Source organism: Mytilus trossulus, chromosome 2 (assembly GCF_036588685.1).
Source record: "Mytilus trossulus isolate FHL-02 chromosome 2, PNRI_Mtr1.1.1.hap1, whole genome shotgun sequence".
Classification (NCBI taxonomy): domain Eukaryota; kingdom Metazoa; phylum Mollusca; class Bivalvia; order Mytilida; family Mytilidae; genus Mytilus; species Mytilus trossulus.
Window position 1 is genome coordinate 1,488,175 of NC_086374.1, and position 62,272 is coordinate 1,550,446.

Below are 62,272 nucleotides of genomic sequence, written 5' to 3' on the forward strand. Positions count from 1 at the left end.
ACTACATTTTGGCAAAGTATGAACAAATTCTATCATTTTTATTTTAGACTCCCATACCCCCTTAAGAACTGTTTAAATTGTCTTACCTTAACTAATGTCTCATTTGCGTATAATAAAACGGGTGATCCGATGGGGAGGAATTTATAGAGAAAAGAAGAATATTTCCGGAATTTATGCCCGTAACTAACTCACTTATTAGAAATAATTTAAGTGCATGCCTAAATGATAATAATGAATAGATAATTTTAAAACAAAGAATAATTTATGTTAAAAAAAATATATATAAATATATTGATATTTTAATTCTTCTCTATATACTAGAATATTTATTGAATATTTGTCATTTTAAATATAACACAAATTAGTATTTACTTATTAAAGTTTTGCCTTGTTATGATATGGTCTGGTATCCTGTTTTGCAATAAAGGGAGCTCATTCTTATTTATAGTTTGTGAAAGGACCCAGACAATACAAGCAGAAAAATGGCATCACAGTCTCAGGTGATAATCTATAATTATATTCAACTGTTGTAACACATCTGACTAATCACAATGCTTATAAATAGTTTGAATAGATGTTATTTTTACTTGGTCTTAGCATTGCAAGATTGTATTAGTTTGACGTAGTTTAGATCCTGTGATTTTTTCCCCAGAGATTGAGAGAAATAAAAAAAAACTTATTTGTGTTTTTTTTTTAAAGATATCTTAGAATCCAGGATTTGACGACACAGATCCTTGTGAGAGCTAAATTTATTCGAAAATAAATATGTTTTGTGTGATCCATGGTTAATTTTAGAGGGACCCTGACAATGGAACTTATTTGAAGAAATACTGTCGGAGTTTTAGAAAAATTGCTAATTTTAGTCAGTTCAAAAATATTTTAAAGTCATGGAATGGAAATGACTGTAAGTGCACAGTTTGTGCAGACTTTTAGTTAATATATTATGCAAATCTATTTACCATCTAGATCATATCCCATTTTTTCAATTTTTATGCTATGCATTTTTTACCAGCTTTTATGCCTAGTTTACACTTATATGCTTTTAGCCTTAACATCTAGCTTATGCTTATATTCTGCTTTTAGTGCTTCATTTTTGTGCTGTGATATTTATTGCATGTGTACTATATTATGTATTGTGTTGTTATAAATGTTGTACTGTTATATAATGTCTCATATGTCGGTTAAAAGCTCATTAGAGCTTATGTTTGTCTATGTTTTATATACCATGCCGACTCTAAATAAAGCTTATTTATTTATTTATTTATTATATTAGTATGGTTAGAAAACAAACTTTTACTCAAACAGTGTAAACACCCTCCCTCTCTTTTATCCTGGTATACGGAATCCCCTTTTAAAAAACTTAATTCACCTCTGTTTTGTATTCAATATATACAAACATGTAGCTGCGGAACTGTAGCTCTTAGATCCTTGTGTTATTTATTTACCATCACCCGCTAATTAACAAATAAAATAAAAAGGACTATAAGAAGGGGGAGGTAAGAGGGGTCCTGATCCCAAAATTCCTGGCTTAAAAACACGAAATCCGGAGGTCCTTAATTTAAATAAATTTAATTCCAGACATCCTGAAATTTGAATAAAAAATTCCCTTTATCCCGAAGGAGTCAACCCTGAAATCCAGAGCATAAAAACAACTGATCCATGAGTCTCGATTAAAGGTCCTAACCCCCCTTATAAGATTTACAGTTCTGCAGCTAATATATACATACATTAGACAATATTAAATGTAATGATAAAATCACTTGACTTAATTATTTCAAGTTCAATTCAGATAAATTTGTTATCTTTTGAATATAATGAACATTTTCATAATCAATAGTTAAACCAAAGCATACATGTGAAACTTTTGTTAGGAGGACAGTAACCCCAATTTAGCAAAATTTCAGGGGTCTTGTTCTTTTCTCCCAATTACATGATTGAAGAGATCAAAATCCTATGTAACAAAAATTCGCTGAATGCTTATCCATGTTATCTTAAGACATCATTAAGAAGATAATTTAATTTCTCACTAAATATTCTTCATGTTTTATTGTTAACGTTCATCATCTTAATTCACATGTTTATATATATTCAGTCTGTAGATGATGTTTTGGTCCATTTTACAATGATTGATGTCTAATTCACATGTTTATATATGTTCAGTCTGTAGATGATGTTTTGGTCCATTTGACAATGATTGATGTCTAATTCACATGTTTATATGTTCAGTCTGTAGATGATGTTTTGGTCCATTTGACAAGGATTGATGTATAATTCACATGTTTATATATGTTCAGTCTGTAGATGATGTTTTGGTCCATTTGACAATGATTGATGTATAATTCACATGTTTATATATATTCAGTCTGTAGATGATGTTTTGGTCCATTTGACAATGATTGATGTATAATTCACATGTTTATATATATTCAGTCTGTAGATGATTTTTTGGTCCATTTGATGTATAATTCACATGTTTATATATATTCAGTCTGTAGATGATGTTTTGGTCCATTTGACAATGATTGATGTCTAATTCACATGTTTATATATGTTCAGTCTGTAGATGATGTTTTGGTCCATTTGACAATGATTGATGTATAATTCACATGTTTATATATGTTCAGTCTGTAGATGATGTTTTAGTCCATTTGATGTATAAATCACATGTTTATATATTCAGTCTGTAGATGATGTTTTAGTCCATTTGATGTATAAATCACATGTTTATATATTCAGTCTGTAGATGATGTTTTAGTCCATTTGATGTATAAATCACATGTTTATATATTCAGTCTGTAGATGATGTTTTGGTCCATTTGATGTCTAATTCACATGTTTATATATTCAGTCTGTAGATGATGTTTTGGTCCATTTGACAATGATTGATGTCTAATTCACATGTTTATATATTCAGTCTGTAGATGATGTTTTGGTCCATTTGACAATGATTGATGTCTAATTCACATGTTTATATATTCAGTCTGTAGATGATGTTTTAGTCCATTTGATGTATAATTCACATGTTTATATATGTTCAGTCTGTAGATGATGTTTTGGTCCATTTGATGTCTAATTCACATGTTTATATATATTCAGTCTGTAGATGATGTTTTGGTCCATTTGACAATGTTTGATGTATAATTCACATGTTTATATATATTCAGTCTGTAGATGATGTTTTAGTCCATTTGACAATGATTGATGTCTAATTCACATGTTTATATATGTTCAGTCTGTAGATGATGTTTTGGTCCATTTGACAATGATTGATGTCTAATTCACATGTTTATATATATTCAGTCTGTAGATGATGTTTTAGTCCATTTGACAATGATTGATGTCTAATTCACATGTTTATATATATTCAGTCTGTAGATGGTGTTTTAGTCCATTTGTTGTATAAATCACATGTTTATATATTCAGTCTGTAGATGATGTTTTGGTCCATTTGATGTATAATTCACATGTTTATATATGTTCAGTCTGTAGATGATGTTTTGGTCCATTTGACAATGATTGATGTCTAATTCACATGTTTATATATTCAGTCTGTAGATGATGTTTTGGTCCATTTGATGTATAAATCACATGTTTATATATATTCAGTCTGTAGATGATGTTTTGGTCCATTTGATGTATAAATCACATGTTTATATATTCAGTCTGTAGATGATGTTTTGGTCCATTTGATGTCTAATTCACATGTTTATATATATTCAGTCTGTAGATGATGTTTTGGTCCATTTGATGTCTTATTCACATGTTTATATATATTCAGTCTGTAGATGATGTTTTAGTCCATTTGATGTATAATTCACATGTTTATATATGTTCAGTCTGTAGATGATGTTTTGGTCCATTTGATGTCTAATTCACATGTTTATATATTCAGTCTGTAGATGATGTTTTAGTCCATTTGATGTATAATTCACATGTTTATATATTCAGTCTGTAGATGATGTTTTGGTCCATTTGATGTCTAATTCACATGTTTATATATGTTCAGTCTGTAGATGATGTTTTAGTCCATTTGATGTCTAATTCACATGTTTATATATTCAGTCTGTAGATGATGTTTTAGTCCATTTGATGTCTAATTCACATGTTTATATATGTTCAGTCTGTAGATGATGTTTTGGTCCATTTGATGTCTAATTCACATGTTTATATATGTTCAGTCTGTAGATGATGTTTTAGTCCATTTGATGTCTAATTCACATGTTTATATATGTTCAGTCTGTAGATGATGTTTTAGTCCATTTGATGTATAAATCACATGTTTATATATTCAGTCTGTAGATGATGTTTTGGTCCATTTGATGTCTAATTCACATGTTTATATATTCAGTCTGTAGATGATGTTTTAGTCCATTTGATGTCTAATTCACATGTTTATATATATTCAGTCTGTAGATGATGTTTTGGTCCATTTGATGTCTAATTCACATGTTTATATATATTCAGTCTGTAGATGATGTTTTGGTCCATTTGATGTCTAATTCACATGTTTATATATATTCAGTCTGTAGATGATGTTTTGGTCCATTTGATGTCTAATTCACATGTTTATATATGTTCAGTCTGTAGATGATGTTTTGGTCCATTTGACAATGATTGATGTATAATTCACATGTTTATATATATTCAGTCTGTAGATGATGTTTTGGTCCATTTGACAATGATTGATGTCTAATTCACATGTTTATATATGTTCAGTCTGTAGATGATGTTTTGGTCCATTTGACAATGATTGATGTATAATTCACATGTTTATATATATTCAGTCTGTAGATGATGTTTTGGTCCATTTGATGTCTAATTCACATGTTTATATATTCAGTCTGTAGATGATGTTTTAGTCCATTTGATGTCTAATTCACATGTTTATATATATTCAGTCTGTAGATGATGTTTTGGTCCATTTGATGTCTAATTCACATGTTTATATATATTCAGTCTGTAGATGATGTTTTGGTCCATTTGATGTCTAATTCACATGTTTATATATATTCAGTCTGTAGATGATGTTTTAGTCCATTTGATGTCTAATTCACATGTTTATATATTCAGTCTGTAGATGATGTTTTGGTCCATTTGATGTCTAATTCACATGTTTATATATATTCAGTCTGTAGATGATGTTTTAGTCCATTTGATGTATAATTCACATGTTTATATATGTTCAGTCTGTAGATGATGTTTTGGTCCATTTGACAATGATTGATGTCTAATTCACATGTTTATATATATTCAGTCTGTAGATGATGTTTTGGTCCATTTGATGTCTAATTCACATGTTTATATATATTCAGTCTGTAGATGATGTTTTGGTCCATTTGATGTCTAATTCACATGTTTATATATATTCAGTCTGTAGATGATGTTTTGGTCCATTTGATGTCTAATTCACATGTTTATATATGTTCAGTCTGTAGATGATGTTTTGGTCCATTTGACAATGATTGATGTATAATTCACATGTTTATATATATTCAGTCTGTAGATGATGTTTTGGTCCATTTGACAATGATTGATGTCTAATTCACATGTTTATATATGTTCAGTCTGTAGATGATGTTTTGGTCCATTTGACAATGATTGATGTATAATTCACATGTTTATATATATTCAGTCTGTAGATGATGTTTTGGTCCATTTGATGTCTAATTCACATGTTTATATATTCAGTCTGTAGATGATGTTTTAGTCCATTTGATGTCTAATTCACATGTTTATATATATTCAGTCTGTAGATGATGTTTTGGTCCATTTGATGTCTAATTCACATGTTTATATATATTCAGTCTGTAGATGATGTTTTGGTCCATTTGATGTCTAATTCACATGTTTATATATATTCAGTCTGTAGATGATGTTTTAGTCCATTTGATGTCTAATTCACATGTTTATATATTCAGTCTGTAGATGATGTTTTGGTCCATTTGATGTCTAATTCACATGTTTATATATATTCAGTCTGTAGATGATGTTTTAGTCCATTTGATGTATAATTCACATGTTTATATATGTTCAGTCTGTAGATGATGTTTTGGTCCATTTGATGTCTAATTCACATGTTTATATATATTCAGTCTGTAGATGATGTTTTGGTCCATTTGACAATGTTTGATGTATAATTCACATGTTTATATATATTCAGTCTGTAGATGATGTTTTAGTCCATTTGACAATGATTGATGTCTAATTCACATGTTTATATATGTTCAGTCTGTAGATGATGTTTTGGTCCATTTGACAATGATTGATGTCTAATTCACATGTTTATATATATTCAGTCTGTAGATGATGTTTTAGTCCATTTGACAATGATTGATGTCTAATTCACATGTTTATATATATTCAGTCTGTAGATGGTGTTTTAGTCCATTTGTTGTATAAATCACATGTTTATATATTCAGTCTGTAGATGATGTTTTGGTCCATTTGATGTATAATTCACATGTTTATATATGTTCAGTCTGTAGATGATGTTTTGGTCCATTTGACAATGATTGATGTCTAATTCACATGTTTATATATTCAGTCTGTAGATGATGTTTTGGTCCATTTGATGTATAAATCACATGTTTATATATATTCAGTCTGTAGATGATGTTTTGGTCCATTTGATGTATAAATCACATGTTTATATATTCAGTCTGTAGATGATGTTTTGGTCCATTTGATGTCTAATTCACATGTTTATATATATTCAGTCTGTAGATGATGTTTTGGTCCATTTGATGTCTTATTCACATGTTTATATATATTCAGTCTGTAGATGATGTTTTAGTCCATTTGATGTATAATTCACATGTTTATATATGTTCAGTCTGTAGATGATGTTTTGGTCCATTTGATGTCTAATTCACATGTTTATATATTCAGTCTGTAGATGATGTTTTAGTCCATTTGATGTATAATTCACATGTTTATATATTCAGTCTGTAGATGATGTTTTGGTCCATTTGATGTCTAATTCACATGTTTATATATGTTCAGTCTGTAGATGATGTTTTAGTCCATTTGATGTCTAATTCACATGTTTATATATTCAGTCTGTAGATGATGTTTTAGTCCATTTGATGTCTAATTCACATGTTTATATATGTTCAGTCTGTAGATGATGTTTTGGTCCATTTGATGTCTAATTCACATGTTTATATATGTTCAGTCTGTAGATGATGTTTTAGTCCATTTGATGTCTAATTCACATGTTTATATATGTTCAGTCTGTAGATGATGTTTTAGTCCATTTGATGTATAAATCACATGTTTATATATTCAGTCTGTAGATGATGTTTTGGTCCATTTGATGTCTAATTCACATGTTTATATATTCAGTCTGTAGATGATGTTTTAGTCCATTTGATGTCTAATTCACATGTTTATATATATTCAGTATGTAGATGATGTTTTGGTCCATTTGATGTCTAATTCACATGTTTATATATATTCAGTCTGTAGATGATGTTTTGGTCCATTTGATGTCTAATTCACATGTTTATATATATTCAGTCTGTAGATGATGTTTTGGTCCATTTGATGTCTAATTCACATGTTTATATATGTTCAGTCTGTAGATGATGTTTTGGTCCATTTGACAATGATTGATGTATAATTCACATGTTTATATATATTCAGTCTGTAGATGATGTTTTGGTCCATTTGACAATGATTGATGTCTAATTCACATGTTTATATATGTTCAGTCTGTAGATGATGTTTTGGTCCATTTGACAATGATTGATGTATAATTCACATGTTTATATATATTCAGTCTGTAGATGATGTTTTGGTCCATTTGATGTCTAATTCACATGTTTATATATTCAGTCTGTAGATGATGTTTTAGTCCATTTGATGTCTAATTCACATGTTTATATATATTCAGTCTGTAGATGATGTTTTGGTCCATTTGATGTCTAATTCACATGTTTATATATATTCAGTCTGTAGATGATGTTTTGGTCCATTTGATGTCTAATTCACATGTTTATATATATTCAGTCTGTAGATGATGTTTTAGTCCATTTGATGTCTAATTCACATGTTTATATATTCAGTCTGTAGATGATGTTTTGGTCCATTTGATGTCTAATTCACATGTTTATATATATTCAGTCTGTAGATGATGTTTTAGTCCATTTGATGTCTAATTCACATGTTTATATATATTCAGTCTGTAGATGATGTTTTGGTCCATTTGATGTCTAATTCACATGTTCATATATGTTCAGTCTGTAGATGATGTTTTAGTCCATTTGATGTCTAATTCACATGTTTATATATTCAGTCTGTAGATGATGTTTTAGTCCATTTGATGTCTAATTCACATGTTTATATATATTCAGTCTGTAGATGATGTTTTGGTCCATTTGATGTCTAATTCACATGTTTATATATTCAGTCTGTAGATGATGTTTTAGTCCATTTGTTGTCTAATTCACATGTTTATATATTCAGTCTGTAGATGATGTTTTAGTCCATTTGATGTCTAATTCACATGTTTATATATTCAGTCTGTAGATGATGTTTTGGTCCATTTGATGTCTAATTCACATGTTTATATATATTCAGTCTGTAGATGATGTTTTGGTCCATTTGATGTCTAATTCACATGTTCATATATATTCAGTCTGTAGATGATGTTTTAGTCCATTTGATGTCTAATTCACATGTTTATATATATTCAGTCTGTAGATGATGTTTTAGTCCATTTGATGTCTAATTCACATGTTTATATATTCAGTCTGTAGATGATGTTTTAGTCCATTTGATGTCTAATTCACATGTTTATATATATTCAGTCTGTAGATAATGTTTTGGTCCATTTGATGTCTAATTCACATGTTTATATATATTCAGTCTGTAGATGATGTTTTGGTCCATTTGATGTCTAATTCACATGTTTATATATTCAGTCTGTAGATGATGTTTTAGTCCATTTGATGTCTAATTCACATGTTTATATATTCAGTCTGTAGATGATGTTTTAGTCCATTTGATGTCTAATTCACATGTTTATATATTCAGTCTGTAGATGATGTTTTGGTCCATTTGATGTCTAATTCACATGTTTATATATTCAGTCTGTAAATGATGTTTTAGTCCATTTGATGTCTAATTCACATGTTTATATATATTCAGTCTGTAGATGATGTTTTGGTCCATTTGATGTCTAATTCACATGTTTATACATGTATATATTCAGTCTGTAGATGATGTTTTGGTCCATTTGATGTCTAATTCACATGTTTATATATTCAGTCTGTAGATGATGTTTTAGTCCATTTGATGTCTAATTCACATGTTTATATATTCAGTCTGTAGATGATGTTTTAGTCCATTTGATGTCTAATTCACATGTTTATATATTCAGTCTGTAGATGATGTTTTGGTCCATTTGATGTCTAATTCACATGTTTATATATTCAGTCTGTAAATGATGTTTTAGTCCATTTGATGTCTAATTCACATGTTTATATATTCAGTCTGTAGATGATGTTTTGGTCCATTTGATGTCTAATTCACAAGTTTATATATTCAGTCTGTAGATGATGTTTTGGTCCATTTGATGTCTAATTCACATGTTTATATATATTCAGTCTGTAGATGATGTTTTGGTCCATTTGATGTCTAATTCACATGTTTATATATTCAGTCTGTAGATGATGTTTTAGTCCATTTGATGTCTAATTCACATGTTTATATATTCAGTCTGTAGATGATGTTTTGGTCCATTTGATGTCTAATTCACAAGTTTATATATTCAGTCTGTAGATGATGTTTTGGTCCATTTGATGTCTAATTCACATGTTTATATATATTCAGTCTGTAGATGATGTTTTGGTCCATTTGATGTCTAATTCACATGTTTATATATTCAGTCTGTAGATGATGTTTTAGTCCATTTGATGTCTAATTCACATGTTTATATATATTCAGTCTGTAGATGATGTTTTAGTCCATTTGATGTCTAATTCACATGTTTATATATATTCAGTCTGTAGATGATGTTTTGGTCCATTTGATGTCTAATTCACATGTTTATATATTCAGTCTGTAGATGATGTTTTGGTCCATTTGATGTCTAATTCACATGTTTATATATATTCAGTCTGTAGATGATGTTTTGGTCCATTTGATGTCGATGGGATTTGATTACCAAGATTGTCAAGATGCTTTCCAGATGGGAAGAATTACAGTGGAATCTGCAGCAGAATGGTGAGTATACAAACATGTGTGTTATGTAAAAATAAACACAAAAATGACATGTACGGTGGAATCTTCAACAGATTGCTAAATATAGAAACCTATGTGTTATGTTAAAAAATACACCAAAATTACAAGTACAGTTGAACCAATAGTCAACTAGTATGAACATGGCCTTGTGTTAATTATTAGATTTTTTTTTAATGAGATCTTTGATAATAAGCTATGAAAGATCAATTAGATTTGTTTTTAAAGAAGGATTTGTATTGCTTTATATTTATACTTGTAGGTTATGTGCAGGGAAACCAGGTTTTGTGAAAAATGTAGAGAGCAGTTCAGGAAATTTAAAACTGAGAGGGGTAAGTGTGACATCAGCATGATCAGATGAAAAAGGGAAGGGAAACATCAGTCTAAGATTATGCTTTCACAATATACATGATATAATGTATAGATGTTTATTTTCTGAAAATGTGACACTTTATTAGTTTAAAACTAGATTGACAATATAAATAACTATGGATTCACTTATTTTTGTGGGTACCAATTTTCGTGGATATTAAATTTTGTGTTTTGTCAAAGTTTGCATAAAAGGCTACAGTTAATTAGTCATTTGTTGAACATTAAATTTCATGGCTTTTCTTTCCCCACCAAATCAACAAAAAATTGTATCTGAAAAATAATAATGAATTAAGGAATAACAGTACTGTAGTTAAAGAGTTGCCACCGTCATGACCGTCAATTGTAGATTTGACCGTCGCAAATAGTTTTACTGGCGATGCGTAGAGGAGACAGTAAAATGGAGATTTTGGACCGTCAAATCAAACTTGATCGTGGCACCTCTTCAACTACAGAACTGTTATTCTGATTCTAAAGCATTACAAAAAGACAAAATATGATAAAACATGAAAAAATGTCTAAATAAAATTTGCCAAATTAAAAAAAATCCGCGAAACTTCATGAATGATTTTGACACAAAGTCATAGGCTAAACGTGACGCCATACAAATGAAAACTTACAAACTGGAGGATATAATGTTACCTGTAGGCTTCAAATTCAGATAACATTACATTAAAACGGCGAATTCAAGGTAGGTGTTGTTTTATTTTCGATTATATAGTAGTAATTGAACATTTGTTGATTCATCAATTCAAAATGACGGGTCCCTCCTCAGTAATGCCTGGTCAATTGTGGATTTGACAGTAACTTTTAGCAAATGAAAAAAATTGTTACATCCAAGTTGTATTAGAATCCTCAGTAGTCAGAGGTTTATGTGGTCCTGATGTAAGGTGACACTCTCATTAATGTTTACATGTTTAATAATATTATAGTGCATTACAATTATATTTAAAATAACATTACATATATAAAGTGATTATTTCAATTCAGAACTCATCTGGATTTAAGGAAGGAAATAATCCATTTGTTGATCCAAGCAGTTCAAAACCTAAACCAGAACCAGAAAATATTGGCCAATCAGATTCTGCAGAGATGTCACATGGTATGGAGGATGACCAATCAGAAAGTCAAGTAATGAGCAGGTTACATCTGAGTGAAACACAGAAAAAAATCAAAGAAAAGTTTGTAGATAAACAAAGGACAGAAATGAAGCAAGAAGTGATTAAAGATAAACAGAGAAGGAAAAGGGTAATCTTCAGTATTCAATTGATTAGATATAATAATAACAACAAATCCATATAATCCAAGTCCCAATATGTAAAAGTAAACCATTATTGATCAAAGTGTGGCCTTCGATACAGATCCTTGGCTTGTACCAAACAGCAAGCTATAAAGGTCTCTAAAAAGAACCAGTGATATTGTTTGCCTTAAATTAAGATGGAGAATAAAGGCTTTTGCCCTTTGAGAAGAATCCCAATTTGAAAAAATGGCTTAAAATTATTCCCAAACAAACAGTGCAGTCTCAGTAGTAATTGTGCATGAATTGAACAAGAAAACACTCATTTAAACATTTTTCATGCATAAAATGGCTATATGTTTAGATTTGATGGTATATTTATTTATCATCACTGATAATAAGAGGTCTTGGTTCAAATGAAGGTTTACCTCTTAAAAGGGGGTCTGCAAATTGAAGTTCCAGTCAAATTCATGGTTTTATTATAAATTTCCCAATTTAATAAAAATGATGCATATTTTCCCAATAAAAAAGGGTAGAGGTTGTTTTGTAAAAAGCCAACAATATCACTGAGAACTAGTGTAAAACCATTCAAACATTAAATCCAATGGTCCAATCTGTATAAAATTGAGAAACCAAGAAACTTGCCTGTATATTTTTTATTTGATTTACCCGGTATACAATCATTGAATCATGCAAGGATATTTTCAATTTGAGGTATAGGATCATACCTGTATATTTTCAATTTGTAGGATCATGCAAGGATTTTGAAAGAGATAGCAGAAGATAGAGAGAAACAAAAGTTAACACACAGTACAGTAAAACAAGAAGTTGTAGAACAGAAACAAGAAGAACAGCCCAAACCTGCACCAGTAGCAGCTAGTCATGATAAATGTCTGTTAAAGGTTAGTAAAAAATACCAGTAGCAACTAGTCATGATAAATGTCTGTTAAAGGTTAGTAAAAAATACCAGTAGCAACTAGTCATGATAAATGTCTGTTAAAGGTTAGTAAGAAATACCAGTAGCAACTAGTCATGATAAATGTCTGTTAAAGGTTAGTAAGAAATACCAGTAGCAACTAGTCTTGATAAATGTCTGTTAAAGGTTAGTAAGAAATTCAGTCTGCATTAAAATCAGGTCTTCATGAGTATGGTCAGCTCTATTTTAACGGAGACCATCTTTATCATATTTGTATATTGCTCATTGTTTTGTAATGAATTAGGCTGTTATTTTTTTTCTCATGTCAATTGTTTTACATTTGTCATTTTGGAAACTTTTATAGCTGACTTTCCAGTATAGGTTTTACTCATCATTGCTCATTGTTGAAGATAATACAGTGACCTAAACTTCCATGTCATTTGGGTCTGGTGGATAGTTATCTCATTGGCAATCATACCAAATTTTATTATTTTTAACTGGATTTTTGTGACAAAAATGTTGGTTATTGATTTGGGGATGTACGGCGGACGGCCAGGCGGGCGGTCGATCGGGAGGCAATCAAAAGTTGTCCGTGCATTTACTCATGAACCGTTCAATCAAATTTTTTAAAATTTTAATATGTTGTTACTGACAACTAAATGAAGGTCAAGTTCATTAATGGCGATTTTGACTTTTACTGTTCTGGAGTTGTGGTTCTTGAAAGATTGAAAAATGGATTTTCCAGTCGTGTCCGTGCATTTACGCATGAACTGTTCTACCAAAGCTTCCCAAATTTTAATATGTTGTTACTGATGACAAAATAGAGGTCAAGTTCAATAACGGAGATTTAGACTTTTACCGTTCAGGAGTTATGGTTCTTGAAAGATTGAAAAATGGATTTTCCAGTCATGTCTGTGCATTTACACATGAACCGTTCAACCAAATCTTTTAAAATTTTAATATGTTGTTACTGACAACTAAATGAAGGTCAAGTTCAATAATGGCGATTTTGACTTTTACCGTTCAGGAGTTATGGTTCTTGAAAAATTGAAAAATGGAGTTTCTAGTCGTGTCCGTGCATTTAAGCATGAACTGTTCTACCAAAGCTTCCCAAATTTTAATATGTTGTTACTGATAACAAAATGGGGGTCAAGTTCTATAATGACTATTTGACTTTTACTGTTCTGGAGTTATGGTTATTGAAAGATTGAAAAATGGATTTTCCAGTCGTGTCTGTGCATTTACGCATGAACAGTTCTACCAAAGCTTCCCAAATTTGAATATGCTGTTACTGATGACAAAATAGAGGTCAAGTTCAATAATGACAATTTTGACTTTTACCATTCAGGAGTTATGGTTCTTGAAAGATCGAAAAATGGAGTTTCAAGTCGTGTCCGTGCATTTACACATGAACTGTTCTACCAAAGCTGCCCAAATTTTAATATGCTGTTACTGATGACAAAATGGAGGTCAAGTTTAATAATGAACATTTTGACTTTTACTGTTCCGGAGTTATGGTTCTTGAAAGATTGAAAAATGGTGTTTCCAGTCGTGTCTGTGCATTTTCTCATGAACCATTCAACCAAAGCTTTTGAAATATCAATATGATGTTACTGATGACAAAATAGAGGTCAAGTTCAATAATGATGATTTTAACTTTTACCGTTTAGGAGTTATGGTTCTTGAAAGATCGTAAAATGGCGTTTCCAATCACGTTATTGCATTTACTCATGAACCATTCAATCTAAGCTTTTCAAATTTTAATATGTTGATACTGATAACAAAATGAAGGTCAAATTTGATATTTACAATTTTCACTTTCACCATTCATCAGTAATGGTTCTTGTGATATTGCCAGGACACAAATAAATGTTAATAAATCCGGTTTGCTGTCGTTGTGACAGCATTTTGTTATATAATAAATTGTTATAGACAGCTGAAACTACGCTGTCTTTCATTTCAAAACAACAAATGAGATCTAACCAAGGACATCCCAATAATTGGGAGGATCTGGAGGAAACGAAAATCTCGTATTAATCACATTAATTTTAAGTTATATCACAGAAAAAGCTCACTTACTTTTGTCCATTAATAACACTGTAATATACTATTAACATTATTCAAAAAAAGAAAACTGATTATCCTTCTTGTTAATGTACCATTACCAAAGTCTTTACATATAATGATGAGGCCACAGTAATTAATACCTTGTTTTATGTTTGACTTCAGATCAGAATGTTAGATGGTAGTTTTCTCTACATATAATGATGAGGCCACACTAATTAATACCTTGTTTTATGTTTAACTTCAGATCAGAATGTTAGATGGTAGTTTTCTCTACATATAATGATGAGGCCACACTAATTAATACCTTGTTTTATGTTTGACTTCAGATCAGAATGTTAGATTGTAGTTTTCTCTACATATAATGATGAGGCCACACTAATTAATACCTTGTTTTATGTTTAACTTCAGATCAGAATGTTAGATGGTAGTTTTCTCTACATATAATGATGAGGCCACAGTAATTAATACCTTGTTTTATGTTTGACTTCAGATCAGAATGTTAGATGGTAGTTTTCTCTACATATAATGATGAGGCCATACTAATTAATCCCTTGTTTTATGTTTAACTTCAGATCAGAATGTTAGATGGTAGTTTTCTCAACATACATGTATAATGATGAGGCTACAGTAATTAGTTCTTTGTTTTATATTTTCCATCAGATCAGAATGTTAGATGGTAGTTTTCTGAAGCAGTCTTTTGCAGCATCAGCTACATTTAAAGACGTATGGAGATACATAACAGACAATAATAAGTCTAGAGGGATTCCAATAGTAGCAATACAGGTATTTATAATAGTGTCATTCTCTTTGATTTATGCTTGCTTGATGAAAGGAGCTTAAACTAAACTAAGCTCAGCTGACTTAAATTATTTAGCCTTTACAAAAATCATCACTCCAAAGTTACAATTGGCAACAATCATCATTATCTCCTAAGTGTCACTAAGTTGATAACTTTTAAAAGTATAAAGCACAAATGGGCTGCAGAAAGTGTAAAACATTAATTTGTTTGTTTAAAACTTGCAGTTGTATGCCTTTAAAAAATATTTTTAAAAAGTTTGAAGTGAATCAAATACACCTAAACATATTTCCTCTGTTTATCAAATTATATAAGATTTAAGTCTGATTTGAAATAAAGAGATTTGAAGAATGTTAGAGTAAATTCCTTACTTGACATAAAAAGTGAATGAAACACAATATATATATTTTTTAGCCATTTCCACATAGAGAATATGGAGACAATGATATGGACAGGACATTACAAGAACTTGGTCTCACTCCCTCTGATTCATTGGTTGTACAAAAGAAAGAGATCAAGCAAGCAACAGCTGGAACAGCAGGTATTATCACTCGAGAATACATGAAACCTTTTTCTAATACCTTGGTAGTTTTGTATCCATGGACCAAACCTGTTCTTACACAATGGTGTCCTTGAATCAATGAGTTAAAGTGCTATATACTGTAAATTCGGTAATTATTGCGTGTATTTATTATTGCGATTTTGTCATTTTAGACATCAATGCGATTTTAATTTTTACAATTTTGAGAAAAATCCTGTTAAATTCATATGAATTATTTCAAAATGCGAGTTTAAATTATTGCGTTTACAACTCAGTTGCATTTTTCACAAAAATAAAAACATCGCATTAATTTCTGAATTTACAGTAAGTATGTGCAGCAATTTACATTTACATCATTGCTTTGTGAAAATTTATTTCTTAAAAAGAATACCTGAAAATGACTAAAAAGCTTATTTGATGTGCTCATGACTGAAAAACTGTATCACAGACTCTTAGAATATATATTTAACTACCGGTAATAAATTTCTGAATAACTTCTATGATCACTTTGCAAGGGACTTTTTTTACTTTAAAAATTACTTCAATTGCATTGTTTAAAAATACAAATAAATTACCGGTAATACATTTTTATCCACTTTTAGAAATGTCTCCAGTGGATGGACATCCTTCACCTGTGTCCCCTAAACAGCCAGGAAGTAGTTCTAACTGGGGTCAAGGCCAGAGATTAGATGGTAGATATTGTTAGAATTCTGAAGTCAGGATTTTGTAGATTATGATTTGTATCTTAAAGCTAATTAAGGTGGTGGATTTTGTCTCCTCCTGAACGCCTCATTACAACTTATTGAAGCATACTCACAATAATAACCATATAATGCTATTGTGTACCTCCTGTATAAAATAAGAAGATGGGGTATGAATAACAATGTGACAACTGTTCACAAGATATCAAGTTACACAGAAATTTACAACTGTAGGTAACCAAGGCAAAAAGTGAAACCCATGTCACTGATTCAGCTATGAAGGCCCAGGATTGACAAATGTAAAACAATAAAATTGAGAAAACAGCCTGATTACTGTACAAAAAAGCAAAAAAACAAATATGATTTACAGCTGGGGGTACCTTTTACCAAACTATGCACTTTGCAATGGCCAGGGTATCACTGTGTGAGCCCACATTACCTCTAACTTTAATTGTCATTGGTGGTTCATATTTTGTTAAAGGATTTTGACTTTAGATCATGTCTTAAAAGCCTCTGACAACGGCTCATCTAAAACACCTCTGGTCAGTCTTACATTCTATCTATTATAATGTCATGAAAAGGTCAGTGAACTAGAAAATATAAACATATGCTATTTTATATAACCTTGAAGAATTCAAGGTAAAAAGATGTCTGTCAGAGTTTGTAATATTTCCGTCAATCAAACCTTTTCAGGAATAAAACATTGTTCACTTGAGATTCTTATACTCTTAGAACTGACTGTCAATCATGCTTAACTGTGTGAAGATAATATATTTGTGTATACTTTTTTAGATGAGAATCCCGGTGATGAAGATTTAGCAGACATTGAGAGTGACGACAGCGACGAAGAACCTCATCATCCACATGGGGGATTTCCACATGATATACCAGGATTAGGACAAGGGCTTCCAGGTTTTGGGGGACCCCCAGGAATGGGACAAGGGATGCCTGGTCTAGGAGGACATCCTGGAATGGGTCAAGGGTTTCCTGGATTTGGTGGACAAGGAATGGGACCAGGGATGCCTGGATTTGGAGGAGGGGGACATCCTGGATTTGGTAGGTTTATGTATAGAACATACAGTAGTAGTAATACCTATATATTTGAAACCTTAATTCATAAGTCTTTATTCTTTTAAAAGATTTTATTGTACTGAAGGTCTTGTTGATATGTATTACAACAGTATATGGAGTTAGATTCCTATTCAAAAGTTTTTCCTGGATAAAACCCATCGCCATCAAATATATTAAATATCTATAGTTACAGGTTTGCAATATTTTTGTGGTCCCTTTATTGTTATGTGTCTAATTTGTTGGAATTTTCTGTTGTAAGAATTTTTGGCTAGAACCACACGTTATGCTAAAACAGGATAACTTACTTGTAAAATGTAGTTTCAAAATAGTTCTTTAATTTTCTGTTTACTGTGAGCAATTTTAATCTCAATAGAATACATAAAAACACTTTATTTATCAGATTATATTTTCCATGCATCCCATTTATTTAACTGAATAAGATGTTTTTTGTAAAAAATGTATAAGACTGAAATACATTATATTTTTACATTTTTGATTAGGGGCCAGCTGAAGCATGCCTCTAGATGCGGGATTTTCTTTATTGAAAACCAATTGGTGGCCTTGACTGTTTTCCACTTTTTGGTCGGGTTGTTGTCTCTTTGACACATTGCCTATTTTCATTCTCAATTCTATTATGAGGAAATTACCAAGTCCTGTAAATTTATTTTAGTACAACAATACAATTAGGGCTATAACTGTGGGAGATTATATTACAATGCAGTAGATACCTTTTAACTGATTTGCATGATACTTTATAGATTATTACAGGTCATTTTTCATATGGTCCCTGGTATCAGCCCTAGACTCCCATATCAAGCCAGAGGGCTTTAGCCCGAGGGCTTGATATGGTTCGTGGGCTGATACCAGGGACCATATGAAAAATGACCTGTAATAATCTATTTATCACATATTTTTTAGCAAGAGAAAACAAATAGCTTACACCAAATTATGTTTGATATTTCATCAAAAATCAAAAAGATATTTAACGAAAATAAAATAAAAAATGTATCACTGTGAATTAAAAAAAAGTTCGTATCACAGCAGGTAAACAATGTTTTGTGAAAAGTTTCAGAAATAATTAACAATAAATATCTTAATTCTAAGAATTGCAAATATTAAACGAATTTTAAGTGTTACATTACAAACGTTTAAAAATGCTTAAAAAAAGAATCCTATATCGCTACTCATTCCAGTGTGGCGTCATATATTTTATAAATTCTTTATGACGTCAAAATTTTACGGGAACTTTTGTGATTTTCACTGTTGATTTCTACTTTTTTCTTCTACAGCAGATTCGTAACTTTCTAAATTTCTTTTCATTGTGTTCAACTTGTTTACAAATAGTCTTTGATTGACAGTTTACCGGAAGTTAAACTCGGGGGCTTGATATGGATTTCGAGGGCTGATATCGATATCGGCCCAGAGGGCTGATAACCAACCCTGACTTCCGGCTATTATTAGCCATGCAAAAACGTACATATCAGTACAAAATATGTGATAAATATTGATTATTACATGGCATTTTCCATATGGCCCTGGTATCAGCCCTAGACTCCCATATCAAGCCAGAGGGCTTTAGCCTGAGGGCTTGATATGGGTCGTGGGCTGATACCATGGACCATATGGAAAATGACATGTTATAATCTATTTATCACATATTTTCAAGCAGGAGAAAACAAATAGCTTACACCAAATTATATTTGATATTTCATCAAAAGTCAATGTATCACTGTGAGTTTAAAAAAAAGTTCGTATCACAGTACGTTTACAACGTTTTGTGAAAAGTTTCAGAAATAATTAACAATAAATATATTAATTCTAAGAATTAAAAATATCAAATGGCCTTAAAGTGTTAAATTACAAATGTTAAAAACTGCTTAGGAAGAATCCAATATATCGCTACTCATTCCAGTGTGGCATCATATATTTTATAATTCTTCACGACGTCAAAATTTTACGGGAACTTTTGTTATTTTTACTGTTGATTTCTACTTTTTTCTTCTACAACACATTTGTTACCTTCCAAATTTCTTTTAATTGTGTTCAACTTGTTTACAAATAGCCTTTGATTGACAGGTTACCAGAAGTTAAACTCGGGGACTTGATATGGATTTCTAGGGCTGATATCGATATCGGCCCCGAGGGCTGATAACCAACCTTGACTTCCGGCTATTATTGGCCATGCAAAAACGTACATATCAGTACAAAATATGTGATAAATGTATGTAACATCTATTTATCTATTATATAGGCCATACTTGAGTGCAATACATACTTTATAAATATATACATTTCTTATCTCTCATGCAAGTTAGAGCTATTAACTTTATTTTTATTGACCAGGTGGAGCAGCTGGTGGTCAGATGTTTGAAGGAGTTGGTCAGCGTCTAGGGGATGGACACCCGGAACAGGATGTAGCTCACCATAACAGACCTGCTAGAGAACTCGCTGGTAATTATTCTTTAGATTGTAATATGCTTGACTCATAAAATCAAGTTACTCAACTGTTTCTTTGAAAACGTGATAGTTTAATAACATATTGTTTTCTTTATTACTTATATCCTGTTTTGTTAGTTCTAATAGAAAGGAGAGCTCTTTGACTAAGAGATTTGAAGTTATAGATTATAAGACTTTTAATGGGATCTGTTTTCGTGCGAATTTCTTGTTTTATAGATATCTAAAATGTTGATTGAATTCTCCACAAACACATTTGGAGTAAAACTTTATTTCAATTTGATTTCAGCTGAGAGAGCCAGACAACGGTTCCAAGAACCACAACCAGAAAGATCTAATCGATCCCCAGAACCACCACACCCTGTGGCCCATCAGGTGCCCTCGCTTCTTAATCTATGTATGAACCACATATCTCAACGCCTCAATGATCCAGTACATCAACTTAGGTCTCTGTCAGGGGTGGCTGAAGATCTCGCTCAGAAACTTTTAGATTACCTGCTGAAAAATAGGCTGCTAAAGCCTAAAACATTAAATGCTTTTATCCCTTGGTAAGTAATAAAATTGAGTATGGAAATTGGGAATGTGTCAAAGAGACAACAACCCGACCATAGAAAAAACAACAGCAGAAGGTCACCAACAGGTCTTCAGTGTAGTGAGAAATTCCCACACCGAATAGAATGGTACATGGTCATGTTAGGTTACAAACAAACTTCAGGGTAAACAAATAACAAGACTTTGCACTTCACTCCATACAATCTCTAAAAGTAATTATAAAGTTTTTAGTGTTTTAAGTTGTTTGAAAACTGTACTGCTTTCTATCTGATATAATGCAGTGTTCTGTTTAAAGTTAAAATATTTGAGATACTCTTTTTTTTACATCATGAACATAATTTAAAAGAAGAGATTATGATGATCCCCATGCATTATACTGTAAATTTAGAAATTATTGTGAGGTTTTTATTATTTGGAAAAATGCGGCAGAGTTGTAAGCGCAATAATTTAAACTCGCATTTTAAATAATTTATATGAATTAAACAGGACTTTTCTCAAAATATTGAAAATTAAAATCACATTTAAGTCTAAAATGACAAAATCGCAATAATAAATGCACGCAATAATTGCTGAATTTACAGTATATAGCAGAGTTAATATATGATATATGATATTATACACATTTTTGACAAAGTTAAATTAAACTTACAGATTTTTATATTTTAAATGTAGAATGAAATATAATTATATTAAGTGTGTGTAAATACAATTTCCTAACTTTGTAAATATATGTTATTTTTTCTTCAGTTATTTAAGAAAACTGATTTTGGATTGCTATCCTTATGCAGCAAATGAACTTCTGAGTGCAGTAAGGTGAGACTTAGAATACTAATACATAAAAAAGGATATGAACAGGAATTACAGAAAAATGCCAGATGTACAACATACTTCATCAATCATAAAATAATAGACTTCTAAAAAAAAGTCATACAAACAAGACAAACAATAACCAACAATACATGGTCCAGAAAGCTCCACTTGGAACAGGCACAAAAACATGGTGGGGTAAAAACTGTTTCACAGGTTCGTTATATCCCCTATTCTTATCAGGACAAATTATCGTAAAACTATTATACTCTTTGAAAACCTGTACAGTGCAGCTACCAAAAGGACGAAACACCTGTACAGTGCAGCTACCAAAAGGACGAAACACCTGTACAGTGCAGCTACCAAAAGGACGAAACACCTGTACAGTGCAGCTACCAAAAGGATGAAACACCTGTACAGTGCAGCTACCAAAAGGACGAAACCAATCTTAAACACAGTAATATGTAGATAAAAAAAGAAAAAATAATTGTCATTTCAAAATTTGAATACAGGGAAATTACAAACATTTCACAGAATAATCTCATACATTTAGAAGAGATCTTATGATTATAAAATATATTTTTTTAATTAGTGTCATTTCGTTCAACATTTCAGACACCACCATCAGTTGTCACAGTTAAGTTTGTGTTCCTGTCCATTAATCACAGACCAAGGGATGCAAGTTATTACTGGTAAATAATTTAATTTTGGATGTAACACGTTTTCTGATTGGTTGATGTTATTTTGTTATCAGTCCATAGACATATAATATTCATGTGACCATGACGTCATCAACGTTTTTTCATGGTATTCCATGGTTTGAAATGGAATTTAGACATATATTATAAGAAATGACTGTAATATTTTTGCTGTTTATTCGAAATAACATAAAAAATGTGGTGCACACTGTTAAATAACTAGCTATTCACGTTATTCAGTGTGCACCAAATTTTTTATGTTATTATTTCTTCATAGACAGAAAAAAATATTACAGCCATTCCTAAAATATAAAACAATTTTAGATTTCTCCAAAGGAGAAACCATTTAAAATCAGCCTGTAAGGATGGTAGTTTACTTCTGAATTGCTTGTAACATATTCTCATAAACATATATACCCTGTACAATTTAGTATATAAATTCCAAAACAATTCTAATCAAACAAGACACACCTGATTCCTTTATAACCTTTTAACGAACACTTTTTTGTCTGATCATACCACATAATGCATTTTATGGTGTTTTTTCTCAGTCCCTATTACAACACATCACACTAAACACCTGACTTCAAAAATAGATGTCCAAACAGTAGTTTGTTTTAGTATTTATATTATTGTTTCATAAGTTATCAAACTGATTCTTCATTTAATTAAAACGTTATGACAGAAAAAAATTAAGTAATGTATTTTATGTTTTTTTTTTCAAGGTTTGAAGAAGTTGAGATATTTAAATTTACGTTGTTGTAAACAGATCACCAACAAAAGTTTAGAGACAATCTCAGGTATTTATTTATTTTATTTATATTTCATCGTATGGTCCATATTTGTTGTCCTCACTGCTATTAACATGTAACTTTCCAGTATTGTTATTATGCTTCTTTGATAATAGAATACTTCTATGGTTGATATTCTTTTGCATTTTGCACAATCAACTAGGAGGCTCTATTTCCTAATTTGTTACAAAATTGAATTATATTTTAAGTGTTGCTTACATAGACAATGCCAAAAGAAAAAGCAGTGACTTATAAATACACACAAAGTATTTACATAGAAACATACTATAAAAAAAAAATGTTTATGTTTAAAATAATAAGGAATCCAGAAAAAACAGCATAGTTCAACAATACACAACAAACAACCTGACATTACACAACTCTCTGGACATGGATCATTATTATACCCCACGCAACGAGTTGCGGAGGGTATAATGTTTTTGACCCGTCCGTCCGTCTGTCAGTCCGTCCGTCAGTCAGTCCGTCCGTCAGTCCTGTTTCTTGTCATCGCAACTCCTCTCAAACCACACAACAGAATTTCACGAAACCTTTTCAGATAGTAAGGACATACTATGTAGTTGTGCATATCGACGGGAAATTGTGATTCAATTTTTTCTAGGAGTTACGCCCCTTTGAACTTATTTACTATAATGTACTACTGCAACAGTTTGTCATCGTAACTTCTCTCAAACCACACAACAGAATTTCACGAAACCTTTTCAGATAGTAAGGACATACTATGTAGTTGTGCATATCGACGGGAAATTGTGATTCAATTTTTTCTAGGAGTTACGCCCCTTTGAACTTATTTACTTTAATGTACTACTGCAACAGTTTGTCATCGCAACTCCTCTCAAACCACAAAACAGAATTTCACGAAACCTTTTCAGATAATAAGGACATACTATGTAGTTGTGCATATCGACGGGAAATTGCGATTCAATTTTTTTTCTAGGAGTTACGCCCCTTTGAACTTATTTGCTTTAATGTACTACTGCAACAGTTTGTCATCGCAACTCCTCTCAAACCACAAAACAGAATTTCACGAAACCTTTTCAGATAGTAAGGACATACTATGTAGTTGTGCATATTGACGGGAAATTGCGATTCAATTTTTTTTCTAGGAGTTACGCCCCTTTGAACTTATTTACTATAATGTACTACTGCAACAGTTTGTCATCGTAACTTCTCTCAAACCACACAACAGAATTTCACGAAACCTTTTCAGATAGTAAGGACATACTATGTAGTTGTGCATATTGACGGGAAATTGTGATTCAATTTTTTCTAGGAGTTACGCCCCTTTGAACATATTTGCTTCAATGTACTACTGCAACAGTTTGTCATCACAACTCCTCTCAAACCACACAACAGAATTTTACGAAACCTTTTCAGATAATAAGGACATACTATGTAGTTGTGCATATCGACGGGAAATTGCGATTCAATTTTTTTTCTAGGAGTTACGCCCCTTTGAACTTATTTACTATAATGAACTACTGCAACAGTTTGTCATCGCAACTCCTCTCAAACCACACAACAGAATTTCATGAAATTTTGTAGATAATAAGGACATACTATTTAGATGTGCATATTGGCAGGAAATTAATTTTTCTTATACAATTTTTTTTTCTTTCACTTATTTAATTTCTCCAATGACAATGTGGGGACGTGGGGTATGTGAGCGTGCTCACTAAGGTTCTTTAATTAATTTAAATATTGTTGATAGTTCATATGTATTCTTATTTCCACCAATGTAGCATAAACTTACAGTGAAATTTGTATGGTTCATGGATGTCATGGTTTTGTCATTTAACAGTGGGTTATTTTTGTTACTTTTAGCTTTACAATCACTGATATCCTTAAACCTAGAGGAGACTGGTATTACAGAGAGTGGGTTTGAGGATTATTTACAGAAAACTACCCAACAATTAGTCCATCTTAATTTGAATAGAACAGCCATCACTGAGAAGATTATTCCATGTCTGAAAAGTAAGAAGTTTGTAGTTCAGAATATTTTGTACAAGAACTAGATATATTTTGTCAGGAACTAGATTAATTAAACATTTGAATGAAAATGTCAGATCATGTCAGTTATCTTAGTGATTGTAATATTTTAAATTTTAATAAAGATGGCAGAAGTGAGAATTGAAATTTAAAAAAACAACTTTCAACTCAACTTTGCATATTAACATATATTGATTTTTTTTCAGATATGAAAACCCTAAAGACTTTGTACTTGGAACAAACTAAGGTAAATGCAGATTAAGGAAAAATCATGAACAAATTCAAGATGAAATTTAAACTTCATTATAAGTTGACGTTTTCAACCCATCCTGTTCTCAACTTCAGAACTATCAGAATTTGGATTGTAAATACAAAATCAATAAAAATAAGGGGTTAGATGTTAAACAATTTCTGAATAACAACCATAACATTGAACAAAATGCTGCCAAATAGAATAATGTACACAGGTGAATTAAAAAAAAATTGTTGTAAGGTGTACAGTATAAATGAGGATTATTTTTTACAAAATAAATAATTTAATTGTTCATATTACATGTATTACAAGAACAGAAGTGAAAATTTATAGTCATACTGTACACTTATAAATGCTTAAATGCTTGTATATAATTAAATAGAGAGACGAGATATAACATTAAATAAGTCAACACAAATTGTATCAACAGATCAAACTAACAAGAAAGTATAATTTGAGATTACTTGCAGTAAATGAAAGCTAGTTAAAAGCCAAAAGCAATATAAGATAATAAAAATCATGCATCAGAGATTAAAATCAACTAAAACACATCCCAGGGATTTAGTATTTTAATCTGATGAACAGTCATAGTGTTTAATTACACAATAATTCAAGGTCAAGTAACCTCCACACATTTGTTTCTATTAAACAGGTGTGTGGTTTGACAGGTATACAAGATTTAGAGAACTTGGAGACGTTAGATGTGGCTCATACTGATGTTGTAACAGATTCACTCTTATGTCTACAGCAGAATAAAGCCTTGACATGTCTAGGGATATCTCATACAGAGAAAGTTCATGGAGATAGAGCTCTGGCATATCTGTCAGGTTAGTATGTCTACAGCAAAATAAAGCCTTGACATGTCTAGGGATATCTCATACTGAGAAAGTCCATGGAGATAGAGCTCTGGCATATCTGTTAGGTTAGTTTTATCATTTTCAGTTAAAATATAAAAAAAAAGAAGATGTTGTATGATTGCGAATGAAACATCTCTTCACAAGAGAAAGAATGACAAAGAAATTAACAAATATACGTCACCTTCAGCCTTCATCAATGAGAAAAGCCCATACCCCATAGAACTTACCAACATAAAATAATTCAAAAGAGATGTACAAAAAAATGAACAAAAAATCGATACATAACAAAGCAACAAATGACAACCACTGAATTACAGACTCTTGACCTTGGACAAGCAAATATATATAGTATATATGGTTCTAAAAATTTCCACACACAAGTATAGTGTTATTATGAGAAAGGATGTTAAATTATTGAATTCAATAATTCACTTGTAATCATTTAGCAGGTATATCATTTTATGCATGTACCTAGCTGAGAATATATGTTTTACCAACTTATGAATATTTTCAAAGTTGTATTAATATTTGTCATATACATTAATTTTTATAGTTGCATCGAAAAAAATGTTTTTTATTTTGTTTTAGGTATGAAACTACAAGCAATAAACCTGCCTAGTCGACTGACAACAACTGATGTAGGAATGAAATCATTAGTAGGTAAGTCATTTGTGGAATGTTGAAATCATGTCCATCACAATATTGCATATAAAAAATACAAAAAAATCCATCTAGAAACTCTGCTCTTAATACAAAAAAATATAGCCAGAATATGGCAATTTACTAACATCATAATATGAATGAAATTGCAATGATTATTTTACAGTCTGATTAAAAGTAGGTGTTTTTATAATGATAAGTGGAAACTGTTTAGTTATCTTCAAATATATAAGATTTAGTTTAGAAGCCAATTAAGATCATTGAGTATTTACTTTTATTATTAACAGGATTCCAGTTAACCAGTTTAGACTTGACAAATTATATTAATGTTGGGGATGATGGGATGCAACCTATCGGCCAGATTACAACGTAAGGTTATAATACAAAAACTACGATATTTCTTTTACTTGTGATATGGATTACATTCGTTTAATTGTGTTATTCTTAGTTATCTTTGGTAACATTGAAGCAGCTTTTCATAAAAAAATATGTTTAAATGAAAAAGAAGAATTTTACCTCATCCGCCTTGACCGGACCAGTGCTAATTTTGACCCCTCAGTGTAATGTAACCCAGATAGTAGTTGTATCTTTTTCTATTTTTTATCACAAACAAAAATTTACACAAGTCAAAGATTGAATCCTATTGAACCTCACCTGAGACAGCTGTAAGTGTTGAAGTTATTCATAACAAAATCATTAATTCAACTTTAACTGGTGTATACTTTGATTCATCAACAGGTTAAAGAAGTTGATGCTTGGTAATACCCATGTGACAGACACAGGCATGCTCTTCTTAGAAGGTAAATCTGTATGCTATTAAATAAAATGTACTTGTAAGACATTTAAGTGTGTCCTCTGTGGTTGGTGTTACTGATTTGTTAAAACAACTGTTTTATTTCTGGCTCTGTTCAATGAATATAATTCATTGCGATAATTTCATAAAACATTGCTATGGGATATTCATCATGATATTCTCTGTATAAAGGACAATGCTTTTAGATGATATTGCTCTTTGATATTACCATATAAAATTAAATACTGTGTAAGGACCATTGAACTGCATTGATGTTATACTATTTATTGAATTTTTATACTTGCAGGGTTAAAGAATTTAGAAGTATTATATCTGGATAAAACCAGTATAACAGATGAAGGTGCTTCTGTTATAAAGTGTAAGTATTAACAGTTCAGAATAAAGTGAAATAAGAAAAATACAAACTTCGAAGGAAATTTAAAGAATTTTTAAAATACTCAGTTAAAATATTATGTGTCCTATTAAAAAAAAAATAGTGTTGTCAGTTTTGGTCTTAAAAATATGTATAGAGGAAGTTAAATATGCCTTCAATACCTTTGTTTCAGACACATTATATAAGAATAACCTACTGGTAATGAATAAAAAGTCAATATATAGTAGCATACTTTTTACCAATATTGTTCATCCATCCAGAAACTGTAAAATAGGCCACACAAAGGGATAAATTTTGTAATTGTTTGCATTATCTGTGACTTTGTGGTAATGCTTGACTCTACAGATTGCCTACAATTCAACCAATCTTAAACAGATTTTTTGTCTACAAGAAACGATGATGCACTCCTACTGTCTGAATTTTGTTCAGAGTGATATTTGGGTTGTCCCATAACAAAACAAAACATAGGCTTTGCCTTTTATACTGGTATTATTTGGAGATGACAGGTGACACACATCTTTATATTTTATGCATTAAGTAAATCTTCTAAAAAAGGTGCGAGAACCAGTTATGAAATTGTGATTAATAAAAAAATTATATTTAGTATATTGTAATCTTGGTATTCATCAACATATTTATAAACCAATGATAATCAACTTAATTAAGCTTCAGTCATGCATACAATATAATTTCTCTATTTTCAGATTTCTGTAGCCTGTATGAATTATCCTTGTCATCAACATTGTAAGTGTGTAAAGGTCATAGATATATTGATAAGAAAGGCTGAATGTGCGAGGGATGTATAGCTATTCAAGGATGTTAAACACTTCTATCCTCAGATAAGAAAGGCTTATAAGTACAGTGGCGGATCCAGGGGGAGGATTCCGGGACCCCCCCCTTTTTTTTTGGAAGAACTATGCATTTGAATGGGGACATATAGTTGGAACCCCCTTTGTCCTGGCTTGGGACCCCCCCCCCCCCCCCCCCTCCCCTTTTTAAATGGCTGGATCCACCCCTGAAGTGTTTGTGTTATATCTCAGTTTGATTGAACCAATGTCATTCTATATACTGTGAAAGTACTTTAATTCGTGGGTATCAATTTTCGTGGATTGAGCAATATTAACATGTTCGTGGGTTTTTAAATTCGTGGATTTTAGTTTTCTAAAAAAAAATTAGTCTGAATTGAAGGAAATTGCAAAGTAAACATTGACCCGTGTTAATCGTAGTGATAACACTTATTTACCCATGATAAAGTGATCAACAGATTAAAGACCATCAAAGGTGTTAATTAGGCCATACACATGTCACCTATTGAAAATAGTAACATAAACAAATGCTATAAACGTATCTTGAATTGTCAAATAATTCTTATCAAAATCAAGCCCAGCATGAAATTATTATTTTCCATATGAACAAGAACTATGAGGATATAAAATGAACACTTTATCATACTAGCATTTCAATACCGGAAATCTGACTTTCATCGATCAAAAATATTTTTTTATGAGAATCAAAGGATCAAAAGTTGTACAGGTTAGGTTATTAAAGATTAAATGGGTATAATCCTGCATGCGGTTGTAGTTCTGTGACTGCTATTAAAGTATTCTCAGATTTGGCGTTATTCAACATATTCTCTAGATCATATCAGTGGTCAAACTTCCGATGGGGATATTTCCATGTCTTGATTTGGACAATGGTTGTTTTATTTTGTTGGACACTTAAATTCGTGGATAAAGTCATCCACGAAAACCACGAAAATTGGTACCCCACGAATAAAAGTACTTTCACAGTATTATAGAGATGATAGGTTTACCACTACCACTTATTGATCAGCTTATCAAAATCACAGAGTTGGTGGCACAAAGTTCCCTTTAGAACCCTAAAACAAAATCATAGGTTTAATTGAGAAAAAGAATTACCATAGTTGGCATTCGACATAGATCTTATTGAGTGATATATATTCTGTGTTCTTCTCTTTCCAGGGTAACAAGCAAGTTTATTCTCCATGGAACATTGGACAACATGCATTTCCTCACCAAACTAAATCTAAGTCGAAGCAAAGTTTCTTCAAAAGGTAAACAGTTTAAATCAATCTAGTTTTAGAATACGGAAAATATCTCAATTCATTTATTTATTAAAGTATTGACATCTTAAACTGACCTCATCTTATATTTCTATTAAACTCTATTAATTGTATCTCAAAACACAGAAACCAAGTTGAAATGAAACTCTCAATTTTTTTTAGAGTAAAGCCAGCAAAACACTGCACACCATTATAAAACTTAAAGCAACACAAAAGCAAAGATATGTATGTCAACATCTCTGGAGGGTTGAACTCCTCTTGCTACACTAGTCAGTCATGTGACTTATTAAGTGTACAAATCTGATGTCATAAAAAAGAACACAGCTATTATACAAGAGTCAACCTAACTATGACTTCCTTTTTAAAACTTTTCAAGAGATTTTTTCAACCATTTAGAAACCTAGTTTCACTAGCTTTCTTCCATGTAATAAAAAGATTTCCTATCATTTGTAACATAGGTTAAGGAATATACTTTTGACATATTCCCCATTTCCATTCTCAATTTTATTTTAACCAATGCAAAGATTTTTTTACTGGTAAGGGACTATGTATTACCATGCAATACACACAGAATGCTTGTTATTTTGGATATGTATAAATATCATATTAACTGTGTAGAGATTGTTCTTAGAAGTTTTTAAAGCTCATACATACCAGATAAGTTACAGAGTGTATATTTTTTAGGAGTAAAGTGCTTGAAGCTTCCCAATCTAACATTACTTAATTTAGATGGAACCCACGTGAAGCCTGGAGTACCAGAATTACTGTATGGAACCTGTCCAAATCTAAAGAATGTTACATCAGCTAATTTGGTTTATGGTAATTCTGATGAAGAGGATAATTAAATATACAACTGAGTTTGATATGACAAAGAAGGACAACTGAGGAATAAATAAGTCATAGAAAAAAAAAGAATGTTATAGATCAAAGAATTCTTTGTAATCAGTGATTCTTGGACAGGTTGCACAAAGTGCAAAACCATGTTTTAGTATTGTGATGTTGGGCAGGCAGTGTAAAGTTTGACTATTTTGTGTTAAAACCCAGAAAATGAAACCCCTCAGAACGATTCAACGCATGCTGAAGTTGTGCTATTTTGGATCATTTCTTGATTATTTTTTAAATTCCAGACTTGGAAACTGAATTCTAGAAATTTCTGTAAAAGAAATTTCTTATTTTGTTTAATGATTTCATCTTACAGCTATCCAGAACCTGGATCAATGAAAACCTTTATTTAAGTTGAGCACCCGTTTCTTAGATGTCCAAACTTTTTTCTTAATTTATACATTTAATATTTCCATGTATTTAAATGTTCATTATATGACCATTGTTTAAGAACATTCTGTGCAACACTGCCATTTAAGCCTATAGTCCATATTTACTTTATATCTTTTTGTTATTAATTGTTTTTGTTATATATTTCAAAATTGTTGAGGGAAAATAAAAATTAAAAAAATGTTACATTTAAAATAATGTTTCGACTGAGAATACAATCAGGCATAGGAGTTGACATCCTACACTTTATGCATAAAGGTTTATATTTCTGAAGGTAAGAGACATGGATGATTTCCCCTTTCAACACAACATGGCTGAGATTTGGCTGAGATTTGGAGGTACATGAATGTTAAAGTAAGAGACATTTGTTTTCAAAGGCCGTTTTAATCTTTTGCTCTCACTCTGCATCTATCGACTTGTCTGTTGTCTGTAAACTTTTATAAAATACTTCTCTGAAATCTGGTCTACCTCGCCTAGTATGTGACTTAATTAGTTCTCAAAGGTACCAGGATTATAATTTAGTATGCCAGACGCGCGTTTTTTCTACAAAAGACTCATCAGTGATGCTCACATCAAAATATTTAGAAAGCCAAACAAGTACAAAGTTGATGAGCATTGAGGATCCAAAATTCCAAAATGTTGTGCCAAATATGGCTATGGTTATCTATGCCTGGGACAGGAAAATCCTGTATGATGATTAAATCTGACAATCAAAATCACTACCAACGCCGAAAATCGAAAATTAAAATATGAATATCACATTTTATCTTGAAAAACTTTACAGATAGAGAAATTTAGAAAATCAATAGATACAAAAACTGTTTTGGAATCTTTTCTCAAAAGATCTACTGATTTTTCATTTTTACCAAAATGATTAAATGCCTGTTAGAGGAGCTCTCTCCCTTGAATTATGATTTTTACCCTTATATTTTTTTTGGTTGGCTTTAACCTTGATTTTTTTCAGAAAGAAACTGAAAACAGAAAACAATATTAAGCCATGTTAGTTGTTCCATGTCGAAACCTGCAACATAAAAGCCAAAAACAATGCATGAAAAACAAATAGGACAGAAACCATTGACAAACATTGAATTACAGGCTCCAAAGTTGAGGCTGGGACCTACAGAATGCAGAACAGCACAATATAAGAACAAACAGTCAAAATCAGTTGAAAATTGCTTGACTCACAAAAAAACCAGCAAGGAGTATTCAATGTTATGGGGAGCTAACTTTTAATTAGGTTAGTTTGAAAGAAATCCCTTACAATAAGTAATAACATTTGTTATGCAGTTGTACAATTGAATATTTTATTTCCATGGAGATTACTTTGCCAACCACCTTCATTGCTTGTTTATTAGCTTTGATTGCCAATGAGACTACTATTCACCAAAGTTCAAATAAAGTGGATGTAAGCATTTTAAGTGACTATATGACCTTCAACAATGAAAAACCCACACTACATAGCCGTCTTTTAAAGGCCTTGACATGATATTTTTTAAAAATCAATTGAGGAAACTTATGGTCTTATTTGTATCAAAAGAATTTACGAAAAAAAAAATATGACCAAAAAGCACTGAACTTCAGGTTCCTGACTTGGGATATGCACTTAAAGAATGTGGTGGGGTTAAGCATATTTCCTGGTGCCAATCCCTAAACCAAAAACTAAAGATAGTGGTGTAACAATACAACATAAGAAAAAACTATAAAAAAACATTTTAAAAAGGCTTGACTCATCAGATTGGTGCAAAAGAGATACAAAATTAAAAAAAAAACGAACTGGACATTGCAGGGATTTATTTTCATTCCTGACAAAAATGATACAAAGAACAGATCTGGAAGTACTCACAGTTCTTGTCTATCACTTTTGCTAATATGCTTTGTCATAATTCCTTTTTGTGATTCTTAGTTACATATTTGTTTGTTTTTATAGTGATTAAGATTATAACACAATGTTGATTGCTGTACCCCTTTTTCGACATTTTTACCCTTTTATGTCTATTTGTTGTGTTCACTCATTGTTGTCAATATAATAAAATTTGATGCGACTGTCACACAAGTGAGAAGTTTAGCTAGCTATAAAATCATGTTTAATTCTACATTTTACTACATAATAAATGCCTGTACCATTTGTTTGGTGTCTTTGAGCTTTTGATTTTGCCTTTTGGTTAAGGGCTTTCTGTTTTGAATTTTCCTCGGACTTCAGTAATTTAAAGGTTTTACTGTTTACAAGATGATGACATCCAACATCTAATGGATTAAGTGTAAAGTCGTCATTAACAATCAGAGAAAGAACATTACTTTGTGCAATGCATATTTTAACCGTTTTGTCAGTTTTCAAATTTACTTACTACACCAGGCACATAGTAAAATTTCAGTTGGATGATAGATTGCTGAATTACTATATTTCTTTTAACTATTATTGAATCTCAGGGTGGTAACTTAATTTTAACTCTAAAGGTAAATATTCTATGTTTGTACACCGATTTAACCAAGATGTGGTGTATATATTGGTCTTTTTTCTTCAATCAGCGATTGAATGTCTTTATGTATGGCTAAATTATTTTGACCCTCAAATCAGCACTTGATGGTCTTTATGTATTACTGCATTGTTTTGACATTCAAATCGGCACTAGGTGGTAATTTTGAATGACTTCATTTTTATGGGGCTTCAAAACAGCACCTGAGTGTCTTGATTTATGTCTGCCTTGTTTTGGCCTTCAAATCAGCTCTTCAGCCTTGAGCGTATTTATATATGACTAAATTGAGTTTGACCTTCAAATAAACCCTGGCTGGTAATTCTGCATGACAAAATGGTTTTTGTTTATTTCAGCATTTGATGGTCATTATGAAGAGGTATATAGTTTTAGACCTTTAAACCAGCACTTTACAGTCATTATGTATGATTAAATTGATATGAACCTTCAAATCTGCATTTGATTGTCATTTGAACAAGGGACGAAAGATACCAAAGGGACAGTTAAACTCATAAATCTAAAATAATCTGACAACGCCATGGCTAAAAGTAAAAACAGACAAACAAAAGAACACATATAACACAACAATGAACATAGAAAACTAAAGAATATACAACACAAAACCCATTAAAAACTAGGGGTGATCTCAGGTGCTCTGGAATGGTAAGCAGATCCTGCTTTACATGTGGCACCCGTCGTGTTGCTTATGTGATAACAAATTCGGTAGGTCACATTTATGAAAGGGAAGGGGATTGTAGTTATGACGTAAGGAACATATCCGATATCATTTGTGAAATGGTTATTCCGTAACGGTCAACCACCTAAATGTAGAGGTAAATTGTTGTTGACCTTCAAATCAGCGCTTGATTGTCTTTATATTTGACCTAATTGATTTTGACCTTCAAATCAGCACTATCATGCAGTGGCGAATCCAGAACTTTTCATAAGGGGCCGCTCCAGTCATGCTACAGTGATAACGTATATAATCAACCAATTTTTTCCCACGAAAAGGGGAGCCAGGGCCCCCTGGATCCTCCTATGTCATTGATAGTCATTCTGTATGACTATATAAAAAAGAAGATGTGGTATGATTGCCAATGAGACAACTATCCACAAAAGACCAAAATGACACAGACATTAACAACTATAGTAAATTGCTTTTGACCTTCAAATCAGCACTTGATTGTTATTATGTATGACAAAATTGTTTTTGACTTTTAAATCAGCACTTGATAGTCATTATGTATGACAAAATTGTTGTTGACTTTCAAATCAGCACTTGATGGTCATTATGTAGAGGTAAATTATTTTTGACCTTTAAATTAGCACTTGATGGTCATTATTTATAGGTAAATTGTTGTTGACCTTCAAATCAGCAGTTGATGGTCATTATAGATGACACAATTGTTTTGACCTTCAAATCAGCACTTGATGGTCATTTTGTTAAGGTAAATTGTTGTTGACCTTCAAATCAGCACTTGATGGTCATTATGTAGAGGTAAATTGCTTTGACCTTCAAATCAGCACTTGGTAGTCATTTTGTTAAGGTAAATTGTTGTTGACCTTCAAATCAGCACTTGATGGTCATTATGTAGAGGTAAATTGCTTTGACCTTCAAATCAGCACCTGAGGGTCAATAACATAAATGCCGATTACATTGTGTGTGCCTTTAAATTACCTCTTGATAGTCATTATGCATTATTCTTCAAGTTAAGAACCTATTTATTAAACTAAGTTTTGTAAACGCATGTCTGGCGTAAATTTTTTTAAATTCTGGTATTTATGATGAATTTTCAACGCATTGACTTTTTTACGGTTTCATCTAGAATGTTACCTGGTTTCTTTTCGTTTTTTTTTATGCCCCATATATGACCTTTATCATTTCAGGTCTGTGCGTCCGTTCGTCTGTCCGTCCCGCGTCCAGTTAAAGTTTTTGATCAAGGTAGTTTTTGATGAATATAAAAAAGGAGATGTGGTATGATGTTGAAGTCCTATCAACTTGAAACATAGTACACATGTTCCTTATGATATGATCTTTCTAATTTTTATGCCAAATTAGAGTTTTGACCGCAATTTCACGGTACACTGAACATAGTAAATGATAGTGCGATTGGGGCATCCGTGTACTATGGACACATTCTTGTTTAATCAAACAATCACTTTGACCGTCTCTCACAATTACGATGATGACTCGTCTAGCAGATAGGCCGGGATGGACTTATATTACAACTACTTTGATAAATAAAATACGAATGTCATACAGTCCGTATCTCGCAATTACGGTGAGTGCATTCATGTCTGGAAAAATAGGTTGGAATAAGCGTATCTCACAGTTACGGTCAGTACTTTTGTAGCATATAAGACGGGTTGCACATACCAAACAATTACGTTGAGGAATGAAAGCATCATGGTGAATATTTAAATTGTCTGACCGGAATAACTCCCGTCTGGCGTACTAAATTATAATCCTGTTACCTTTGATAACTATTTACATGGGTCGATGCCTCTGCTGGTGGACGTTTCGTCCCCGAGGGTATCACCAGCCCAGTAGTCAGCACTTCGGTGTTGACATGAATATCAATTATGTGGTCATTTTTATAAATTTCCTGTTTATAAAACTTTGAATTTTTCGAAAAACTAAGGATTTTCTTATCCCAGGCATAGATTACCTTAGCCGTATTTGGCACATTTTTTTGGAATTTTGGATCCTCAATGCTCTTCAACTTTGTATTTGTTTGGCCTTATAACTTCTTTGATATGAGCGTCACTGGTGCGTCTTGTGTAGACGAAACGCGCGTCTTGCGTACTAAATTATAATCCTGATACCTTTGATAACTAATTACGATGAAAACTCAAATACTAGTAGACTGAGATGAACTTTTGGACAGCGGTTTAATTCTGTTGCCTTCACCTATCACACAAATACGTAGTTATCAAAAATCGCCTTGTAACCACTCGTATCTAGTCATATAGTCTGGCTTTCTTTATTATTATCTAAACGGCTCCCCATCATATCTTCTATAGTCTGCCTTTTCGTAATATATTTGCAATTAGTGTGCATGTGTTCATGACAAAATCAATAAAATTTGTTTCCACTGACTGGAATGAAACGCTTACTCAACCTGTAATTGAAAACTCATGTATATTTTATTGTTGTGAACTGAAAAAAATCTTTAGGCGGAGAAAAATATCCATACATTTGTTCGATACCGTATGGAAGAACGGAAGGTTGGACATAAGATCACATTTTTATCCAAGCGACTTCACGATGGGTGATTCAATTAAAAGCAAATACAAAAATAATAACTAACATTTTTATAAATATTATTACATATATGAATGGGTTCTTGAATAAAAACAATGCATCATTATGCCAATGAAAATATGTTCTTCGTCTTTGAAAAATTCTAGTAGTGATAAATATATTCTCATACCAAAAAAAGGTATACACTATATGGAATGTTCCTTATAACATGATTGTCAGGTCAAACATACATTTCATCTTTAAGATGTCACGATTTATATTTCCATTGCATTGTTCTGGAAATTATAGGATACTTGATAATCAGCATGAACTCATTGATCAGTACAAACTCTATCCTCGAGCACTCTCCATATGATGTCTGAATCTAAGGATATTGTCTAATGCTTTGTGGATACCAGCTCCTGTTATTGCACTCGTTCCCTGTATAGTACATAGACGTCCAGAGATGTGTTTAAGCTCTAAAAGTTCGACAATGTCCTTTTCCTTCATTGCACCTAGAATAAATATAATTAAATATAGGTTAGTAAAGTTATTGCATTTACAAAATACCAAACCATCTGCTCTTATAATTATATATTCTTCATTCATTCTACTTTTGTTTGAGTGGTAACATCATGAATGTGGTTTTTTCTTCTTCTTCAAATGAAAAATCTGTCAATATAAAAAGAAGATGTGGTATGATTGCCAATGAGATGACTATCCACAAAAGACCAAAATGACACAGACATTAACAACTATAGATCATCGTACGGCCTTCAACAATGAGCAAAGCCCATACCACATAGTCAGCTATAACAGGTTTTTTTCTCAAACCATATAATGTGTAAATCACCAACGGAAGGACTACGCATGACGATATTTTTTACTCGGCTCAGATAAAGTATAGCACCAAAGCTGTATATGTAGGTAAAATTACGTTACAATGCTGAATCTGCAGTATAGATCACCCTATAAAAACAATGTTTAATGTTTTATATTGTATACCATCTAAGTCTTGTTTGTTAGCCACAACGACAATTGGTGTCCCTAAAAGTTCATTGTGTTGCAAAAGTTCATCCAGTAATTCTTGTGCCTCGTCTATCCTGTCCTTGTCTGCACTGTCAATTACAAATAGGATACCTGTATAATAAAAGACAACCTTCATAAACAAATGGTATACAATTGTATTTCTTCATTTAGTTATGAAATTATATATCAAGCTCATTTGAAACATGTGTTTGTTATTGCAGAATTTAATCGGTGGAATTTTATTTTTGTCTCATGTCTTATCAAACTAATCTGACTCAATAGTCCACGATTGTGATGCCGATGAGTTTCATTTCAATTTTAATATTTTTTAAAAGAAAAGCGTTCTGCCCTAACTCATCTCTAAAAATATAAAAAAATTATATAAGTTATCCTATTCAGAGGAAAGAACATTGCTCTACTAATCTTTAAAGTTATTTTTCTGTCGTTTTGTCTCTAAATGCAATTACCGAAAAGGGAGAACTATTTTTGTGTATGTCCTACCTCTAATTCTTAGAAAATAATGCCTCCACAATCTTCTGATGTTCTCCTGACCTCCCATATCCCAGATTGTGAATTCATTATCTTTGTATGTTATTGTCTCTACATTAAATCCTAACGTAGGTGTTGCCTCCGTTACTTCTCCTGTCACTAGTCTGTACATTAACGTGGTTTTACCTACAATGTCAAGTTGGATTACTATTCAATATAATTACGATCAATTTACTGTTCAAAGAGAGACAACCAAAGTATTTTATTGAAACTTTTGATGTCATAACAAGATATATTGTAATGGGCATTAACACCAGTGCCTTAATTGGTTGTATTGGATCTTACAGCATAGTATTGTATAGTATTATATTATATACAATACCGCCTTTCACAAAACAAGGTACTTTACCTACACTGTCAAGTAATTACAGTTACTGTGTGGTACAAAACGGTCCTGTTACATAGGAAAAGTCAAAGTAAAGTCAGAGTGGTTCAATAAATTAAAAAAAAGTCTCTTGTCATTAGGGTACAATACGTTGTGTTTTACCTACAATATTTAAAGTAAGATATATAAAGAATATATCGCGTGGTACATGCTCTCGCTCTCTTGATGTAGAAGATTAGTATTGCACATCTGTAAATCTTTTTTTCTCTTTCAGTTACTTGTTTTTTTAGACTTGGAACAATTAAGAGAGAGATTTCCATAAGTAAAGACGCCCATCTAACATTGAAGACTTGAATGTTGACCTTTACTTGTCATTTGAATATTTCAGTCGTTTGGTTTCGTATCATTGACGTATATAAGTATCTCCTTTTATTCATATCGAATAAAAATGATTTATATCATGTGCCTATAGGTAGAGTGGGAATCATTTCAATTCATTTAAGACATCGAGTATATCGTGTGTGACAGTGTGTTTATGGAGGAGATGGAACCATGTTTGTTTTTATATGTCTTGAGAGAACAAAATGGTTTCAGAAGCCGAACTTCAAGTGTAAAAACTTATTTTCTATTTCGAATTGATAAAATATTAAAATCAACATTTACTTTTTTTTTATCGTGTATGCTTATGAAGAACTTGTTGGAATTTTTTTTTGTATAAAAGTTAAAAACTGCATGCCGCCCAACCCCAAACATTAAAAATGTGACTTACCACTGCCATCTAGGCCCACCATGACGATTCGTAGGGAGTTACCGCCACGGTAAGTCTTACTAGCGGAGCACCCCATGATAACGTCATAAGGGAATTCAGGTCTGCACACCCAGTCAAAGTCCTTGTAGTTCGCACGAGTATGTTCTTCAAAATGAATCTGAGAAGTCCAACTACGACATAGACACCACAGCGAATTTAACTACCTTTTAATTCCTGGTACCATACATTATTATATAACGTGACAATGTCATTGCCGTCTCTGATTTCAGGACTGTTTCTATTTACTGGATCGAGTGACGAATTTGTAAATATTTATGTCTAACATGTACACAGATTATCCTTTTCTTTTTTCTTTTTTTACATTTATTTGAAAATTTGAATTAGTCACTATTATATAATCCTAACTAATTCACTGTATTATTTATCCCCTTTACAATCACAAATTAAATCAAATTTTACCTATTTACTATAGGTAAATAACGCCTCTGTTGACAATGTAATGTTTTGATTTACTAACAAATACTTCATAACTTTGACATTCAATACCTAACACTTTGTTTAGTTCAATAGCAGATTTAAAATGTACAATTTGAAGACGAGATTAACTTTCTTTAAACTTCTTTAATTAGCCCTGACTATGTAAAAGGCTTACGTATGCTATTTTGAAAACCATGTTACGATTAAATGCTCCAGTGCCTAAAACACCGTTGAATTTGACTTTGACATAGGCGTTCTTTTGACCGTAAAATGATATGGTGTGCATGTTTTGCATGTTTAGTTTTTAGACGTAATACACTGTGATAAAAACAAGCCCCGTGTTGCATGTGTATTTTACACAAATAAGACGATTAGATCAGTTACTATAAAAATACGCTTATTTCCTTCATTTCGATGACATAGATTGTGTTGTCACGAAGTAGATGTTCCTTCATAATATTAGTTCCAAAGGGAAAACATATTCCGGAATATTATTTCGACAGGAATAAATATTACAGTAGATGTTCCTAACGAAATAAATAGTATAGAATATTTGTTCCAACAGGTATATGTATTATGACATTGTTTAAAACAAAGTTTCCACTGGAACGTCTGTTAGGGGGAACACATATATACGTTGACAGTGTTAGGGGAAAAAGTTGAATGTCTTGTAAAACGCTTTCCATTTCTATTCATCTGATAATATTTGATTAATTTCAAGTCTACATCGGTGTAAATCCAGTAAACCAAAAAATCCACTCATTATATATGAGAAACTTCATATAAAATTTTGTAAATTTATACTTGGGGTACACAAGAAAACAACAAATGCTGCAGTGTTATCTGAACTTGGAAGATTTCCAATATATTTTAATATTATAAAAGGAATGTTATTGTACTGGTATAGATTAGAGAATTTAGGTGATAATTTTCCTCTATTAAAAGAGGCATATACACAATCAAAGACACTACATCACATGAATATAACATCATGGTATGGTTCAATAAATGTTGTTTTTAAAATACTTGGTATTGACTATACAAATGCCATAAATGCTCCATTTTGTGAATCCTTATACAAATTTAAGAAATATATACAAACCAAGCTATCAATATTGTTTATTAGCTGTTGGAAAAAACAAATAGATAAATTTTCAGACAGTAAACTGAAAACCTACCTTTTATATAAAACAAATTTTGGTTTTGAAAAATATCTAACATTGATCAAGAATTTTGAACTTAGAAGAAGTTTTACTAAATTACGTGTATCTTCTCATAGATTACAAATAGAATTAGGTAGATATCAGGGTATTCCCCGAATTAACAGAATATGTAATAAATGTTCTTCCAATACTGTCGAAGATGAGGCTCATTTTCTATTTGATTGTAACAAATTTGAGGATGATAGAAATTGTATGTTAGCTAGTATTGCACAATATAATTCTTATTTTAATCATATGAACAGTCAAAGCAAAATTATCTGGTTATTTAGTGTAGAAAATGTTGAGTTACTTAAAATAATATGTAATTTTATATACAAACATCTTCCTTAGTGAAGATTAGTTAAAGGAGATCTATGTGTGTATATACATTTGATTGGACATAGAAAATTATATTCATCTGAATATCACAAACATACTAGCCGATTAAAAAAAATAAAAATTGTTAAGATATATTATTTATTCAAATGTTCTCTTATATCCTTGAGGCATCGTCCCCTGGTATCAACTGCATTCAAGTTACCTATGATGCTTCCTTGTTTGCTTTTGATACAGGTAGGAAAGAGACATTTACACACATTTTACATGCCTATGGCCCATAAGGTATCGCCCCCTGGTGTCAGCTGCCTTTAGGAAACCATAATGCTTTCCTATTTGCTGCTGACACAGGATGAGTCATGGACATGTTTAATTTCTACTTTCTTTTTGGCTAATTATTATATATTTAATTGATCCAACTTTTTGTGTACTATACATATGTGGATATCTATTTTTCTTTTTTTCTTTTTGGGCTACTTGTTTGTTATCTATATCAACCACACTTGCAATAAAATGCATTAGTATTAAAAAAAACATACTATAGATTCTTTATCTACGTATTCTTTAAGGTGGTATAGGAGTCTAAAATAAAAATGATAGAATTTGTTCATACTTTGTCAAAATGTAGTATCTATTGATACATGATCAAAAATATTATAAAAATGATAGGTCACCGTGCATTTTCTCAAACTACAGGTTGTGACAAAATGACAAATTTTGTATGGATTATACAGGAAAAAACCCCATTTTGTGAATTGCAAATAAACAAAATGATAGAGTTGTAAAATAAATTAGGAAAAGATTGCTTTCAGACAATGCTTTGAGAATATCAAAAGAAAAGATAGGGTCACCGTACGTTTTTCCCGGCTAAATGACAAAATAGGAAAATTTCATGTAGAGTCCTTCAGAAAATGCACTGTTATAGAGTTATCTCCCCTTAAAATGCCGATTTGAAAATATTCAAAAACAACCAAAATTAATCTACACTTGTAAAAATATTATTATTTCTAAGTTATATTCTTATAAATTGGTTCTTTTAAATGAAAATTCACATTAAATTTCTGCATTCCTGCATCAAATTTTGCTAACTTGATAGAAAATATGGACCTTAGATTCTCTGTTTTTTACAATCCAAGATGGCGAAAGACACCCATACCACCTTAAGAACTTAAATAGTTCTCGTTTAACTTTTTTTTTTTTATCTCATTGTTTGTATTGTATTATGAAAAAAATTATTGATGTTGTAATGTTTATGCCCTTTGGGGCCCATAATTGGAAAATAAAATATCTTATCTATCTTATATTACTTGTGTTTCAAATTAATATAAACTTAAGCTATAACTATAATTTATCTTCCCATGCATAAAATATATAAGCCGACCAAATGATAAAAGTCTCGAACAAGGATTTGTTTCATATGGTGAGATATGCAAATCCTTGGTCCAAGGTAGTATAATGATTAGTACCTTTATCAATAAGATATTCAAACCAAAGTGACAAGGAGTAAAGTAGTGGGTTTTACTGCTAGTGTGCTACTGTATTATTCATCTCATCTCTTTATTTGTAGCGGTGATTGAATACACAAATAAAGAATATCATGCATATTTTTCAAATTGACTATGATTTAACTTACTTCTGAGCGGTTGAGAAACAAATTTGAAGGAGGAATTTCTACAAAGAGGATAACCAAATGAAATTATGAATGTCTAGCGGTGAAATAGTGGCGGCCAAACTACCTTCACCGTGACCGATTGGAAACTTTTCAAGTCATATTTTATTTTAATCCGCTAAATTCTCGACAATTAGGGCAACACAGCAGATGAAGTAAAATATTTATATTAATTCAAAATTTATATCTGTTGTAAACCTGTAAATAACATATGTCACGATACAACATGTAATTGACTTGAGACTGCTTTTTGATATTTCACCCTTATTTTGAGATAAGAATGATCAATGGGGGTATTTTCTATGTATGTCTTTAAAATTTCAGTTTCGGGACATGTATTTTTGTACAGCCTGAGATTTCTAATACTCTTTACTTACATCTTAAATTTCACTTTGATCAACAGTGATCAACAGTTATCTCACCGGTTTTGGTCATTAGTTTATTAATAGACTAAGATTTTTTAGCCTGTCTTTCTTTTCTATGGATAAAAGTTACTTATTATTTTTCCCCTTCCTGACCTCTACACATGTTATTCTTGATCTAACTTGGGCTCCTTTGGCTTTTTAAAAAGAGTATATCCCTTCCAAAACGTTTTCTATTAAAAGATTTAGTTTGTTTTCCATTATTAAAAGACTGTTTTTCCTTTCTTTGGCTTTTGATTTCGGTATTGGATAGTAGGCTCTCTTATTTTGTTAACAACTATTATAGACGTTATAGTGAAATAAAGTATCTGAAGTTGAAAAAAAAAGTATTTTAAACTCTCTTTGGTAGTCTGCAATCACGTGATAATAAACATTCAGCGTTTCGGTCATGTGACTCACAGGTTAATTGTTCAAAATGGCAGAAGTCGACAAAGTTGTCGATGAAAAAGGTACACAGCTTTTTATATTTATTAGCATCTGTTTATGAACCAAACTGTATTTATGAATACAGGCTTATGTTTTCTCTAATATATTTAAAGGATGCATATTTGTAAAATGATAGACATAACTTTTTAATTTCGTCAAGAATTTTTACACCCACATTATTGTACCTGTCAGCATTTCCCATGTGCAGTCATGTGTAACGACCTGGTCATCATTAACTTGATTAAAACGAACACCATACCCATAAAAACTGATCAATAGTGTGTTTTTCTATAACACTTTTAATAGGAATCACCAAAAAAAAATGTTGAGATAATAAAAGTTTTATACCTTTTATAATTCTCCAAAATGATAAAAAGAAATGAATAATTATATATGTAAAAAAATTATGTATCATAATTTGATGACAAAAAAATGCAAACTTAATTATTCAACTAGTTGCCATGCCAAATTAATACCTTATTCACGTTGAAACATTTAACAAGAAAAGAGTTTTTTTTATCATGTTTATGAGCATGATGAGATCCAAATCAACAAAAGTCACAACTTGTTTGATAATGTCCATGCAGTAGGTATCAGGTTTACGGTATATGTGATAATGTATAAAATGGGAAATGATTATATGTACATTGTACTCTAATTATCATAATTATACAAAAATGTACTATGTCATGTACATGTATGTTGAACATTGGAATTAGAGATATTTAGAATTTTATAAAAGTAAAGAGTTTTGGTTTCAATGCCAATGAGTTATTCAAAAGAAGTGGGTGTTAGCAATTATATGCCATAATTTAGCTATCAGAAATGAGAAAAACCCAAACAGTTAGTCAGATATAAAATACCCTGACATGAAAAATGAGAAACAATTAAAACAACAATCTCACAGCCTAATATAAATGTATAACAACAAAAAAATAAGACAGACATGAACAAACAACAACCACTGACCAAAAGGCACCTGACATGCTATATCAAGGCAAATGACAAAAAACAAATTGTACATCCCAATAATGTACAAAATATGTTTTACAAAAACATTACTGCATACCATCAAAACATAGGATATAATCTTATGGAGATTCAATAGAATTTAAAATAAAATCCATTTATATGATGTTAATAGCATTACTCTACTTTTATGCAAATGCTGCATAGGCCTTAGTTAATCTATTCTTCAACATATGCATGAAATGGAGTGAATATATGTACATGTATGTTTCAATATTTTTTTATTCTTACATGTTATAAAACATTTCGATCTTATTTTTCCTAACAGATATAGCCAAACTTGAGAAGGAAGCTGTTAATGGTGATGACGAATCTCAAATAAAACTAGGCAAACATTTTTTAACCTTGGCAGACTCTGAAATTAAACGTGAGATAAATGGCGAACAAGCAGTAAAGTGGTTTATACAGGCATCTAGACAGGGAAATGATGAGGCTACACAACTATTACAGAAATGTCAAAAAACGAAAACTGGTACACATATATTAACAATTCTTTTATTTTAACTGTAATTTGCTGTTGAAATTTCTTAAATACTAGTCTTAATTGTTTTCATGGTGACTATAAAAAAGGTAACTTAAAAGTTCTGACATCATTTTTGAAATTTGTCAATTTAAGTGGAATGGTAGTATACAAAAAAACATGCAAAAATATAAATAAAAGATCATATAAGTAAAAAATGCCATATGCATTTCCTAATGTAAAACACATTCAGAATATCATACATTGTTTTGTCTACAGGTATAACAGAGTTTAACAAGGAGGATGTGGAATGGTGTGTCAATACAAGTAACCTGGAGAAGAAAGTCAGACAAGCTGCTAGAAAACTCTACACTAAGATGAATGACACTCATAAAGAAGTATTGTCTAAAGAGGACTACATCACAGCTGTAAAGAGAGTGACAGGAGGGGATGTACTGGAACAGAAATTACTCCTTGCAGCAGGTACCAGTCTTTTAAATCTTTTGTCACGTCTTTGGCTTGCTGCTTACACCTTCTTAACCAGTACTAGTTTTGGAACCCCTTGCTTCAAGCCTTGAGGTCATAAAACTTTCGAGCATGATTGTCATAAAACTTTCAAGCACAATTTTTGTACTCAGACTCGAGAATCAACCAATCAAAAAACTGGATTTTGTGTTTAGAGCACTTATTTTGTACTCGGAGTACTGTTTAAAGTTTTATGATGTACAAATTGTAAAGACTGCCAAAATAAAGTGAAAGAATCAATTTCTTAATTAATATTTAGACAATTTGTGGGCAGGCAAATTAACAGGCTTGTTTGACTTTTTTTTGGTGGTGTCACAATAATCAAATAAGAGAAAGTACAAAAATTTGATTTCAAACATGAATTTTGTAAATATAGACAGATGATTACGCATACCAAATTTATAAAAGAAACGACAAATTTATTGTTTGATTTTTTTCAGTAGAACATGTATTTATTTGTAACTTATGATATAATGATGTTGTCTTTTTAATTCTCTTTTAATCCTCATTATGCTATGAACATTTACAAATTTAAAGATGTACAAATATTAAAAAGCAGAATCTCCACAATAAAAGAAATTTGATTTATTTATATTTGTTTAGGAAAGAAGATAGGTGATTCTATCAATGAGACAGAGTTTGTCAAAATCTTGTCCAAGAAAATTCAAGGAAACCTTACATTAACTTCAGAAGAAACAGAGGAACATTCATCTGAATATAAAAGTGCTGGCATTGTTACAAAAGTAAGTTATCTGAATATGTTGCAAAAAATCTGTATACATTTTGAAGTATGTACTGAAGATTCAATGATGGCCTTCAGCTGTTTCTGTTTTTTGGTGAGGTAGTTGTCTCTTTGAAACATTCCCCATTCCCTTTCTCAATTTTCTAAATTTATAAGAAAAATATAGAGCTAGTAGAGGCAGTGTAAACACATGTTTAAATTGTCTTGAAAATATACAGATGCTATCTAGAAATTTTATTTATAAAAAAAAAGATGTGGTATAATTGCCAAGGAGACACCTGTCAAAAAGAGACCAAAATGACACAGACATTTTAACTATATGTCACCGTAGGGCCTTCAACAATAAGCAAAACCTATACCGCATAGTCAGCTATAAAAGGGCCCTGATAAGACAATGTGAAACAATTCAAACGAGAAAACTAACGACCTTATTTATATAAAAAAATGAAGGAAAAACAAATATGTAACACATAAACAAACAACAACCCCTGAATTACAGGCTTAGTTCATAAAGAATAACAAAACATACTGGTAACTTTCCTGAATATCGAAAAACAAATTGAATGCATTAATTGAAAATTGATTTATTCATGTTTTATTTGCATCAAATTCAAAGCCATAAAGAAGATGACAATTGAACTGTTTGTAGGAGATCAAATGTCCATTCAGCAATAACAACACCAATAAGTATTTAAAACATTCTCATACATCGTTTGAAAATAAGGAGATGTGGAATGATTTCCAGTGAGAACTATCCAACAAAGTTCAAATGAAGTGGATATAAGCCATTATAGGCAACCATACAGCTTTTAACAATGAGAAAAATATACCCAGTTTAGTTGGCTATAAACGGGTCTGACATGCATGGCAAAATAAAAATGACATGATAATTTTACCAGGAGCAATTAAGAATTTGAGATTGTTCTTTTTCTCAGTAAAAAATGTTACGGTAAACAATGTCATAACTCACATCATAGCTTTATAAAATGTGTAAAGATTAAACAATGTTAGTTAAAGATAGAGAAACACTAGTCATTAATATTCTTTTCTTTTTGCAGGTGTACAGATACCCTAAAGAAACTTTCCAAGCTATATTTGAACAAGGATTTGAAACAGTATCTAAAGAAGGAATGAATTGGGTGACGTCTTTGATTCCAACAAATCAGATACAACTCTTAATACTATTTTATTTGTATAATTTTATATCAACTCCAATGATCCTGTTGATTGTACCTTTATTAGTTTTCTATTTAAGTGCTTTGGTGATGATTGTTGCTACGGTTCAGATGTTTTACAAGAAGAAGAAGATGAAGGATGCTGCAGCTCTGGCTAATGTACTCAAAACTTACGATGTTGGAGTAGATGTCAACGAAACTCGCTCTCAGTACTCGTGGAATTCATTAACACCATATTTGGTATTCTTTGGAGCATTACCATTGACTGTTATTAGTTTTTCTTTAGCTAACAAGATGTATATTCCTTGCTCAGAGTTCTGTATTCTTGCTGGTGCCTTTGCAGGACTTTGTTTTACAGCACTAAGTGACAGCCATGATATGCTGATGATTCTAGCAGTGGTATTCAACTTAATTGCATCTTTACCAACGTTTGTAAATAGTCTACCACAGATTCCGTTCATTACAGCAGCTATTAAATTAGTACTGGGAGCAGGGTTCTCCATTGAAGTAGGAGCAGGATTCCAGATTAATTTGGGACTACCAACAGTCAGCTACCTGGTGGTTCCAGTGATGTTTATATTGATGGCAGCACGTGGATCATGGAAAGGCACCTATCAAGTACTGGTTCCCCACCTGGTATGTTACTTTTGGTGGCAGCTCATGGTAGCAGTCTTCCCTTTTACTACATGGAAAGGACTGATACGTTCTGCTGTTGGCTATTTCTTCTTACCTATGCTAATACCTTTGTCAGTTCTCTTGATAATTGTTGGATTCTTTTATGTTGTCTACAAACTCTTGATGACAGCTGTGTTTGGAAAGTTAGTTGTAACTTTACTGTTGGGAGGATTAGCATTCCTATTGTCTCAGACTAAAACCCTGTTTGGAAAGAAAACAGATAAAAAGTTAGGAACAACAAAGAAAATAGTAATGGGAGTATTTGCAGTGTTGGCTTTGCTACCGATGATCTTTGTACAGCTACCAACATCTAAAAAACCATCAAAGCAAGTCATCGCTTGGGAGGAGTACAGGGGCATTTGTGCTCTGAATGATGATAATTCTGTTCCAGAACAATTAGCGTGCAGTTCTTTCATTGGATCCAGTATAACGTGGACTGGTACCTTCAAGGAAGCTAGAATAAGTAAAATAGAAAATAGTGTGGAACCAATGTTGAAAGGAATGCCAGGATTTATAGCCAATTACCTCCGATGTTCATATGGAGGAGAGTATGGTGATTGTAATGACGAGACAAAATCTGATAAAGAAAAACAAATATGCTCCCTGATGACCTCACTTGGACATGAATGTCATCTTAATAGACACAACAGCTATTCTTTTTCACTCCAAATTAAAATGGAGGAGTTTGAGAAAGGAACTTTGATCTTAAATGCAGGTAACAATTTTAAAGAGACACTGAGTGCATTAGAAGTGAAAGACAGGGTAGAATTTTCAGCAACATTGGTTGATGGAGCAGGGTCTCTTGCACCACAGTTTAAATTGAAGAGTATTAAATGTCTTAATAGAAACTTAGACGTTATAGCAGTCATGGTGGACAACGATGAAGATTTAATATTACAATCAGCCAATGAAGCTATAGCAGTTGGTTTTAATTTTTTCTGGTACCCATTAGCAGAGTATATACCTGACAAAGGCTTTCTGGCAGAGAAAGAAGAGGAGGCAGCAACTGTAGAATAATGATTATTGTGGCAGTAAACTTACCATAAAATAGATGTTTGGTTCTGATTAAAATGCTCAGTGAGTCTTATCTCTATACCTTTGTATTTGGTTTGTGAGAATAAAGATATATGTATGTCTTTTAATTTAAGTCTAAGTAGGTTTATTGTGTAAGTGAATGCTTCAAAAAATATCATAATGTAAAGTTCTTTTTTGCTAATTTTTTCAGTAATGATTATTTATTTAGCTAGAAAAAAACCCAACAACATAAGACTTACTGTTTATATTATAGATACAAATAATTTGCTTGAAACAAAAATAGATTGATTTTGCACATCTATTTATATATATATATATATGCATAATAGTTTTACTTAGGATGTTTAGAACATTTTTTTTAAATTGACAATTGTAAGCTATGAAAAATCTATTGACATTTGTTGAATTAACTGAATAATTTGAATTTAGAATAAGTAAAGGAAATTGTCTCTTTTTACCTCTTATTGTCTCCCCTTCCGTTTGCCAAGCGCATAGTTATAAATGACAAGTAACATCCACACTATCTAGATTGAAGATGTAAAAGGAACTGATAATATTTACATATCTAAGATACCTTAAAATCCTTTTAAGGAAAACAACATATTTTTTTTACACATTTAAATGAGAATTTCTCGTAACTATGTGAAAGACTCATCTTTAATGTATTTTACTTTTTTTTATTATGTGTTTTGAAATGTCATAAAGCAATACAGAAACTTCACTTTTTTCCAACAGAAGACAAGAACAATTTTAGTAGATCTGTTGATTATGTACACACATATCTATATAATATTTGTCGACAATTATGTCAAACTACAAGATAATTGCAGGTTCCTCCAAATATTTGCTAAAAATCTCCCTCTTTAACAATTTTCTTGAGAAAGTGTAGTTAAATTTTCGAATTTTCTCATGTTTAGAAACTTGTCAAAACAGTGATTATAACATATAGAGTTCACATGATCATGATGTTTATGTAATTTATTAAGAAATGGTATTATTCATAGATAGTAGATCGATAGATTTGATGAAAACTTTTTACTTAAAACAAGAAATAAAATAGAAATAACAACTGATAACCAGAGAAAAATGTATATTCTTAAACTTATATTTTGCTAAATAATTTTCCACATATTGTGATCTATTGATTTTGAAGTTTAAAAGTTAACACATGTGAAAATGAAAATCATTGTATTGAAGTTATAAAAAAGGGAATATTATATATATGTCATGAGAAATAATGAACTGTTATGATATAGAAACTTCTGATTGATTTATTGTATGTCAAGCTACTGTTTTTGTACTACAATTTTGAAATTTTATTCACTACTACTTAACACAGTTGTATTTATTGTTGTACATAAGTCTAGTACTAAGTATCATGCTTTTGTATTCTTGTTATATTTATATTGTTATTATGAGAAGTAGTACTTCCTTTATAGTTTAATAGATGCTTTATTTATATCTGTCTGGTTGTTGGATTGTTGATAAAGATTTATAATCAAATAATATATATATATATAGTTACTGTTTTGTTTATAGTAAAATTTATTGTATATACTCAGCCAAGTCTTTCTACTTAAATTGAAATAACATTTGTAAGAACTATTTTTATATAATATTTTCCTATTGACGATGAGGATTAGTTATACAGTTGTTTCATTTATTGAAATTTTAACTTCCATTTCAGTTTGCAAATTGTGATAATTTTTATACATTCTTATATATTCCTTGACAAAACATGTATTTATTCTTTTGATATATGTAGTAGATTCATTGCCTTGGACGTCTTCATGTAGGACATATCTCTTATTGTACATTTGTGCAATTAAGTGCCTTTTAATTTGTCAAAGTTTGTGAAAATTTGACTCATGATACAAGAAAGTTTATTTCTTTATATCTATCCTGTTGACATGAACCAGTTCATTGATTATACATTTAAAATTTTGGAACCATTATGACTGTATGTTATAAAATTTATCCTATAAACTGTTTTTATTACTATCCTTTTTCAAAATGATTAAAGAAAATAAAAAATGATTGTGAAGGAAATGACTAGTGAATGAAGGCAAGTTAACAAACAGATATTACAAACATGTAGATTAAAGCTACATATGCAATATTTTTTTTACATTTTTAAGTTTTATATATTTCTTAGGATTGAAAATTATTTAAGGCAAGCTTTTTCTACATACTTTGCAATTATATCTATGCATTTTGATATTTATTAACACTTGGTAATAAACATCTGTTTTATTCTAGTTTTGTGATTACTTGTTGTTATGAAATTTAGGTAAACATACTATATAAAAAGAAAATGAATAATTGCCAATTAGACAACTCTCCACCAGAGACCAAATGACATAAAAGTTAACAACCACAGGTTATCATATGGCTTTCAACAATGAGAGAAACTAATACTGCATAGTCTGGAATCAAAGGTCTCGATTGACAAATGTAAAACAATTCAAACGATTGTAATAGACTGATAAAACAATGAACGAAGTACATATTTGATAAACAGCAAAAAAGCAAATTCCACTGAATAACAAGCTCCCGAATTGGGACAGGTACATACACAATGTGGTGGGGTTAAAGATGTAAGTGGGTATCCATCCCTCGCTAACCTGGGACAGCGTTAGCATTTAAAAACATTTGGTTAATTTGGTGTTTTAATTGCTTGTCTGAATATATCTCAAAACTTGACATTTGAATACCGAGGATGTATAAATGTTTGAGACTAAAACTATGTCTTTAATATGAGACTTCGTGGGATTATATCGTTTGCATTCATCTTTTTTTTGCGGATAATTGTTTTATTGCTATCAATGCTATAGTTTACGCCTTCCCTTCCCCTTCCCTTTCATAAATGTGACCTACCGAATTTTTACCGGATTTGTTATCACATAAGCACCATGACGGGTGCCACATGTAGAGCAGGATCTGCTTACCCTTCCGGAGCACCCGAGATCACCCATAGTTTTTGGTGGGGTTCGTGTTGGTTATTCTTTAATTTTCTATGTTGTGTCATATGTACTTTTTTTGTCTGTTTGTCTTTTTCATTTTTAGCCATGGCGTTGTCAGTTTGTTATAAATTTACGAGTTTGACTGTCCCTTTGGTATCTTTCGTCCCTATTTTACACGAGACGTGTCTCGTCTTATGTGACATCGATCAGCGGGAAATTTAAGAACAAATGAAAAACATTTTTTAAATTGTTTAATCGATCCCAAAATTGAAAGTTATGAAAACATAACTATTTTGATGCATGTAGATCCACATAATATAATTGTTAGTCAATAAGATATAACAATGAATGATAGAGTAACTACGGGATATAATATACTTTAGAACCAGTTTGTAGAGCTTCCGTCAACATATACACAAGCTTTGTTGCCATTATAACACTTTCACCAGTCACAGAACATTCTTCTTCACCTTAAAAATATGAATAACATTGATATTATGTGTATCATTCACTGAACGTTTATCTGCCTTTAACTATTGTATCTACTTTGTATTGTGATTTTCAACCCCGCTTTTTTTGGTGCAGTTCTTAATTTGTCGACCAACTTGTTTGGTGTTTTATGTTGTGATATGTATAGTGTTGTGTTTCTTTTTTTACCATGCCATTGCCAGTTTGTTTTCGATTTATGAGTTTGAATATTCCTCTGTTATCTTTTGTCCCTCTTTACCAAGTTGGAAAAGTTCTCGTACGTTATATCTCACATCTTATGATGTAATGTCACAATCTTTGTGGTGTAAACAGCAGTAGCATCAACTAAGTGTTTGCAAAATCTTATCAAAGTGAGTAAGCTTATAGGCGAGTTCTAAGAAAACACAACAGTGGCGTAAAATAATTGGGAACAAATGAGTATTTTTTTAATTCTGTGTAACATACGATTTACCTTTAACAACGTTGATAAAATGAGACATTTCTGCAGCAAATGAGTCCAGATATCGGTCTAGAAATCCATCCACTAAATGGTATGGAGACAGGTGTGTGCCTTTGTCGTCAGTGATTTCTAACTGGGACTCTCGTATGTTCGTAATATCAACCACCTGTTTTGTTCCTAAAATCTATAAAGAAATGATAACTTTCAGAAAAGACTTGTTGTAATTCACGCATCAATATTAATATAATGATATTTGCTGCGAGTGTGATGTTTAGCGCTATAAAACCAGGTTCGATCCACCATTTTCTACATTTACAAATGCTTGTACCAAGTCAAGAATATGACAGTTGTTGACCATTTGTTTAATGTGTTTCATCATTTAATTTTGCAATTTCCGTATTGAATTTTCTTTCTTTTTTTTCTGTTATTTTACTTTGTATTTAGTGGAAAAGAGTTGGCAAAGAAATAAAAATCAAAATTAAAAAAAAAAATGAAAATTTCACATTTCTAACATAAAAATCTGAATTCAAGACATATCAAAAGAATAAAAGAAAACAAATGAGCAATAGACAAAGCATAAATGAATCTGTTAAAAAAATACACAATAACTTTTCTAAGCATTAATACTGTAGCCAACGTTATTTTGTTATACATTAGTTTCTAACGATTTTAATGATAAAAAATGTGTTCACGTGTCGTTAAAGCAATTTTTGTACGTTATATCTACCATAAAAATAACAGAGATACATACTTGTACAGACTGCTGATAACCTCCACATGTCATCCGGTTAAGGTCTACATGTACTAATGTACCATTCTTGAATTTTATCAATCCCATGGCCGTGTCATATTCCCCGTACGACTGGAATCCCTCGGATAACACTGAAGTATGTGCACCAATAGCTGTGCAAAATTCTGGTTCCTCTCCTATCATCCATGCTATGTAATCAATGTCATGTATTCCCATATCTAAGAATATTCCTCCTTAAAAAAGATAAGGCTAACAATTAAACAGAAACAAAACAACCAAACAAACTCCGAGAAACACTCTTAACAGAAAGTCCCTTATCAAATTGTAAAATCAACAGCTCAACATATTAACAACTAAATCTAAAAAAACAAATGATACCAAAAAGGGTCAAAGCGGAATATAGTTTATAAACTCATTATAGATACCAGGGTTAAATTTGAATGAAATTTCTAACATCATAGAATAGGGACCATCAAAATAATGAGCAGTCTTTATTGAAGTATTCACTGTCACCTAACAGACTCCATTACCTTTGTTGTGAGCGAAATATTCCAGGTTTGTTTGATTATCTCGGCTTTCCATCTTGACTGTACGAATTTCACCGAATGCTCCATTTTTTGCAAGGAGGCCAGCTTGGGCAAACTGTTTATCAAAACGTCTACAGAAATAGATATACACAAAATAGTTCACAGTGTAAGGCAATACTGTCTAATCTGTTTTTCTATATCGTGTTGGATTTTTTCTAATATCTTCAGCTTTAAATTATCATTAAAACCTAAAATACTTTAAACGTTTAACCTGCGTTAAAACTGTTTTGAGTTGAAAACTCGAGTGGAGGAAAATTTTCTTTTCAGTCTGTGCCTCTTACTCGATATTGACACTACTTAATGATGCTTTTTTATTGTTAATTTCCATATGTTTTCTCATTTCTCCGCAATGTTTTGAAGGTCCATGATCTCCAAAAGGGCAAGGATTGAGGAATAGAATAACAACTGATTTAATGAAACATGAATATAAAAATATATATAAAAAACAATCATTAATATTTTACCATGTTTCTAAATATCATTCACCATAAGCTGAATTAGAATTTTTATAAACACTGTTAGATTATTAATATTTACCGTAGTAAATGTATTTAACAAAATGTTTCCTTGCAATGTAAGTTGAATATGCTCAATCTATTTTTTGTTGTCATTTGACTTTTTAATGCCCTCATTGAATGACTGTTTTGCGTCTTACATGTTTTATTTGTTATTCTCGTGGGATTTTGTCTGATGCTTGGTCCGTTTCTGTGTGTGTTGCGTTTCGGTGTTGTGTCGTTGTTCTCCTCTTATATTTAATGCGTTTCCCTCGGTTTTATTTTGTTACCCCGATTTTGTTTTTTTGTCCATGGATTTATGAGTTTTAAACAGCGGTATACTACTGTTGCCTTTATGTTTTATACTCACATTCAATGATAATTTTACCTGTGTAATGCTCATATTCGATGACAGTTTTACATGTGTAATGTTCACACTCAATGATAATTTCACCTGTGTAATGCTCATATTCAACAATAATTTTTGCCAGTGTAATGCTGACATTCAATGATAAATTTCGCCTGTGTAATGTTGTCTGCTGACATTTAACGATTGTTTTTGCCTGTGTAATGCTAACATTCAACGATATTTTTTGCCTGTGTAATGCTGACATTCAACGACAGGTTTTGGCTGTCTAATGCTCACATTCAATGATGATTTTGCGCTGCCTCTTACCTGTTTAATGCACACAATAAATGCTTTCCTTGTCGTTTAGCTTCTTCATAACAATCCTTTACATCTTCAACAGAAATGCATAAAGGCTTCTCACAGAAGACATGCTTACCTACAAATGATACACTAATAAGTATCATTATTATCATTATTAAAGTAAAATAACTAAAATTGCAAACTCCGAGGAAAAATCTAAATAGACAGTCCGTTGGCAAATGACAAAAATAAGGCTCAAATACACCAAACGAATGGATAAAAACTCTAATCATTTATCAAGCTATATTGTTACATTGTGCCAATAACAGTACAAAGTAACTGTTCACACTTTACGTTGTGCTATGAACGCTGCTTTTCATAAAGATGCAAGGGTCAGGTATTCGAAGAAGAAGCTCTATTTTTACTTAGCCAAAACTTGCAACCATTGGCATTCCCTCCCAATATAATAACAAATCTCGCTTATGTGTCACTTTGAAGTCGTGTCGTTAAGGCTTGTTTAACACACAGGTTTTTTTAAAGCCTTGTTTCTGATGCTTAAAAACTACGATTAGTAACGATATCAGTCAAAGTTTTGTTTTGGTGGAAAAAAACAGGGTCAAATCATTTTTATATTAACTTTGTTCTTATGTTTTTGATTTTTCGTATGCACAAAAAAGTATTCAAATCAAACAGTTATACTTAACCAGTGCGTCAGAATCTATTGAAAAAACCTTACCTGCTTTTAGTGATTTCATTATGAATTCTTTATGAAGTCCAGTTGGTACACATATTACTACCATTTTAACTCTGAAAGAACGATCATATATTGTAAAGGAATACACAGTAGTGACAGACACTTAGTGTATACTAATTACAGGTCCGTTTGTAGATAAGTAGTCAATAGTGATACATTGGTAGGTTTAATTCTATGAGGAAAAACAACCGAAATCGACTCTTTACATACTTCCGGTCACCATCATGATATGTCGGTGTGGGTCTTCCCTTTCTTTTGGCGGTCTAGAATGTTTAGAATGTCTATAAGTATAGTCATCTGATCTGACATTTAACGGATTGTAACATTTTGACCGTGTGTAAATTGGAATATTGGATGATGCATGACAAGCAATAAAGAAATGCAACAGTAGCATACCCCTGTTATATACAAATTTACAACAATATACAAGTATAGCTTTTGCAGGAGGTTGTTTACCGAGAATGTATCGACCTGAAAGAAATGAGGTCGATGTATTATTTTTGGTCGATTACTCCTTGTATTGACCTTAATCACAGGCTGCAATTATTATCCACGTATTACTAATTTCTGACCGTATTTGTATTAAATGATTGACCTGGAAGAAATATATAGGCTGAGGAAAAAATTGAGGTCGATATACTATTTTAGATAATAAATAGTGTTATGATTACATTATCATAATTTTGTAAAACTGCTATATTTTGGGGCCAAAAAGGGGTCTTACTGAACCTACTCCTTTGTCAAAATATACAAATTATTAATATTACAAAGTATATAAAGTTAAATACTGGATTAGCATTAATGAGTCAATGCAATATCATGCTAATTTTTAAACACGTGGCACATATTTTAAACGATTACCTGTCGTCCGCCATCACAGTTTCGAATTGATCCGGTGTTGTTATACTTGTATCAACAAGATTATACAAGTTGGCTAATTCCTTCAGATTTCCATGAACAGCAATATTGTCCACCATCCAGTGAACCTGAATACAATGACTGTTTATCATATTTTTCAAATGAACCTGTCCAATACGACCAACACCAATTATAGCAGCACCAATACGGTTCATCTTTATCAACTGTAAACAGATGTTAACATTTGTGTTATAGTTTAATATTATTATTAATGACAAGTTGGCCTAATGTCAATTATAAATAGATTAAAAAAGTTAAAGAATTGAAATTTCTCCGGTTGTGTACAGGTTTCTGAGAAAATACTTTCCAATGCAGAAGTAACTTTTGGATTTTATATATTCCGAAAAAGGTAAACTAGTATTTTGCAGGTGTTCATTGTACACTATGTTTGTTATGGACAGATACTGAACACAATGCAGAGGGTTTTCGCGCTGAAGTTTCAACAACTATAGGTTAGAATAACATTGTCGGAACTATGTAAGATTTCAGACGGCTTTTTAAACATTGTTCCAAAAAAACTAAGGATTTTCTTATCCGAGGCATAGATTACCTTAGCCGTATTTTGCACAACTTTTTGGAATTTTGAATGGTCATTGCTCTTCAATTTTGTACTTGTTTGGCATTTTAACTATTTCGATATGAGCAACACTGATGAGTCTTATGCAGACGAAACGCGCGTCTGGCGTACTAAATTATAATCCTGGTATCTTTGATAACTATTTACACCACTGGGTCGATGCCACTGCTGGTGGACGTTATGTCCCCGAGGGTATCACCAGCCAGTAGTCAGCACTTCGGTGTTGACATGCATATCAATTATGTGGTCATTTTTATAAATTTCCTGTTTAAAACTTTGAATTTTTCGAAAAAACTAAGGATTTTCTTATCCCATGCATAGATAACCTTAGCCGTATTTAGCACAAAGTTTTAGAATTTTGGATCCTCCTAAATTATAATCGTGGTATTTTTGATAACTATTTACCAAAAACAAAAATATATAAAAAAAAATTGCACATGGTGGATAGGTATCTTAACCCCTGTGAGTTTTATTACAGCCTAGGGAACTGCATTTCAGTTTTGATATTATTCAAGTGGAAATAAGTATTACGTAAACTTTTTATTATCATTGGCTCGGAGATGCAAATGAGAATGCAAATCGTAAAGTTGTAGCAAGTTAAGACATTGGAATAATTAGTTTTCAACTTATCTGTACACATACGTTAAAACTTTAAGTTGAATATATACAACAGCAATTTCTTATTTGCCAACGTTCCAGAAACATGTGATGGTAGAGTAAATCACATTTAAAATAGACCTACATAATAAATTATTAATATGGATTTATAGATCAAGAGTAAATTGCAATGAAAATAAATTTGCACCAAACACTTACTTTTCAAGACAACGACCATGAAACTCGCATCTGTTAATGTATTAAATATAGAACTGCTTATCTACCTTTATATAAACAATCCCTGACCTACCTTGTTACATGTATGTATTTACATTTTCGGTCGGTCACTAGAAATATTGTTACGTAGGCAGATTAATTATAACATAGTTTTTCTGCCTTTATATTGTGAAGACAGGCGCTTTAAAATGTACTTCTTCCAGATTTATTTTGTAAAGTTGGGTACGTTAACTTGAATAACACTCTTAGTTTGGAAAGATACTTACTCGAAAATGAAACGATAAATATGACCTAATTATACCATGGACAAATACGACGTGCAGTCCTTTCAACATCATTCACAGTATTTCGAACGACATATTCTATTAGATCTCTATAATATGAACTATCTTCCTAAAATTTTATAGAGTGTCCTTCCTATGCAGCAAACTATAACTTGTTTAAAAATTATATACTCGTAGTACTGCAGAATTTTCCGTTGATAAAGTACTGTGTTAGTCCAAATAATTATGACGTCGTCACAACATTAATCTAATAAAACGTTTTTAAAATACCTTAAAATCATGATTATTATTTGGGCTAGTATTGTGAAAGTAATTGTTAATTTTGCAATTCAATTCCTTCTAGTTGTATGTATTTCAAGATTGATATACGCCATCAAAATACTTCACTGTTTAAGGAGCCCTGTGTTGTTGTTAATGGAAGATGTTCGTTGTTATGTTGCAGTTTACATGTTACTATTATACTAATTTTATTCATTTACATGATTTTTTTATGCATTCTCTGCGCTTAGTGTTCTTGCGTTAGTGTTGTTTTTTGTTGATATTTTATAACATTCTCATATAAGTGGGAGGTTTGGCTAGCAATAAAGCCAGGTTCGACCCACCATTTTTATTAGAATGTCCAGTAACAATGCTGGAATATGGTTATCGAACAGTCCGATTCTATGTGACATTGTTATCGAATAGTCCGATTCTATGTGACGTTGTTATCGAATAGTCCGATTCTATGTGTGGTGCGGTTTGTTATTTATGCACTTTGGTGTTTTTGTTGCTCGGTTTGAGTTTGGTAACCGGATTTGTTTTTTCAACCGAGTTATTACTTTTGAACAACTTCATACTACTATTACCTCTATTTATTTCGCTATGTTATCATTTATTTGAAGGAATGTCGTTTTAATTCAACATAAACTTTTGCAAAAATAGCCCATTTATATGTATATCAGTGCTATTCCAACTCACACAGGCAAGGTTTTCATATGAATTTAATAATCATTTTAGTTTGTTACCCCGATTTTGTTTTTTGTTCATGGATTTATGAGTTTTGAACAGCGGTATACTACTGTTGCCTTTATTTAACGCATTATTTGGTAACAGAGCTTGTGACGTTTCAACTTATTGTGTATACGTATTTATTATGTTTATGTTTGAGCTTACTGGTGACGATTAATTAAGAGAAGCTAAGATAATCTATGTACTAAATAGTAGTAAACCTGTGTACATACCAAATTGAAGATGTGATATGATTACCGATGAAACATCTCTCCATAAGAGACAGAATGACACAGAAATAAACTATAGGTCACATTATGCATGCATGTTCACCGTATAAATAACAAAAACACTTGATTATGAAAGTTAATATATACATGTTTATTTTACCTGTTAGCACTGAAGATTGTAACTCCACGAGACACATCTGAATTATAACTGTATCAATTTTTCTTTTTATGTCAAACGTTTTTAAATTGAACAACAAGGCCATGATTCATGCATATGATATTCAATAGATCTACTTTTCTTTCTGTACTATCTTTTATTTTTGAATTTGTTTTCTGTAGCAATAACTATTACCGGATGAGAAATTTTATATTTTAATTTTTTAATTTTTTTTTAAGATTTTTTATGGTTGTGCATGATCACACTTTATAGTATTAAGTAGCAGGGATCTGCTCCTTAAACAAAACTAGAAATATTTACATGACGACGAACTGATATCGATCAAGTTTTAAGGTCGCCATCACCAACTCCTATTGCAGTCTTCTGCATTTACATACCAATATTGTTGCATAATCTGTAATTGTACCTATTGTGTCCTATTCCCGAGAGCGTCATTTTATTTGACTGGGTGTGGGCTCACTTGACGGATGATGCAGTATAGCAACAGAGACGTGAATGATATCAAAAAGACGTTCAAACTCATCAGTCTGTAATAAGACAATATTAACACAAAACACAAATTAGAAAGTTAAAGTTTACGAGCAACACGAACCCACCAAAAATAGTGATTCAAGAAATGCTTACTGGGTCGGGAACGCTTCTGCTGGACCATTATTTTATAAGCTCTGTGGGAAATAATTTGGTACTGCCATGATGTATTACAAACCTGAGATCACCCTCAAAGTTTGGTGCATGCGTGTTGTCTTAGGGAGGGATGAATCATACTTTGTAAAGGATCACTCTGATTCAAACAAAAAATTCTCTGAAACTGATATTATCAAGATGCTTGATTTCTTGATTGAAAACATACAATTTTCGTGGCTTTCGTGGGTACAGGTGAACCACGAAATTATATGGTCATCGAATAACAAATTTTCTATAGTCTTGTACGCAGACTTTGGCAAAATCACGAAAATAAATATCCACGGACATGCAACTTTTCCTTAATCCACGAAAATTGGTACCAACGAAAATAAA

At 31.5% G+C, this 62,272-nt stretch overlaps 4 protein-coding genes across 6 annotated transcripts; 2 read left to right on the plus strand and 2 right to left on the minus strand.

The window, feature by feature from the left end:
• Positions 1-429: 429 nt before the first annotated feature.
• LOC134706215 (uncharacterized) lies at positions 430-31,290 on the plus strand. The gene is made up of 24 exons (XM_063564951.1): positions 430-500; positions 10,121-10,227; positions 10,505-10,574; positions 11,602-11,859; positions 12,598-12,750; positions 15,492-15,614; positions 16,042-16,168; positions 16,771-16,860; positions 17,662-17,925; positions 20,284-20,391; positions 20,684-20,942; positions 21,694-21,759; positions 22,369-22,445; positions 23,177-23,251; positions 25,085-25,234; positions 25,456-25,496; positions 26,155-26,329; positions 26,948-27,019; positions 27,307-27,388; positions 27,758-27,819; positions 28,120-28,191; positions 28,911-28,950; positions 30,189-30,280; positions 30,974-31,290. The coding sequence occupies exons 1-24, from the start codon at positions 483-485 to the stop codon at positions 31,132-31,134; spliced, it is 2,742 nt and encodes a 913-aa protein (XP_063421021.1). The 5' UTR covers positions 430-482; the 3' UTR covers positions 31,135-31,290.
• A 6,204-nt stretch (positions 31,291-37,494) lies between these two features.
• On the minus strand, positions 37,495-40,534 carry LOC134706216 (uncharacterized). 2 transcript variants are annotated; one of them, XM_063564953.1, is made up of 4 exons: positions 40,152-40,534; positions 38,807-38,980; positions 38,282-38,416; positions 37,495-37,791 (listed from the first exon to the last, which is right to left on the minus strand). In XM_063564953.1, exons 2-4 carry the CDS (start codon positions 38,964-38,966, stop codon positions 37,628-37,630), a joined length of 459 nt encoding a protein of 152 aa, XP_063421023.1. In that variant the 5' UTR covers positions 38,967-38,980; positions 40,152-40,534; the 3' UTR covers positions 37,495-37,627. The 2 variants fall into 2 exon arrangements, with proteins under 2 accessions (XP_063421023.1, XP_063421022.1); XM_063564952.1 differs by having other exon boundaries at positions 39,949-40,524.
• A 3,853-nt stretch (positions 40,535-44,387) lies between these two features.
• Positions 44,388-51,774, plus strand: LOC134706218 (wolframin-like). The gene is made up of 5 exons (XM_063564954.1): positions 44,388-44,503; positions 45,778-45,981; positions 46,249-46,452; positions 47,098-47,237; positions 48,295-51,774. Exons 1-5 carry the CDS (start codon positions 44,470-44,472, stop codon positions 50,101-50,103), a joined length of 2,391 nt encoding a protein of 796 aa, XP_063421024.1. The 5' UTR covers positions 44,388-44,469; the 3' UTR covers positions 50,104-51,774.
• A 1,546-nt stretch (positions 51,775-53,320) lies between these two features.
• On the minus strand, positions 53,321-59,611 carry LOC134704848 (myo-inositol 2-dehydrogenase-like). 2 transcript variants are annotated; one of them, XM_063563629.1, is made up of 8 exons: positions 59,559-59,611; positions 58,109-58,329; positions 57,225-57,300; positions 56,521-56,624; positions 55,294-55,421; positions 54,764-54,996; positions 54,025-54,196; positions 53,321-53,554 (listed from the first exon to the last, which is right to left on the minus strand). In XM_063563629.1, the coding sequence occupies exons 2-8, from the start codon at positions 58,318-58,320 to the stop codon at positions 53,445-53,447; spliced, it is 1,035 nt and encodes a 344-aa protein (XP_063419699.1). In that variant the 5' UTR covers positions 58,321-58,329; positions 59,559-59,611; the 3' UTR covers positions 53,321-53,444. The 2 variants fall into 2 exon arrangements, with proteins under 2 accessions (XP_063419699.1, XP_063419700.1); XM_063563630.1 differs by having other exon boundaries at positions 58,109-58,233; positions 59,559-59,582.
• Between the last annotated feature and the right edge of the window lie 2,661 nt (positions 59,612-62,272).

What these genes read in the sequence shown, in the direction of transcription:
- LOC134706215 (XM_063564951.1), top strand. An exon ending in AGCAACAGCTGGAACAGCAG is followed by an intron (nt 16,169 to 16,770) that starts GTATTATCACTC and finishes ATCCACTTTTAG; the next exon opens with AAATGTCTCCAGTGGATGGA. An exon ending in TCAAGGCCAGAGATTAGATG is followed by an intron (nt 16,861 to 17,661) that starts GTAGATATTGTT and finishes ATACTTTTTTAG; the next exon opens with ATGAGAATCCCGGTGATGAA.
- LOC134706216 (XM_063564952.1), bottom strand. Translation starts at nt 40,024, where the DNA reads ATGGGGTGCTCCGCTAGTAAGACTTACCGTGGCGGTAACTCCCTACGA. An exon ending in GGTGGGCCTAGATGGCAGTG is followed by an intron (nt 38,981 to 39,948) that starts GTAAGTCACATT and finishes TTGACATTGTAG; the next exon opens with GTAAAACCACGTTAATGTAC. An exon ending in TTATTTTCTAAGAATTAGAG is followed by an intron (nt 38,417 to 38,806) that starts GTAGGACATACA and finishes TTTATTATACAG; the next exon opens with GTATCCTATTTGTAATTGAC.
- LOC134706218 (XM_063564954.1), top strand. Translation starts at nt 44,470, where the DNA reads ATGGCAGAAGTCGACAAAGTTGTCGATGAAAAAG. An exon ending in GAAATTACTCCTTGCAGCAG is followed by an intron (nt 46,453 to 47,097) that starts GTACCAGTCTTT and finishes ATATTTGTTTAG; the next exon opens with GAAAGAAGATAGGTGATTCT. An exon ending in GTGCTGGCATTGTTACAAAA is followed by an intron (nt 47,238 to 48,294) that starts GTAAGTTATCTG and finishes TTCTTTTTGCAG; the next exon opens with GTGTACAGATACCCTAAAGA.
- LOC134704848 (XM_063563629.1), bottom strand. Translation starts at nt 58,320, where the DNA reads ATGAACCGTATTGGTGCTGCTATAATTGGTGTTGGTCGTATTGGACAG. An exon ending in TTATTGTGTGCATTAAACAG is followed by an intron (nt 55,422 to 56,520) that starts GTAAGAGGCAGC and finishes CTATTTCTGTAG; the next exon opens with ACGTTTTGATAAACAGTTTG. An exon ending in GTTATCAGCAGTCTGTACAA is followed by an intron (nt 54,197 to 54,763) that starts GTATGTATCTCT and finishes ATTTCTTTATAG; the next exon opens with ATTTTAGGAACAAAACAGGT.